At 51.4% G+C, this 69,843-nt stretch overlaps 2 protein-coding genes across 7 annotated transcripts; both read right to left on the bottom strand.

Annotated features, from left to right (window-relative positions):
- Positions 1-17,816: 17,816 nt before the first annotated feature.
- On the bottom strand, positions 17,817-25,856 carry TAMALIN (trafficking regulator and scaffold protein tamalin). Of its 2 annotated transcripts, XM_036867267.1 has the most exons (9): positions 25,539-25,601; positions 23,374-23,423; positions 22,563-22,670; positions 21,720-21,774; positions 21,512-21,614; positions 20,253-20,346; positions 20,081-20,147; positions 19,465-19,531; positions 17,817-19,008 (listed from the first exon to the last, which is right to left on the bottom strand). In XM_036867267.1, the coding sequence occupies exons 5-9, from the start codon at positions 21,573-21,575 to the stop codon at positions 18,515-18,517; spliced, it is 786 nt and encodes a 261-aa protein (XP_036723162.1). In that variant the 5' UTR covers positions 21,576-21,614; positions 21,720-21,774; positions 22,563-22,670; positions 23,374-23,423; positions 25,539-25,601; the 3' UTR covers positions 17,817-18,514. The 2 variants fall into 2 exon arrangements, with proteins under 2 accessions (XP_036723162.1, XP_036723161.1); XM_036867266.1 differs by lacking the exon at positions 22,563-22,670 and having other exon boundaries at positions 25,539-25,856.
- A 10,277-nt stretch (positions 25,857-36,133) lies between these two features.
- On the bottom strand, positions 36,134-68,762 carry ACVR1B (activin A receptor type 1B). Of its 5 annotated transcripts, XM_036865692.1 has the most exons (10): positions 68,636-68,762; positions 51,700-51,939; positions 50,621-50,869; positions 47,688-47,918; positions 46,311-46,433; positions 44,945-45,112; positions 43,793-43,949; positions 42,016-42,140; positions 38,868-38,998; positions 36,134-37,382 (listed from the first exon to the last, which is right to left on the bottom strand). In XM_036865692.1, the coding sequence occupies exons 1-10, from the start codon at positions 68,724-68,726 to the stop codon at positions 37,257-37,259; spliced, it is 1,641 nt and encodes a 546-aa protein (XP_036721587.1). In that variant the 5' UTR covers positions 68,727-68,762; the 3' UTR covers positions 36,134-37,256. The 5 variants fall into 5 exon arrangements, with proteins under 5 accessions (XP_036721587.1, XP_036721584.1, XP_036721585.1 ...); XM_036865689.1 differs by lacking the exon at positions 46,311-46,433; XM_036865690.1 differs by lacking the exons at positions 38,868-38,998; positions 46,311-46,433 and having other exon boundaries at positions 50,621-50,741; positions 51,659-51,939.
- Between the last annotated feature and the right edge of the window lie 1,081 nt (positions 68,763-69,843).

The raw sequence follows: 69,843 nt of genomic DNA, 5'->3' as shown, positions 1-69,843 counted from the left end.
CGCAGCCTCATCAATGGGGCTAAAAATAGCGGCGCCCGGAATAGCGGCGAGGGCCCGGCCCCGCCCCGCGGGCCCCCCTCCCCAACCCTCGCCGCACACCATGTTACATAATCCGCCCCCCTGTGGCCTGGGTGGGGGAGCTGTTTTTCAGGTGAGGCGTCTGCGGCCTTGCTGACATCTTCCCAGGCAGCGACCCTGTCGCTGACTTATAAATAAATTTACCCGGGGGCTTCCCGAGGAAGAGGTGGAAAAAGTGAGGCCCAGAGAGGCTCAGCAGCGACCCAAAGTCACACAGCAATTAGGCTGCTTTGAGAAACCAGGACCGGGGCCCTCTGAGCCCTGGACACCCCCACCAGCATCACTTGGCCTACATGCCACTACAAGGGCAAGGAGCCCAGCCAACAGGGTGTCCAGCGTTCACAGAAGAAGGCAGCTTAGAGAAAGACTTCTGGGAAGGTGAAATCTCTCCTGGAGAGAAGCATTCCCAGAGGCAGCTGCTCCTATACTACTGTGTGACCTAGGGCAAGTCACTTCACCTCTCTGAGCCTCAGTTTTCTTACCTATAAAATGAGGATGATGAACTTCCCTGGTGTCCAGGGGTTAAGACTCTGCGATTCCACTGCAGGGGGCGCGGGTTTCATCCCTGGTCAGGGAACTAAGATCCCACATGCCGAGCAGCGCAGCCAGTCAATCAATCAATCAATCAATCAATCAAAATGAGGATGATAATATTAGCCACCTTTTCCAGTTATCAGGAGTCAGGAGAATTGAACAACTGTGGAGGTGCCTTGTACACAGTAGTTACTCATACTTTCTCCTCCTTGCTTTCCTCTAGGAACCTGACTTCCCCAATCCACAGGAGTGCTTAGTGAAAGAAATACACAGAGGCACGCCACAGTGGCCAGAAGTCCCGAGTGGCCCACCCTCTTCTGACCATATTCTTCTCCCCAGTAAGAACCTGCCTGGGAGTGAGAGTGCTTGGAAGGTTTCTCTCTCCCACCTGACTGGAACACTCTTTGGAAATGGGAGAACTATATTTGTCTTGAGCAAACAAATCCTTCTCCCCCAACAGCAGCCCACTTAGGAGGGGCTGGTTCAGGGAAGCCAAGCCAAGGCCGGAGCAGTGGGGCGGGGGTCTGGCTGGGTCGGGTTGGGGTTACAGTGTCTGCCCCTGTGCTGCCCGGCAGGCAAGGCCCTTGGGGAACGCCCATCAGGCAGGACCAGTCCTGTGCTCTGCGGGCCCCAGCCATCAGCCGCTACTCATTTTTGGAGCCACCTTAAATTATGAGCATGCTAATCAATCCCAGCACCCAGGCCAGGCCCCACGCAGCAAAGAATCTCTTCTGCATTCAAAACTCTCCAAAAGAGGCCCCATACCTCCACTCAGCCCTCATTCCAGGGGCCACATTCCTCTCCCCACCCCCCTGCCCACCCCCAGAAATCCTTTCCCGGACCTGTCCTGAACTCCTGCTGCAACTCAGAAGCCCCTTTCTCTCCTTCTTGAAAACGATCCCAAGAATCTCTGGTTTGTCTCAAAATCACCTTCTCAGAACCTTTATGTTTCTTTCCCAGATTCAAATATTAGGCCAATATGGAGATAAAGAAACCAAGTCTTCAAAAACGGCAAGGTCGGGGGTGCGGGGAGGCTATGAGCCTGGCTTTTTCCTTCCCTCGCCACCCTCCTCTCCTTCCTACCCCAGGAGTTCCTTCCAAATGGGCTTTTTAAAGAAGCCACTACCCCCACCTCCTCCTTTTCTTTTTCCAGAAATCTAACTTTTGAAATACATTTTAAAAATATTTGCCTGTGTAGGAGAAATACATTTATTTGGACAGGAAGGATAAAATTTTTTAAACGTCTCAGTTACCAGTTTTTCCATGAAGGCTTCCAGCCCACAGAGGTCTCTCCCCTTCTATAAATACTTCAGCACAACTTGGCTTTATTATATACTCTCCCGTTTTATAATGAAATAAAAAACATATTAAAATATGTAATGCTAAAACACACACACCTTTGTGGCTCGTGGTGGCAGACTGAGATGGCGGAAGGAACATAGGCTCAAGAGGCCTGGGATTGACACTGGTTCCAACTATTACCAACTATGTGACTTCAGGGAAGTTACTCACCTTCTCTGGCCTTCAGTTTCTTCATTTGAAACAGGAATAACGACATACCCATCTCACAGAGTTGTCATTAAGAGTGCATCTTTGATACTAGATATAAGAATGCAGCAAGGAGTCTGGCACGTAGTAGCACACCTGCCATTTCCACACAGGAGGATTTGGGGGAAGGCAGGGCTGGGACTTTGTCTTGAAGCTGCACATGCAAAGTACTCACCCTGGCTTTGCCAGCTGGTATGTTTATCAGGGGGCTTGAGGAGCTGCACAGATGAGGGCAAGTTCACCTCATTATGTCATGACAGATGTCCAGTAAATTTCAAACCTCTTGTTGTCTCCTTGACCCTGTTAGTCAGCAGCCAAGCCAGGACCACAGCCCCAGTCTTCTGACTCCCAGACCAGTGCTCTAATTTGTATGCACCATACTGTCCCTTCATAACTTAGCCTCTCCTCTTTCTACACAAATTCCAGGAACTACCACAGAGCCCACATGGCAGATGGGAAAACTGAGGGGAGAGCAGGTCAACTCCTTTCACTGCTCAGGAGCTAGGACTAGAGGGGAAAACAGACACCCCAGCCAGTGCTGTCCCACATTCTGGGAAATTCCTAAGGGAGAGGACAAGATTTTGCCACAGAAAGATGGATCCTAGTCTGATGGGAAAGCAGGACACAAGAGGCCTCCCTGGAAGAAGCGAACATGGGCACAGTGTGAAGGGGGAGACATGACCAGGCAAGGCAGAGAGAAGGGAGGGTATCCCATGGAGGAGAAAGACTGACCTCTAAGTTCACAGGGATGGGGTGGGGGCAGGGTTGAGATCCTGGGGGTGCAAAGCCCCAGGACCCAGGACAATCAACCAGACCCTTAGTGGTATTCCCCATATGCCCTTCCATCTCAAAGTAGCAGAAACTCATGACCCAACTCCACCTAGTCAGGGAGACACCACTCCACCTCACCTCCACCCTGGCCCACTGCGGGCAGTGGTAAAAGGATGTCAAGGGGGTTCCCCAGCCCATTTGGGCCCTGAAGGGGCTCCCCTGTCCAGGCCCCAGCCCTCAGTGAGGAGAGGGGCTGTGGAGGGGATTCCCTTTGTGGTTCCCTTCCTTATCCTGAAGATGGAGAAATACCTGGCTTGGGTCCTCCCACCACTCCCCAGGTTTAGGAGCAATTAAAGGGCAAAAAAAAAAAAAAAAAGGGGGCACAAAGACAGGGCCTTTCAGGGGCTGTCGCAGGGATCATGGCCTTCTACGGACAAAACCCGGATGAGAGTACTTGATCTGAATTACATAAGGACGAGGAGGGGCCCCGCTGGGAGCTTTTAAAAGTGCCTCCACATTTGCTCTTCCCTAGTTGCCATGGAAGGCCATCAGGGCCAACATGAAAAAGTGGCCAAAGTCACCAGGCTGGAAGTGACAGAGCTGGAATTAATGTCAAGATTTCTCCTAAATCCAAGCCAGGCTCTTTATTAAAAACAAACAGAAATCCTCTGTAACTTATTTTTTTAATTACAAAATCAAACAGGCTCGTTGTAAACAAATGCAAAACGTTACAGGACTGCGTGATTTACGAAGTGAGAGGCCGGTAATCCACTCCCAGAGGAGTCGAGTTTGATAATCCTCTGCTGTCTGCTTCCAAATTTCTCTCCACGTCGCCAGAGATCAGGTCTGGCCCAGCGGGCCCTCCCAGAGGGTCTGGGACCGGAACGCTAGGCCGAAAGAAACAGGGCCGGGCCCCGCTGCAGCGCTGCGGCCTCGGCAGTGCCCCACGTCGCGTTCCCGGGGGGCGGCCGCGCTGCCCAGCGCCGGGCCGGGGTGGGCCGGGTGGGGCCCGGGGAAGCCGCTACCTCACGAGGCGGACCCGAGGGAGTACAGCGCGGGGTCCAGCCGGGATTCCGTTGCATCACCCGGCTGCGCGGAGCCGCGGCGGTGTAAACACCGCTGCAAACCATTGGCTACCGGGCCGCCCTTCCAACCAATAGCACGAGCGTATGCAAATCAGCCATGGGGCTTTTGCTTCCTTTGGATCTGATGTATGCAAACAGATCTCTTTGCCAGGGTGGGGAGACCCTGGGCTGAGGAAGAAGCGTGTCTCGAATTCCGTAGGGGGGCTGGTTTGCGACTTTCCATCCCAAATCTGGTCCAGCCACTCCTATGGGGAATAGAGTGTAATTAAGGGTAAGCGCCCTTAATTCTTGAGCTATCTTTCCAGTTAGACCCTGCTTCTTGGAGATTCAGTGAACCTAAGAAATGATGCAAAAATTAAGTCAACTTGGAAACGAAAAGAAGGAAGAAATAAGAAATACAGAGATACAGAAAGCTGGATCGTACTTTGGAGAACATCTAGGCCAACCCTCTCGCTGGGGACACAGCAAAGAACAAAACAGACACAGCTCCTGTCTCCGCCCCTACTTACAGCCCAGTGGGGGAGACTGCTGTTAAACCATCTTGCAAATAAGTACTAAGCGATGTAAAGAGAAAACGAGTTGCAGGGTGCCAATGCGATATTTAATGTGGAGCTGTAATTTACAAGTGGGGTGGTGGATAAGGGAAGTAATTTTTCTCCTTCCTCAGGAAGTAAGTTTTCAACTGAGGAATATTGATGAGGTGCAGAGTGGGGGGAAGGGCCAAGTGTTCCAGGGAGAGGCAGTATGTGGGAAAGCCCAGGGGTGGGAAAAAGCATCGTGGAGGGCCGTGTGCCTGACACTGTGCTGAGCACTTTCCTTGCTTTGTTTCTTCTTCCTTCGTTCAACAGCCCTCTCAGGTGGGTACGATTTGGTACTGAGAGAATTGAGGCTCCAAGAGGCTAAATAACATGCCTAATGTCATACAGCTGGGAAATGTAAAGGGTGGATTTGCATCCTGGCTGATGTGGCCTCAAGTCTATGCACTGAACCACTAGTTATTGCCTCCCGGATTAGAGTCTGAAGTTCAGAGAGGTGAAGTGATTTGCCTCGAATCTCATGGCTGCAACAGAGCTAGGACCTCCAGAGAGGTCTGCAGCTTTTTCACTGTGTTGTGAAGGAAGGTGGGGCTCAAGAATGAGGAGCAGGACAGGGAGGGAGGGGAGGGAGGATGGGGAGACAAAGGGTCCTCCCTGCCCAGAGCTTGGCCTAGAACTTGGGGTTTACTGAAGTGAAAATAGGTAGAAGTTGTTTTTAATTTTATTTATTTTTGGCTGCACTGGGTCTCCGTTGCGGTGCGTGGGCTTCTCACTGCGGTGGCTTCTCTTGTTGTGGTGTGCGGGCTTCAGTAGTTGTGGCATATGAGCTCAGTAGTTGTGGCATATGAGCTCAGTAGTTGTGGCTCGCAGGCTCAGTAGTTGTGGCCCACGGGCTTAGTTGCTCCGCGGCATGTGGGATCTTCCCGGACCAGGGCTCAAACCCGTGTCCCCAGCATTGGCAGGCGGATTCTTAACCACTGCGCCACCAGAGAAGCCCAGAAATAGTTAGAAGTTTTTAAGCGTCTTCCTCTGGGGGGGTCTGCTGCTAGCCAGCAGACGGCTGCCCTGGAGACTCTAAGGGGACTGGCCCGCCAGATCAGCCCAGATTAGCCGAATCTTGTGTGCTATTCAGGTTGCCAAGCGACGCTGCTCCTCCTCCTGCTCTCACCAGATGATCCAGCTCTGGTTACCAGTGACAACTCCCAGGGGAGGGCCTGGAGAGACAGGGAGGCAGGCAGGAGAACACGGGAGGCCAAGCCCTTTCGTATACTGGTTTACCTGGCAGTGGGGGGTGGGTATCCTTTAGCTCTCTGGCGAACTTTGGGCCTGTCTCCCCATGCCATGGGCTCAGAAATCCAGGACGCGCAGGCGCACAGGAGGGTAGCAGAGCATGCGCAGCGCCTTGGCACAGGTGGGGCCTTCCAGGGAGAGCTGCTGTAGGAGCTTGGGGAGGGGCTCCTGTCCCCACACCTGAGCACCAAGAAGAGCAGCCGTGTGTGTGTGTGTGTGTGTGTGTGTGTGTGTGTGTGTGTGTGTGTGTGTGTGTGTGTGTCTATATCTGATCATTGAGCAGGGAATCTCATCAAGCAGGAGAAGCAACTCACCAGCCTTCCATTGCTCCTTTGTAAAATTTCCCACCCTTCTCCAGTTGGCGGGTTCCTACCTGTCACAGGGTTCTGGAGTCACGGAGTAAAGAGGTCCTAACTCCCTGGGAGTGCCCATTCCACTGAAGGATTTGGGGGAGAATAATTAGGCGATTTAACTGTTAGGTAATTTAAATCATTTCTATACTTTTTTTTTTTTTTTAAATGATGGAGCTAGGTTTTTTTTTTTTTAATTAATTTATTTTATTTTATTTATTTTTGGCTGTGTTGGGTCTTCGTTTCTGTGCGAGGGCTTTCTCCAGTTGCGGCAAGCGGGGGCCACTCTTCATCGCGGTGCGCGGGCCTCTCACTATCGCGGCCTCTCTAGTTGCGGAGCACAGGCTCCAGATGCGCAGGCTCAGTAGTTGTGGCTCACGGGCCTTGTTGCTCCGCGGCATGTGGGATCTTCCCAGACCGGGGCTCGAACCCGTGTCCCCTGCATTGGCAGGCAGATTCTCAACCACTGCGCCACCAGGGAAGCCCTCATTTCTATACTTTTAGGGAGGGTTTTTTTTTTTTTTCTTTTTGAGGGGTAGGACTCTTAAAGGCTAAGAATTGGAATAGCCATCCTCATAATTCTTACCGTATGATCACCCTACACTGGGAGAACACCCTCCCACACCCTGGGTGGTCTTTGAAAGTCTGCCCAGGGTGCTCTCAGGAGTAGGAGTGTATGTGCCTTGCCTCTGGAGGGCTGTGTCCTTTCCAGTGGGCATCAGAGTGTGTGGGCACCTGCTTGGGTCCAGGGGTCATGAGCGTGGTGACAGAGCGGGCTGTGACATAGAGGCATGGGGGTGGGAGTGGAGTGTAGCCCTGGAATAATGGAGCCTGCAGCCTCCGGCCTCCCCCTTCCCACCCCCAATTTCTCTGGCTCCTCTTGCTCTCCTCTTGGGGCCCTGAGCAGAGGACGCCGAGGAGCAGAGATCCCAGCCTTCCCTGGTTCTGGCTGCAGAGATTCCAAAACACTTTCTCTGGGCGAGGCTCTGGCTCCCAGCACCCAGGGTGGCCGCAGTGGGCGCATTGTAGCTGTGAGCTGCCTCAGCCACTCGGGCTTGAGAGTGGGACGATCCCTCAGACGCTCGCACCATAAATGTCCAGACACAGAGTCACAGAGGACAGGCAGGGCCTCCTTCCAGAGAGGGCTGGGTAACCTGAGCTGCCGGCAGGCCCTCAGGTCACTTCAGGAGAGGTCAGCTGATGTGCCTGAAGACCATTCATCATGCCCCCAGCCCAGCCCGGCCCTGCCACGGCTATTTCCAGCCTCAGGGTGCGGAGCAGCTTATGTAACAGGCTGGCAGCCAGGGGCTGAGCTGGGGGCACTTGTGGCAAGGGATGGGACTGCTCCCATCTCCCACGGTCAGGCCAGCCCCTCAGAGCCCCTGTTCCACATGTGGACGTGCACGGCGGGAGCTCACAGGCCTGGGTGGAATCGCTGGGGACAGCCTGGGGGCCCCCAGCACACTTTCACTTCCTCCCTCCCAACCTGGCCCAGAAGATGACCAGTCTCCTTCCTCCCATGGACCTGAGGCCACCAAGCAGCCTCTCCTTCACCCCTGAGCCCTGCATGGCCTCTGCTCTCTCACCCTCCCCTGAGGCTCAGAGGAAGAGCCAGGTGTGTTTGCTGCTGGCCCCTCTAACAAATGCCTCTACCCATCCCCGAAGCCCCTTTCCTGACTCCGGTGGGGACTGGGAAGTATCCCTTGGAGGTTAAGCAGGCTTCAGATACACGTGTTCACATCATGGCTTTGGGCAGGCTTTGTCAGCTTGCTGAGCCTCAGTTTCCTGTATGGGAAATGAAAAATCATATCTCTTTTTCCATGTGCTTGTGATCACGAGGGCTTAGGAACCCATTCTGTCAAGAGGCAGATTATTCATGTTTGAATCCCACCCAATCTGTGTGGACTTGGGCAGTTTATTTAAGCTCTCCATGCCTCCATTTCCTTCTGTAGAATGCAGACAGTGACACGACCCATCTCCCTGAATTGTAAGGGTCCCATGAGTTTCTACACATAAAGCACTTATTGCCTGGCACAGGGCAGCCCCATCTAAGTGTTGGCTATAATTAGACAATGTTTGGAGATCACTTTCCTCAGCCTTGGCTCCTAATAAGCTCTTGGTGAAAGGTAGTTATTTTTAACTTCTTTCTCCTTCACTATTTTAATCCCCTTCATAAACCCACCTTCACTTAGCCTTGCAAGTGCCCTCTAATCTCTCCTCTTTTGTTGCTAATCTGCTGCCACTACCAATAAAGGCATGTGTAAATTATATTCCCAGGTGTTTACATTCAGAAAACATTTCACACACATTCCTGTTTGGGCTTCACAGCAAACCCAGGAGCCAGCCATGCAACTCCTGTCATTGCCCTCATTTTGCAGAGCTCAGGATAGGGTGTGATCTGTCCAGAAGACTCAGCTGCTAAGAGGTGTGTCCAGGACAGCAGTCAGGGTATTCCGACCTTGGGCACCGGAGCACACCCGATGAGGCGGCCAGCCCATGCCAGCACCCCGCTGCCAGGGCAGATTAGCACAGGGGTCTCTCCTGCTTCCGGTCCCAGCCTGACTGAGCGCCCACAGAGGGGGAGGAGAGAGGCCTGTGGGCTTTATAAATACCAGCCCTGGGAGACCCCAAAATGCTGTGTGGTGGTGCCCTCTACTGGACAGAAGTGGCTTCTACTGGGCTGCTGCCTCTTTGAAGGAAGAAAGGCAAGTGGTAGATTTATTCATATTCGCACAAAAATCTGCCCAGGGCCTATGTGCCAGGCAGTCTCCTAGGAGCCACAGAGGTGGAGAAAAAACTCAAAAAGTCCCTACCTTCCAGGGAGATACATTTGGTGGGGAGATACAGATAAAAACATATGCAAACTTATAAGCTTTTGTACAGCAAAGGAAACCATAAACAAAACAAAAAGACAACCTACAGAATGGGAGAAAATATTTGCAAATGATGCAACCAACAAGGGGTTAAGTTCCAAAAAATACAAACAGTTCACACAACTCAATAACAAAAAAGCAAACAACCCAATCGAAAAATGGGCAGAAGACCTAAATAAACAGTTCTCCAAAGAAGACATACAGATGGCCAACAGGCATATGAAAAGATGCTCAACATCACTAATTATTAGAGAAATGCTAATCAAAATTACAATGACGTACCACCTCACACCAGTCAGAATGGCCATCATTAAAAAGTCTACAAATAACAGATGCTGGAGAGGGTGTGGAGAAAAGGGAACCCTCCTACACTGTTGGTGGGAATGTAAGTTGGTGCAGCCACTATGGAGAATAGTATGGAGGTTTCTCAAAAAACTAAAAATAGAGTTGCCATATGATCCAGCAATCCCACTCCTGGGCATATATCCAGACAAAACTATAATTCCAAAAGATACATGTACCCTATGTTCATAGCAGCACTATTCACAATAGCCAAGACATGGAAACAACCTAAATGTCCATTGACAGATGAATGGATAAAGAAGATGTGGTACATATATACAATGCAATACTATTCAGCCATAAAAAAGAATGAAATAATGCCATCTGCAGTAACATGGATGGACCTAGAGATTATCATACTAAGTTAAGTAAGTTAGAAACAGAAAGACAAATACCATATGATATCACTTATATGTGGAATCTAAATATGACACAAATGAACTTATCTGCAAAACAGACTCACAGACATAGAGAACAGACTTGTGGTTGGCCAGGTGGGGATGGGGGTGTGGGGGAGGGATGGAGTGGGAGTTTGGAATTAGCAGATGCAAACTATTATATATAGAATGGATACACAACAAGATCCTACTATATAGCACAGGAAATGATATTCAATATTCTGTGATAAACCATAATGGAAAAGAATATGAAAAAGAATGTATATATATGTATAACTGAATTACTTTGCTGTACAGCAGAAATTAACAAAACACTGTAAATCAACTACACTTAAATAAAATAAATTTAAAACACATACGTAGGACTTCCCTGTCAGTCCAGTGGTTGACTCCGCTTCCACTGCAGGGGGCACGGGTTCGATCCCTGGTGGAGGAAATAGGATCCCGCATGCCCCGAGGCACGACCAAAAAAAATATGTAACATAATGCCATGTAATGAGAAGTGCTATGAAGAAAAACAGAGCAGGTCTAGAGAATGACTGGAGGCTGCTAATGGTGAAGGAACAAAGAGACTTCCCTGAGGCGGCAACAAGGTAGCAGGGACCCCAGGGAAGTGAGGGGAGGCAGAGACCTTTTCTGGAGAAAAAGCTAAGGAGGCCGAGGATGAGTTGGAGGGCCCCAGAAGGGGAATTTCTGGGTGGGCTGGAGGAATAATGAGACAGACCCACGTGGCCAAGAATGGTGTCAGGGTGGGGCAAGCTCGGAGATGGAGATTTCTCCCTTTCTTACCGTTATAGCACATGGAGAAGGGACAACATCATAAGTGCTCTGAGAATCAGGCGGCTGGAGAAGAGCACTGCGCAAACCACAGGCGGCACGATAACACCGGCTAACAGGTTCTGAGCTGGCTATGCCCAGGGCTTTACCGCAAGCCTGTGAGGTGGGTACTCCTGACATTATCACCATTTTGCTGAGGAGGAAACTGAGGCTGAGAAAAGTAAACGTTATGTGGTTTGCCCAAGGACGGAAATATAAAGTCATAGAGCAAGGACTTGAATCCGGGTTTGTCTGACTTCCAGAAGCCAGGCTTTTACGATGATTTGTGCCCTTGGAAAAATAAAAGACAGGACATAAAACAGCATGCAGAGTATGGCCACGTATGTGATATATATGTTTGTTATATAATTATATTTGTATTATATAATAAATATATTTAATGCAAATGTGACCATATATATTACATGTATATTATTTTTTTAAGAAAAGACTGAAAAGCAATGCATCAAAATGTGGTGATCCCAAGGGATGAATTAAGCCTCTCCTTCCAGAAAGCGGGAGAGAACGCCCTTAGCTTTAACAACGACCATACCTCATCCTCAGATGCTCCCTTTCAGTTTACGAAGTGTCTTCTTTCACTGTCCCGCATTTGGACTTCACGACTGCTATTTCACCGGGAAGGAAGCCAAGGCTCAGGGAGACCGCGACTCTGCCGCAGACAGCCTGTAACAGAGTTGGAACCAGGACCGACATATACATAGTCGAAGTCCTGCAAGGGTCAGGTCAAGGAAAGGACAGAGAAGGCCTAGAAGTCAAGGAAGGTCCGATAATAAGTGGCCCAGGGGGCAATGAAAGGACGCGGCGACGGAGGTGAAGCAATTCCCGGGTCTGCCCAGCAGAGGGCGACACCGCCCCAAGCTCTGCAAACTACCCGGGCCACTCCCCCCCCCCCCGGGGACAGCCCCTCCCCGAGACCCAGGGAGCCGGGCGGAGCGCCGGGGCCGCTTTCCCCGGATTCTGAAGGGTCTGCGGGCCGTGGGGCAAGGGATGAAGGGCGGGCCCGCAGGAGAGGCTTCCGGGCGCGGGGCGGGGGTGGTGGGACGGGACGGTGTGGGCGTCCGCAGTGGGGTCAAGGGTGCTGGGGCACCGCGCGCCGCTGTGGAGCGAGAAGGTCGCGGCGTGGGCGGGGGGAGGGGATGCGGCGTGTCTGTGGGACTTCCTGAGGCGGCAAGACTTGCTTCTCCGGGGAGGCGGTTACTCGCTCAGGCTTTGCCACCTGCTTCCCTCCCAGCGAAACGAAACCCGGAGTCCCCTTCTCCACCCCCAACCCAGCCAATGGCGGCTGCACCCCTTGGCTGGGACCTGCCTCCGCAACTCAGCCCTCAGCCGCTCGGCCTCAGGGTGGGCGAAGGTGGGTGCTGCCCAGCTGACTCTAGTTTGTGCACCGAAGTGGCGCTCCCACCCCCACCCCATTTCAACCAAGCCCAGAACTTGAAGGTCAATCCTGAAGCCCCTCGGCAGCTCCCCCCAGCACCACCACCAGTCTGATCTCCCCCTGCTGACCCTAATTGCTGGTCTAGACATGAACCCTGGCTCAGCCCCAGATTCCTCTCCCCTTCCCCCGCCACCACCATTGGCTACACCCAGTCAGCCAGCAGGTCCTGGATACCTGTGTCGTGTCCCTATGCCCCACTCCAACCAAGGCGGGGACACAGATGTGTCCAGTGGGCTCTCCTTGCTCCCCAAGAGCTCCCAGTTTGGGGGGCAGGGGGCGGAGGCAGGGGAGTGGCCACCACACATCCCAAAACTTACACCGTGAAGCAGAAAGTGTTTCTGTGCCAGTGGGAGGCTCAGGTCCTCAGCTCCCGCAGGATGACACGGATGACAGGACCTCAGGGGGGGCCTGAGTTCAGTCAGTATTTGGAGTGCCAAGGTTCTAGGTGGGAGGGAGCTCAGAGGCCTCCGGAATCATCTTCATTCAACATCCAGTCAATAAACCCTTACTGAGGGTCTGGGGTGTTTTTAAAAATCCTGATGCTCCAGCCCCGACCCAGAACTCCCGAATCAGAATCTTATGGGGGGGTCTTCCCTGGTGGCACAGTGGTTAAGAATCTGCCTGCCAATGCAGGGGACACGGGTTCGATCCCTGGTCAGGGAAGATCCCACATGCCGCGGAGCAACTAAGCCCATGGGCCATAACTACTGAGCCTGCGCTCTAGAGCCCGTGAGCCACAGCTACTTAAGCCCCTGCGCCTAGAGCCCGTGCTCCGCAACAAGAGAAGCCACCGCAATGAGAAGGCCGCGCACCGCAGCGAAGAGTAGCCCCCGCTCTCCGCAACTAGAGAAAGCCCCGTGCAGCAACGGAAGATCCAATGCAGCCAAAAAAAAAGAGAAAAAAGAATCTTATGGGGAGGGGTAGGGTTCTATCTTTGGTTAAATGTACCCCAGGAGATTTGTTGCTGTAGTTGGTAACCACTGGTCTTACATTCACTTAACCAGAGACCATGTTCCTCAGAACTAGTGGGGCTTGATCTGGGCCTTCAATCAGGGTGAAATTTGGAGAAAGCTGAAAGTGGGACCTGGGTGGCCAGTCACTCTGGTGGGGGAAGGGAGTTGCTGAATGGACTGGCCAGCTGTGTGTTGGAGGGGGCCCTGTTAGTGACTCTTTAAGGAAGCAGTGGGGAAAGAGGGACAGTGTCTGCATAATTTTTACTTTTTGCATAGATTTATGTGTTCTCTACTGAAAGGCTAAACTCCAGGAACAGAAAATTCACTGCCATTTAGGAGGTGTCCCTTATAGCAGCAATTCTTTGTGTTGCAGTTTAGCAGCTGTGCTTCCTCCCCTCTCCCCCCTCCCACCCCAGTCCCAGAGCCTCCAGACCATGCGGAGTTCCCTGCAGAGAAGGTAAGCTGGTTGAAATCATTGGAGTTGGATGACTTAAAAGTTCTGAATTCACTGTTCACTCCCTTCAGGCATACCTGCCTTCAGTGTTTTTTTGAATGCCCACTCATTACCAGGCCCAGGAATGGTGTCCGAGAGCTTCAGATGGGTTGTGTGGTTCCGAAGAGGCCCCGCCTTGTAAGGGCGTGGGAGCATGGCTGAAGAGGTGGGCTCGAAGGCGGGGAGCTACCTTCACAGCATGTTGGCTGAGGGGAGAACCCTACTTCTGCCCCACCCTGTTTCCCGAGCTCAGGGCTGAGAGGTGCAGTGTTCTGAGGTCACCACCAGGGGTCAGGCGCACCTGCTCTGTTCGCCAGCGTCTGTCTCGTCTCTTGGCTATCTTATTCTCTGAGGAATCTTCCTTGATCCCTTGCCCTTTCTCTCTCACTTCTCTCGGCCTGTCACTCCCTCCTTTAGGTCATCCCATCCAGCCATCAGTGCAGGACCAGGGAGGCTCCCAACTCGACAGCCTGACGTTTCTCCCGACACTTGGAGAGTCCCACAGCCCTTCTCACTTCCCCGGCTTCATGAGTGACGGACTGGTGAGCAGAAAGTGTCTTCTACTGTCTCACCTTTTCCCCTCCTGCTGCCGTTCAGCTCACGTTCTCTGGTTTTGTTTCCAGGCAAAACAGGAGTGTTTATAGGTTCCCTCCTTCTAACAGGTTTTCTTATGTGTGTCCACAAAGCACTTCTCTAAACCCAAGTTCTTCTGTGACCCCCCAGAACCCAGTGCCAAGAGCCTCTCCCCACCTTACTCCAGGACAGCACCCACATCCAGGAGCCTTGATCCCTGTGGACCTGATCTCCTCCTCCTTTTGCTGTCTGGTACCCCTCAGACCCTGCTCCCTCAGGTCCCACCTTTCATTTACCCTCCGTGCTCCCACCTTGCTCCCCACGAATGAGTCTTACAGCTTTGGAGGTTCAATTCCTCGAAATGGTTCCTTACCACCTTGACCCTGTCCTCACACTCCTTCCTCCAGGAAGACTTCCCTCTCCCCAGTCTAGGCTCTAGAGACAGACAGATCTGAGAGAATGCTGGCTCAAGCAGGTACCAGCTGTGCTACCTTATCCTCTCTAATCCTCAGTTTCTTCATCTGTAGAATGGGTTGTCAGATATGCTGTGAGGCCTAAGTGAAGTGATGGATGTGGACGTGCTTAGCACAGTGCTGGTACCTAGGTGATGCTCTGGGAGCCAGTCTCCTGTCCTTTCCTTCAGGACAGCTGCCACCCCCACTGTCCCCCAACTCCAGCCTGCTGTCAGGAACCTGCCCTTGTCTCTGTGCACTGGCTGCTTCCGCTCCCCCCACCGCCCCTGGGCAGAGCTCTGGCCTGGGCAGAGGGGGACAAACCAGGGGACTCAGGGCCATGCAGCCACCATGCTGAGGGGATGGGGCAGATGCAGGGCTCTGTGGGGACCTCATATCTGAACTCCATCTGCAGGGCTGTGTCCTCAGTCTACCATGCATGAGACCTGGGGTGGCATCCACTCTCCTCCTTCCTGGAATTATTAGGGGCCCCTTATGGCCTGGGGAGCGGGAAGGGCTCCCACAGAGTCCCCTGAGGCTTTGAGAGGACCAGAAGGCTGGTGGGAGGGGAAGGAGGGGAGGAAGGGCAGGGGGAATACCGACCACACAATATTTCGAGTCCCTGCTCCTTTCCCATCCACCCCCACCCCTCCACCAAACACGATCCCTGGGTTAATTTTTAGCATCACAGCTCTCACATTAGTCACTCCCTGTCACCCACCTACACGGCAGGAGGCTGCTGTGCTGGTGCCGTCATTCCGTCAGCTGAGAGGTGGGATCCAGCCCCACCCTGGACACCCCCTCACTCTCCTCGGGGTGCACACGGCCAGCCAGGAGCCCCCCTTCAGCCTGGGTAAGCGGTGCTGACATCACTGCCAACACTAGCTGCTTGGTGGGGGAGGGGAGGAACAGGCTGGTAAGAGAGGGGCTGGGAATCTATTCTGGGAGGGGAAAGCCAGGGAGGCCCTGGCAGCCCCCCAACCCCAGGAAGGTGCTAGGCTATGCCCAGGCAGCTGGTCTCCTGGCAGCTGGGGGCTCTGGGAACAAAGGTGCGAGAGGGCCCCTCCCCTAGACCTGAGCCCCTGGGAGCTGCTGTTTGTCATCACTGCAGAGCAGCTGTTCAAACAGGGAGCTTGGGGAAGCTCCGTTTTCTTAATCAAATGTCCTCCCTCCCCAGGACCAAGGAGGGCAGGGCAGCCAGGTGCAGGTGCCCTGGCTGGAGCCGACACCCAGCCCCGAAGGGATTTGGTGAGAAGGGCCCACAGATGCCAGCTACAGATGGAGCAGGGCAGGGGCCTCCCCACCCCACCCTCCAGGGCTGAGAGGTGGGTAGGTTGTGGTCACCCCTGTGCAGGGCTGGCCCCAAGGAGGCAATCCCGTATATTGAGCACCTGCCATGTGCTAGGCTGTGTTAGTCCCTGGAGGTACAGTGTAACACAGCTGAGTTTCCTGCCTTAGAAAGGCAAAAGGCAGATACAAAAGAAGTCCGTAAAATTACCAATTGGGAGTGTTATAAGGAAAGAAAAATAGAGGGCTCAAGATAAAGAATAATGGGGACAGGGAACTTCTTCTGATCAGATCAGGAACATCTCTTTAAGGAGGTGATGTTTAAGATGAGATCTGAGGATGGAGGAATCAGTCTTGCAAAGAAGACTATTCCAGGCAGAGGGAACAGTATGGGCAAAGGCCAGAGGCAGGAAAGAGCTTGGCATATTTGAGAATAGGACTAGAAAGAATAGTGTGGCTTAAATATGATGAGTGACATAGAAGGAGAAACGATTTGAGCTTGAAGAGAACGGCAGGGCCCAGATCCTGGAGAGCCTCATGCAGGGCATCCCAGTATAGTCGCAGAGGTTGTGCACTGCACAGAGGCTCGCAGTTGCCAAATTGTTGGGCCCATGTGGCTGCCGTCAACCCACAGGAAGGGATGCGTTTTTGTAATTTGTCTGCCCAGAGGGACAACACATCATGGCTAGGCCATGATAAAGAGTTTGGATTTTATTTTTTTATTCCAGGGGAAGCCATAATGGGTTTTAAGCCGAGGAGGGTTGTGACCCAATTTCCTTTTTGGAAAGATCACCCTAACTGCTGTGTGAAGGGATGGTCCAGGGGTGAGAGAGGAAGCAGGGAGCCATTCAGGAGGCAAGTGCAGTGGTGCAGGAGTGAGAGTACGGGAGGTAGCCTGCCTGGTGCCACTTAGACCTCTCAAAACCACCCCTTGTAGGCTGATTACTGCCAGGGAGGAGCACTGGCTCAAGAGGCTCAAAACTCAGGCCCAACTCTGCCACTTACTTTCTGTGTGACCCTGGACAGGTCACTTGCCCCGGGTCACCTCAAAGAAGGTGGTGACCACCTCTTGCAGATGCTTTGAGCACACACTGTATTTATCGAGGCTCTATTATGTGCTAGCATTGGGCAAGAAATAAAGCAGTGAGTAAGACAGGAGAGGTCCCTGAGTCCTGCTGTATGGAGTGTACATCCTAATGGGGAAGGGAGCCAGGCAAAAACCAAAACCCATCCGGGTCAAGACAGTTTCAGATGGGGATGAGTAGTATGATGGAAATAAAACAAGGCTCTATCAAAGCAGAGGGTGCGACAGTATTTTAGACCAGATGGGACGGCGTTGGGGAGGCCAAGCTGAGTACCAAAGGAGCCAGCTATGGACAGAGCAAGTGCAGAGACCCTAAGGGCAGGGCATCTGAAGTGTACCATGGGCAAAGTGGCCAGAGCAGGGAGCGAGAGGGGAGGCAAGAAAATGAGGCAGGCAGGAGTCAGATATCCCTGCATAAGAGTTGGAATCTTATTCTAGGAGTGATGGGAAGCCTTTGAGGAGTTCTAGAGCAATGAGTGACCAGTGATTGGGCCTGTCACAGGTTGGGTGGGTGATGGCTAACGTCTCCTAAGCAGGAGACCCCAGACCCCTGGGAGAAAGGGTGCCAAGCAGTTGTTTACACAAGGATAGTTAACAACTATAGAGGAGCCTTGACCCCACCAGTTGTGGTATTTGGGGAGGGAAGTTCTAGATACATTAAACATGAGGCCCAAGTTCTGAAGGGGTGTGGGGCCTCTAGTTCAGGCCCATACATGTAAGTTAAACTCACACAGTCTGTTTCCCTGGCTGCAGGCTCCGAGCAAATAAGATGTAAAATATAGTGTGTGTGTGTGTGTGTGTGTGTGTGTGCTCGCACGCGCTGGGGGGCGGGGTGGTGGAGTCAGAGCTTGCCCGGGCCCAATCCTCCCCTTCAGGCAGTCACCACACTGACATAGATGCAAAAAACCGTCGATTTTATACAGTCTGTGGTTCAGAAGCAACAATATGCAAAACGGTGGAACAGTCTGTGCTGCCTCCATCCCCCCCAGACATGCCCATTCCTGTCCCCCAAGGGGCAGAGGACCCAGGACCCCTGCCGGGCAAGACCCCACTTAGTTACAGGCTCCTGGGAGGGGCCAAGCCCTTAGGGGTCAAGGCTGGGAGGGAGGGGGACCAGCGCTGGTTAACTGGAACTATGTCTGTGGGGGGATGGGGAAACGACTGGGCATAGGCCATCTCTCCCCAAGGCCAAGGGTGGGGAGCAAGTAAAGCTGAGGAGAGGGCTTCGTGGGACAGGGTCCTCTCACCCGGAGAAGGGGTTTTCTTGGACACCCCACAAGGCACTACTGACCCAGATGTAGGCATGGCACGCCCCATCTTTGGCCCCCGAACCTCTCCCAACCCCGAGCTCGCCTAGTTCTCCCGTGCCCACCTCCCACTGTGGTTTTGGGGAGGAGTAAAGGGGCCTGGGGCTCGGGTTCATTCACCACTCTGCACAAGCCAGGAACCAGGCAGGCCAGCTGGGGCTGGCGAGGACCTTCTCCCGCCGCCTTGGGCTCCCAGAGTCTCCGCGGCCGGGCGCCCGCCCCCGCCCCCTTTTTGCACTGGCTGGAAAGAATAAATAAATAAATACCTTCCCCCGCCCGCCCCCGCCCCTACAGCTGGCTCTCCTCCTCCTCCAGGGAGCGGTTGAGTCCGGGGATGAACTTGAGCAGCCGCCGGCGGAAGCTGCGGTACTTGGTTTTGCGCAGGCCGGGGCCGCACAGGGCCTGCTCGCGGGCTTCAGTCCAGAGAGCGCTCGGCGCGCCCACGCCGCCGCCGCCCCCGGGACCCGCGCACCGCACGCTGGCGCTGCGGCTCAGCACCGCCCGGGGCCCTGGGGCCGAAGCGTCGGCGGGGCCCGGGCCGGGCGCGCGCGCGGGGGGCGGGGGCGGTGGGGGCTCAGGTGGTTCAGCGCCCCCGAAGAAGCACGTGTGGTAGACAGCGTCGTCCGCGTCGCCCCCGGCCCGCCGCGCGCCGCCGCGGGAGCCCCCGGGGGCGGACAGCAGAGGCCCGAAGGGCAGTGAGCCCGGGAGCAGGCCCGCACCGTACAGGCTGGAGCGCACGGACTCCAGCGTGTCATAGATGCTCGGGTCCTTCACCACGAGGCCTGCCGGGGCAGAAGACACGAGGGAGGGCCGTCAGAGGGCACGGGTAGGAGACCTCAGCTCCTTCCTGTTGACCATCTGTGTGGCCCTTGGGCAAGTCACAACCTTGAACCTCACTTCTCTTGTCTGTAAAACAGGAATTATACACTCAGATCCTTATGAGGATCACTTATGACACAAGAGCCACGGAAGGGGGCTGAAACAAACTCTTGGAGCCTTCCTGTTCCCCCCTGTAAAATGGAGATGGTACCATCTTGTACTTTCCTTCAGGGGACAATTGTGAGAATAAACTAAAAATGTGTGCGCATCAGCCTGTGGCAGCATTGTACCCAAAGTAGTAGCTCAACAAACCTTTCTTCACTTTGGAGGGGGAAGTAACCCACTAGTTCTGAGGGGGAAGCAGGAATGGGGGTATCGGTAGGGGTGCAAGTGGCCCTTCACACCCCTAATCTACTCACCGTGCACCAGCCGCTGCTCCTGCACCATTAGGGACCTGTATTCTCCCCACTTCTCATACAGGGTTTGCTGTAAGAGACACCCCCCGCCTCACTGTCAGGAGCTAGCAAGAAACTAGCAGGAGGTGGGTACAGACTGAGGGATCAGGGAGTACACAGAAGAAACCTTAAGGTTAAAAGGAGGTTCAGGACCCCTGGTGGTGCAGTGGTTAAGAATCCACCTGCCAATGCAGGGGACGTGGATTCCAGCCCTGGTCCGGGAAGATCCCACATGCCGCCGAGCAGCTAAGCCCGTGCGCCACAACTACTGAGCCTGCACTCTAGAGCCTGCGAGCCACAACTACTGAAGCCTGCACGCCTAGAGCCCGTGCCCCGCAACAAGAGAAGCCAACGCAATGAGAAGCCCGCGCAGGGCAATGAAAAGTAGCCCCCGCTCACCGCGACTAGAGAAAGCCCGCACGCAGCAACGAAGACCCAACGCAGCCAAATAAATAAATAAATAAAATAAAATAAAAGGAGGTTCAAGCAGATAAACGACCCCTAAAAAGGAGTGGGGCCGGTAGGGGCAGGGGCTTGGGAAGAGGAGGGTGGCGACTGGACATTATCTGGGCTGCTTTACCTTCAGGTACTGCAGACGAGCCTCCAGTTCCGCCTTCCGAATTGATGTCCCATACAGAGTTTCCAGTCTGAGGAGGTTGGGGAATCAAAGGCTGAGTGGGCCCACAGGGTGGGGAAACACTGAGAGAAGCTGAGCTCAGGAATCCCTCAGGGACCGCGGCACTTGGACGTACCTGAGAACGTTGCCAGACGCCTTAATGATGTCAACAATTTCCCGATGCCGGATGCCTTCCACATTCAGGCCGTTGACACTAGCGATGGTGTCCCCTGCCAGGCAGAGAGGGGATCAGAATCTGCTCCACGGGTAGTGTGGAAGAATTCCAGCCACCTTCGCCAGAAAGGGTAGGGGTAATAACCCCACAAAATTCTCCTGAACTCCCTACCCCCCGTCATCGTTCTGGGGAGATCTTGTCCAGGCCCGGCACCCCAGCACAGGGGCCAAGGCCCTCAGACACCCACATCCTCACCTCACTCTCAGGAAGCTCTGTCCTCAAAGGCTGAGCCCTCCTGGCAAGCCTGGGCTGCCCCCAGAGCTGGTTATTTTGGTCCAGCCCACAGGCTGTCATGAGACCCAGCCGAGACAGGAAGGGGGCAGGGTGAGTAGCACCAAGCTGGGAACTAACACTGGCCCTAGGCATAAGAGGCCTCAGCTTCTGATACCCTGGGCCACTGCAGAGCCCCCTGACCTCAGGCAGAGCAAGGCACCATCTCTGAGGGCCCATTTCCCATCTGGAAAAGGGGGTGTGGACCCCTGCTGTGGCTACCATGGGGATTAGGAAGGAGGGTGGATGTGAAACTACTTTGCAAAGTTGCAGTATACCACTTAGCTACCAGGGGCTGCTGGTAAATAGGCAGGGAGGTAAGGGCTTAGGGAAGGAAATGGTGACAGGACTGGGTGGGGGTCAGTTTGTGCAGTCGCAGGCTGTGCCTTCCTGGGACTTGGGACTCTAGATTTGGCCAATCCGAAGGGTCTCCTACTGGTGGCACCATTTCCTTGTTAGAGGAAGTATCACAGGTACCCCAGTTTTGGGCCAGGTTGGGAGCAAGATAGGCCCTGATCCTCAATATCAAGCAGATCTAATGGAGTTGTTCCACCCCAACTCCTGCCCATGCTGGATTGCCAGATCGCCAGGGGGAGGAAAAACAGCAGCAGCAACACCTGCCATTTACCAGGCCCTGGCTCTGTGCCCAGGGAATTCCCTCACCACACTGACGTGAGGACATGTTACTGCCCCCAATTTGCAGATGGGACTGCTCAGCGTCACACAGTAAATGGCAAATTTGCCTAAGTCCAATCCATTCTTCTTTCTGGCCTTCCCAAAATAGGAGGAGGAAGGGAAATTGTTTTCAGAAGAGATTTCTTACCCCCTCTGCTTGGGAGTAAGGTCATACCCCTTTTCCCAGAGCCCTGTGTCCTGGGTTCATGCCCCACCTGGTGTGAGCCCAGCCAGCTGGGCAGGGCTGGACTCATGAACCCGGCAGACAAAGGTCACCATCTCCACGCGCTGCTCCTCCCGGTGGTGAAGGCCATAAGTCTGTAATAAACAAGGGGACCCTCAGCCCAGGGGTGGGGCGAGATCCATCCATCCCTCTGACCAGCCTCCCAAGCCCTCCCTCCCTCTGCACTCAGCTTCTCCCACCTGGATCTCAAAGCCGAAGGTCTGGTTCTCCTCCTTCTCCAAAGTCAGCACTTTCCTGCAGGAGACACAGGGGCCATCCCATCAAGACTGTCAGGACTAAAAGGAGCTTGGCAGCCCCATAGCATGGCCCTCCGCTAATGCTGGGAGTCTGCTCTGGAACATCCACGCAGGGCTCTGCCTCCAGCGACAAGTCACACTCATCACAGGTTGTGAGAATGTCCTTTTCCCATTCGCAGCTGGAATCAGCTTCACTGAGCCACACAGCATCAATCCAGCCCCTGGTGGGGGAGGCACTGGAACGGCTGACCCCCAGAGCCAGTGGACTAGCTGAGTTTTTCAGCCACACGCCCAGCTTTCTAGTGAGCCCCAGAATACTGACTAGCTGAGGCCCCAAATTCGGCCACAGCCTGGAGCACCGTCCGCTCCAGAGCCCTGGGGAGAGGGCTGGCCCCACCCCCAGAGGCCAGTCACGAGGCTGAGCCCAGACCACAGCTGCTCCTCCCAGCTGCGGTGAGGCCAGCCCACCAGATGTGAGGGCTGGGGGGAGGGGAGCCTCGAGGCCGCCCCTTCCCGCACTGCAGGCCTGCCCACTGGACACAATGGTCTGGAGTAGCTCCAGATTCTCGTCTGCTGGGGGAGCCCAGAGTTTCCTCTGCCCACCCCCACACCCCCTTCCTTCCCGCCCAGCCAGAGGCAGAGTTAAAGCAGCCTGCAAAGGCCCCTTTCAAGCCTCACGGCCTCAGAAAGGCCCTGGAGACCCAGGCCTCTCAGTGCCCAAGCTGACCCACATACCCCCCAAATGCTGAGTGGCAACTCCCAGCCCCAGCCTGAGCTCCTCCCTACTTTGAACGCAGGCCTTTCCCCCTCTACGTGTATTGGGGCGGGGAGCAGGGTGACTTCTGTGTCTACTCCAGTGCTCTCTGGTTTTCTGGAAGGGTTGGCAAACTTTTTCTGCAAAGGGTCAGACAGTAAATATTTTAGCCTTTCTTTTCGAGACCTAAATTATTTGACAGCCTCCGTCCTATATTGTTCTTTGTTTTTATTTGTACGACCCTTTCGAAATATAAAAACAGCTCTTAGCTCCAGGCCAGTCTGGCCGGCGGGCCACAGTCTGCTGATCCATTTTGGAAGAAGCCAGGCCCAAATCAGGATGGGACATGGGCAGAGTGGGGCCTGAGTCAGCACCTACTTCTGCCCTCACCTCAGACCCTTCCTAAGAGGCCACCACAGGATGGGACCAGCAGAGGACTGAGATTTTGGATGCATGGGGCAGACAGACTGGAGCAGCGGGACATAGCTTGGCCATGGTTTGGGCCCTCGGAGTTTGCTGGGCTGGGAGGGCTCAGGGTAGCCCCGAAGACTTCTCCTGCTTCCCTCCTCCCAGATCCAGCTCTCTCCGGGGAGGGGTAACTGGCAGGGACTGGGGGTGGGTTGAGGAGCACCTGATGACTCAGAAGTCCCTATCTCCTTCCTCTGCCACCCCCTTCACACAGCCCACACCTCCACCTGCCCCTCATTCCTAGCCAGGGTGCTGTGCTGAAAGGGTGGGAGAATGACTCCCCCCTGGCTGGGCTGAGATGCTGTGTCGTGCTGCCCCCAACCCAGCGCCTCACCCTTTTGGACCAGGGCAGGGGCTGGGGTAATGGTGACTCACCGCTGCTGTTCAGGACTCTGGCTGAGATTCTTCCAGCGCAGTCCTGAGCCCTGGGTGGGAAGGAGAGTCAGGAAGGAGCAGGTGAGAGGGAGCTGTCCTGGAGCAGATGGTGAGAGCCCTCCTTTGGGGGTTTCTCACCTGGGCTCCGGCCCTAGACCCAGCACCCCACTCCCTGTTGCCTGTGTGTCCGGCCCCAGCTCCACACCTACTCTGGTGCCGGGGTAGCTATCTGCAGAGTGCCACCATCAGCACCATTCCACACCTTTCTCCCTAAGCTCTATCCCCACAGCTGGGTGGACTGTGGGGACACAACAGTTGCCTGGGTCCCAGATGCATGAACCTCTAAGCCCTGTGCTGGTTCCCAACCCGGAGGGTAAGGGGTTTCATTACTCTAGATAGAACAGTCTCCACCCCCAGGGTGCACGTCTGCGGCGGCTCAGGCCCCCTAGACCCCACAAGCTGAAGCAGGGGCTCTTCCCAGATGTTATTCAGGGAAGGGCAGGGGGCCCCTGGGCTTGCCTATCAAAACACTCCAGAGGCCCCTGGGCCGGTCAGGTCTCTCCTAATTTCTCATTCACACCGAGTGGCTCGGGGGAGCCGGGGTCAGAGACCCAGGTCTGGAGGGCTGGACTATCAGCCTGAGCATGGAAAGGCAGGTGACAGAGGGGCCCAGCCTCCTCCCTCAAAGTAGACTGTTTCAGGGACCAACTATGGATTCCAGCTGCAGGTGGCCAACTGTGCCCAGCTCCACCTGGGTCTCTCAACATTGCCATATATTTTGTTGCTTTCTGGGACAAAAACAAAAAAACAAACAAAAAAACAAAACCTTGGATCTCAAACTTGTTCTTAAGTCTCACTATACTTAAGGAGAGACATTGGGAGTTCTTTTTTTTTTTTTTTTTGGCATGGCGGATGACAGAGCTGAGGGTCCCTACCTCTTTTGGGTCCTTGAGAAACTAAAGCAGTCTCTCTCCCTTCCTAAATTATTGATCCTTGGAAGAAGCCCAGTCCCAGACCAGCCCTCGTCCTGTGTGCCCCAAACAGCCCAGGGCCTTCCTGGTCGGTGCCCTTGTTAACCCTCCCCCCAGGCTGCCCCAAGGCCAGGAAGAGAAGGAAGCCCTCCTTCTCCAGAACCAAAGATTGGCCTCAGGGGTGGGGACAGTTCCCAAATGGGCCAGGGAGGAAGGACTGGGCCGCATAGAGAGACCCCTTTGTCTTTCCACCCGATTTTCATAAAATGCAAATTCTCAACAAGCTGTTCATTGTGTTGGGGGGAGCCAGGGGCCAGGGGGAGAGGAGGGGGGGTGAGCTGGGAAAGGCCACCAGCCCCCTCTCCTTAACCTGGGTCTTGAGTTCCCCTTTCTGAGCGCTCGGGTCCCCCTCAGGCCAGAGGAAGAGCCCTGCGCTGGGGGAGACTCAAAGGGCGGGCGCGGCCCGCATCCTTCCTGCCCCGCGGGCGCCCTGCGACCCCTCCCACCGCGTCCGGTCGCGGCTGACTTCCAGGGAGCGGTGGCCTCGAGCCCCGCACCTCAGACGCAGGGCAAGGCGGCAGGCCCCGAGTCCAGGAATCCGGGCGTCCCCTCGGAAGGGTCGGCGGCGCCGCACGCACTTCCCCCGCTAGAAGGCACGCGGCGCGTCCGCCGCCCTCCTCCCAATCCGGAACCCGCGGACTCTCAACTTGACTGGGCGAGCGGCGGGACCCCAGCCCAAGGTCTCCCCGCTCCCACGGGAGAAGCCCGGGCGAGGCGTCCTGGGGACCTCGAGACGCCTGGACGCGGGGAGGCGGGGCTCGGGGGTGGCCGAAGACCAGCTGGGGCGAGGGGAAGGGGACCTGGGGAGGCGGCAGGAAGGAGAGCAGCGAGACGGGGCGGGGGCGCATGGGGAGTGGAGAGCCGCCAGGTCGGGGGCGGCGTGGAGCCGGGGTCGCGGGTAGGGGGGATTGCTCCTTCTGAGCAGAGGGTCGAGGGGACCCAGCAGGATCTGAACGTGTCCGTGGGGGATCAGCGGGCTGGGGAGGAATGGGGGGACTCGGGGACCCCAGGAGAATGGTGGGGGTTCGCAAGCGCGAATGGGGGCTGCTGCGGGTTGCGCGGGTCCTGAGGAAGGGACCCCGGAGGGTACCGAGAGCCGAGGGGGGGGCCGCGGGAGTTGGGGGGGATACGCACCTTTCGGCGGGGCAGGGTACCTCCGGACACGGCGAGCGCGCGATACAGCTCGGCCGGGTGATAGTCCTCCAGCGCCGCGTACAGCTCGTCCCCGGGGGTCCCAGGGCTGGCTGCTGCGGCAGGGGGGCCCGAGGCCGGGGTCGGGGTCGGAGGGGCGGGAGCAGCTTCCGAGTCGGGGGCCGGGGCAGCGGGGTCTGGGGCGGCCGCCGCCTCCTCTTTCTGCTGCAGCTTCCTGAGTCGGCGGAGGGTCATGGCTCCGGCGCTCCTCGGAGGCGGCGCTCGCTCCGCGCGGCAGGCCAGGTGGCGGCTCGGGGATGCCAGCCGGGAGGGTGGTGTGTCGCCTCCCTTTATAGGCTCGGGGAGCGGGGCGAGCGGGGAGCGGCCTCGCGGGGCCTCGCCCCCCGCAGGCCGGCTCCGCCCCCCCGGGGGCCACCCCCCCCCCGCTGTCCCGGAGCCCCGCCCACAGCTCCCGAGGCATGCCAGGCTGGGGAAACTCTTGGGGACCGGAGCGCTCAATAGGGGAAAAAGCTAGCCGCGGAGGGGAGGGGGGTCCAGGGCATCCCGGGGCGGAGCATGGGTCTCCGTGATACCTGAGGGACGGGGAGCCTGTGAAGGGGCTTGTGCACGAGATTTGAAAATTTAGGGATGGATATCTCTGGAGATCCAAGGAGTATGGCCGTGGAGCGACCGTAAGGAGTCCTTAGGAGGAGGTTTGGAGGCTGCCCAGAGTAAGATTCTAGGAGACCCAGGAGGCTGCAGGAGACTTTAGGCAAGGAGAGGGAGGCAGGGGGAGGGGTGAGGTCCCTGATGGGAGGGAAGAGATGGCCCTGAACTAACTGTGCAGAAGCCTCTAGGGAGTGAAAGCGTCCAGGGTTTCCCCCTTACACAGCTGTCCCAGAAGAGTTCAAAGAGGCTGCCTCTCCTTCCCATGACATGGGGAAAGGAAAGAGGGGGAAACCCAAAAAGTAGTAGACTTAATTCTGTCCTGTCCCCTCAGAAGATCAGGAGTTGTTCCTCCTGGATAAACCTTTCCTCACCTCCTGATGTTGAAGCTCAGGTATCCTTTTCCCAGCCGATAGATCCTTCCTATGGGGTTGACTCATGGCAGGGGATGTGACCACGCTGAGTGGGTGCTCAGGGTTGGGGGATGGTGCTCAGCCATTATCTGACCTTTTTTGGGGACCATCTTCCCCCCACCCCCAGCTGTGTTGCCGGTGGGGTGGCTGCCAGGCCATGGGAGAGGTGGGAATGGCCCAGCTGAAGTCTCTGTCGTCAGTGGTACCCGAATAAGAAGTGAGAGGAGGAAGTGGAAGGCCAGGTCTGGCATCTGAAGAGTGGCCAGCCACCACAGGGCGTCAGCATCACAAGCTGGGGGCTCCACATCCCTACGTCTGCCACTGAACAGAAGCCAGGAATGTCCACATTGTCCCCTCCTCCAGTGTTCCCAAATCTGTTGCCTTTATAGCTGACATTTATTGTGCTGTGCACACTGTTCTGTGTATTCTTTTACATCTTTTACATCCATGAATGAATTCATTTGGTCTTCATAACAACTCTATGAAATAGATACCATTATCATCCCTTACAGAGGAGAAAACTGAGGCCCAGAGAGGTTAAGTAACTTGCTTTAGGTCACTCAGTGGCAGAGCTGATTTGAACCTAGGCAGCCTGGTTGCAGAGCTTGCAATCTAACCACTGTGTGATGCTGTCTTCCGCTGTTCTTCATTCACCCTATGTTGAAGCCCTGCTCCGGGCCAGGTTACAAAGGCTCTTGGTCAGGTAGGGAGTGATACATGCACCGGTGCTGTGTTAGATGCATGGCCTGCGGAGTACAGAGGGGCTAGTGGCCCATCAGCCTGCGGAGGCCAGGAAAGGCTTTCTGTCTCCTGTCTCTCTCAGTCCATGGGTCTGTCTCCGTCTTCTAGCTTCCTAGTCTCCTTGACTCTGTCTGTCTCTTCCCCACCCCCAGGCCCCTGGGGCCCCAGCCCCTACAGGAGGTGTCGGGGGGAGGGGGTGCTTCTCCACCCCGCAGTGATTACACAAGTCCAGATGGCAGGATGCTTGTTGGGTGGGGGGCAGGGTGTGGATTGGGGACTGCCACGAGCCAAGTGCTAGCTCCCTTAGTGCCTTCCTCTCCCTCCTCCCACCTTCCCCCTTGGCATCACCAAGTGGCCATCAGCTGAGGGGCTGAGGGGGCGTTGGTGGGGAAACACGGGACTCTATTGTGAAGCATTAGCACAGATGGACCCCTGGACCGTCTGCTGCCTGCTCCTGACAGACGGCATCTGCAGCGGGGGTGGGGACAGGGAGGCGGGCAAAGGCAGCAGAGGCAATGGTTTCTATCCTCCTCACTCCGTGCTTATTCCTGAAGGGACCCTCCAAAGGGCATCTTGTAAGCTCTTCTGTACCGCCACCCCACCCATCCCAGAGGGTTGCCTAAGGGACACCTCCTCGCCTGAAACCTGGAGGAGCGGACACCACGGGTGTCACAGCACCTGTGTCTGCCAGCCCTGTAGAGACATTCCTCCTTCAGACTGACGTGGAGACAGAGACTGCCCGTCAGTATCCAGGCCAGTCTGCCTCTCCACCTCCAAGTCAGAGAACAGCACCAGAGAAGTGAAGCTCACACCAGTTTCCGCCTCCCGCCAGGCAGGGTGCCCTGGAGGACCCCAGAATAAAGGTGGGCCCAGGAGATGCAATTTCTGTCACGTTCATTGCATGATTTCCTCAAACCCTAGAACTTCAGAGCCAGGAAGGGCCCCGTGGTCCGGAAAGGACACCAAGTGGTCCAAGCCCTTATTCAACGGAGGAGGTGAACTGAAGCCAACCAGGGAGGGAAAGACGGTGGCAGAACAGGCACTAGAACCCACTAGAGCCCAGGTCTCCTGACTCTGGAGACTATTTAACTCAGCTGCTGGTAGCTCCCGTTGAGAGCTCAGAGACCCGTGCCTGCTTCCCCCTCCCAATCTTCCCAGTTTCTCCAGGGAGGTGATGGGGAGCCCAGGATGCCACACTGTGGGGTGGTGGTGCCCTCTGGTGGCCATGAGTCTCGGAAAATCTTCCAATCAGACTCCGAAGGGCTGTCTGGCTGGTGCTAGACCCCCTCCTGGAATCCCATTCAGGTTTAAGGAGCCCCCAGAGCTCCTCTCTGGCCTGAGAGGGTCTGTGTTCAGCTGAGACACCAAGCCCCACTTCGGTCACTGAGTTCTGGAGCTTCACACCTGTTAGGAAGTTGTGTGTTTGTCACCCGGCAGCAGGTGACACTGCTCAGGGAGAGGGCAGACAGCTGGTGGGCTTCCTCCGTGCAGGAACCTGCACACGTCAAGACAGTACACCAGGCCTAAAACTTTGCTTTTTCCGATCCTCCACGACTTCCTCCTGAGCCTGAGTCTCTGGTCTAGCATCTGCTCTCCTCATCCCATCTTCTGCAGCTCTCTTAAGGCTGGTGGTGGGGGGAGGGAGGAAAGCATTCTGCACGCCACCTGCAGCCTCATATTAGGACAGCTCCCCCTCTGTTCTCCTCCCCCCGGAAGCCTCCTTGCAAAAGCCCCATCGCTCTGGCTCCCGCAGACATCTGTACTCAATCTGTACCTTATTCCTGAGCAAGTCCCAGGCTTTCAGAGTGAACTCTCCAGGCTTTGCTTCCTTTGGCTCCAGCTGTCCTGGCCCCTGGCTCTCAGGGTAGGCAGGGCTTGGCCTGTGGTAGGGGCACAGAGAGCGGGGGCTTGGCTAATGGACAAGGCCTAGGTGAGATCCTTTCTCTTTGGGACAAGCCCTTGCCCAGGTACCTAACAGTCAACGGTCCCCTGAGTCCCGTCCTCGCCCACCTGCTCAAGCTCTAGGCTCCCATCAGGAGGTCAGGGCACTCAGGGCAAGAGCTCCAGAAGCCCAGGCTCCTCTGGCGTCTGAGTTAATGTCAGGGCTCTCGCACAGTCATTTCATCCCAGGACTGGTGGGCTGACCAGTCCGCTGGGGCTCCTCTCTGGGTATTGCCACTGCTTCTGAGTGGAAGGTGGGAGGGTGAGGGCCTGGGAGGGAGCTGGCTGTGTGGGCAGGAATGAGGGGCTGGGCCCTGGCTGTAGGATGCTGAGGGAGGCCTGGGCAGCTGGTAGGCAGCTGACTGGGCAGGGAGTGGTTGTTTTCCTTAATGGCTCCTATTGCCCAACTGTTTCCACGGGCTAGTGTCTGTGTGTGGCACTGGGGTCCAGGGGAGCCCAGCAGCAGAGGCGGGGGCGGAGGGGGGGTGGATCCATCACAGTCCAAAGAGCTAATTCTAGGGGGTCTGGGAGCAGGAGCAAGGCGGATATGGCAGTTTATTTGTCTTGGATACTGTGGCTTCTGAGTCTAGTCGCAGCCAGAGGCCAGGGACCATCTTGCCTCCTAGGTGGGATGGCAAGGTATCTCGGGCTTGAACAGGTTAGACTGGTAGAAGGGAGAAAGGGTCCTCTCTCTAGTTTTCCTTACAGTATCCACATACCACTTCTAGGACAGAGGGCATGTATTATTTTACCCCACCTCATTTCAGACAGGTACAGATAGCTAGGACAGAAAATGACAGCTTTTAGGGCCCCAGACTCCCCAGATCTCCTCTCTCTTGGCAAACACAGCTGCTCTGGTGGTCCAGCCCTGGTTCCTTCTCCCCAGGGACAGCATGGTACACGAGGCTGAGATTCTCCCATGGATTCCACACTGAAGTCGGCTGCTCCTCCCTGTCCCCATGTGATCACACCCCCAACCTCTGCATCCTTTCCACCGTCTCTCCCTGTCCCCCAGCTTTTCCTGCTCTCCCGCCTCGGCAATTACCTTCTCAAGTCAGCACTGTGTTCTTCCCCCAGTACAAGTAAGATCACATCACTCCCCTGCTCAAAACCCATCAACGGCCTGTCATTCCTACCTCAGGAATGAAAAAAGAGGTGTTCATTCATGGGACAACTCCACATAAGCCTGCTGTTGAGAAGAATTTGGAGACCAGGTCGAGACTCAGGAGGAAAAATTACTGAGATTAGCAGTCTGAGGCAGTTGTCACAGGGGAAGTGATGGCACTGGTGGCTCTCGGGATACAGTCTTGACGGCTTAGCACAGGATGGCTCTAAGAGATTTCCTGTGTGCACCCTTGGCTCTCTTGCTCTAGCCATACTGAACCTGTGGTTCTCGAACAACGCACTTTTTAGAAAATAATTAATTAATTAATTAATTTCTGGCTGCGTTGGGTCTTCGTTGCTGTGCGTGGGCTTTCTCTAGTTGTGGTGAGCGGGGGCTGCTCTTCGTTGCGGTGCGTGGGCTTCTCATTGCGGTGGCTTCTCTTTGTTGCGGAGCACGGGCTCTAGGCGCGTGGGCTTCAGTAGTTGTGGCACACGGGCTCTAGAATGCAGGCTCAGTAGTCGTGGCGCACGGCTTTGTTTGACCTGCGGCCTGTGGGATCTTCCAGGACCAGGGCTTGAACCTACGTCCCCTGCATTGGCAGGCAGATTCTTAACCACCGCGCCTCCAGGGAAGTCCCAACACACCCTTTTGGACCAAATCTCCCTCCTCCCCCAGTCAGCAGGCCAGTGCCTATCCTTAAATAGATGTCACCTCTCTTGACCCCATCTTCCTGTCTGTTCTGTGTTTCCAGAGGATTGTGTGTCTACTCCACCATAGCACTTACCTCACTCCATTGTAATTACCTATTAACTAGTCCATTCCACCAGGTAGGGAGCCCCTGGAGGGCTGGCTTTCCCTAGGCACCTCACCTGAGCTTCCATGACGCATTACATACAGCTCTGTAATGGGCGGGACTTGCTAAAACCTGCTCTACTCTCTATTCTCTATACAAATCCTCTCCACCTCGAAGGGCAGTGTCCACAGATTGTTCGTCCTTGTATTCTGCCTACTGCTTTACACACTAAGGTTGCTGAACACATGCTTGTTATTTAATAAGAATGTATTTTGAGCCCAGACCATCCTATTGTTCCTTAAACCTTCCTATCCCATTATCCTCCATCCTTGGCCTCCAAGGAGCATTCCCAGGTGGATCCAGAGCTATCTGCCATATTCCTTAAATCCCACCCTGTCTGGCCATGGGATGCCTAACACCTTTCAGGGTGTGGTGCCAGGGGTTTGGTCAAAGACCAGTCTGGATGTTACTGTGAAGGTACGATTTAGATGTGATCAACATTTAAATCAGTAGACTTGGAGTAAAGCAGGTTAGGTTACCCTCCACAGTGTGGACGGGCCTCATCCAATCAGTTGAAGGGCTTAAAAGACTGAGGTCCCCTGAGGAAGAAGAAATTTTGCCTCCAGACTGCCTTCAGACTCCAGACTGCAACATCAATTCTTCCCTGGGTCTCTAGCCTGTCAGCCTGCCCAGTAGCTTTCAGACTTAACAGCCCCACAATTGTGTGAGTCAATTCCTTTAAATAATCTATCTATCTATCATCTATCTAATCTATCCAGCCCTCCTATTAGTTTTCATTTCTCTGGTGAATCCTAATAAACCATTCCTGTCTTGATCCACAGCTTTCCCTCCCTTTCCCTCACCCTCATTATGCATCCCTCACATGTTCCTGCATGTCTCTTGAACTTTACTACTCTACCTCTCATTTTGTTTTGGTTGTATTTAGCAAGCATGTTCTCCAGACTATAGATCAGAAGACATGGCCTGGGGTAGGGGGTGGGGACAGAAATTTAAAAGGTGTGAAACAAAACCCCTAGTGATACACCATTAAATGAACGCAGGTCTCCTGGGTCGTGGGCCTTACAAAGGTGAAACGTTAGTAACCTTCAAGGGCACATGAAGAGGTCCCAGAATTGCTGCCTTTCTGATTTTCAAAACGGTAAGGTTGAACCTGCAATTCATAGCCTAATGAACTTTAGGTCCATGCTTGGCAAGATGACTGATCATTGATTGGCTTTTGAACTAGGTTGAGATCCACTTCACCTTTCCTTCCGACAGACAGATCAAAGAGATACAGCAGCCACAAGAATACCTTGCCACTTCAACGAGGTACTTGGGCTTCTGCTGTTATCTTTGTCCAAAAAGAATTATGGCCAGGGTGCAAGGACAACTTAATTAGCAGCCACTCTGGGTTACTAGGATATATGCCAAACTTAGAGCCAACTTCTACAGGTAAGTTACTTGATTTTCTCCGGCCCAACAGTCTCCGATGGGAGGACAATGGAAAACTCTGGGCAACAATCAGAATTCTAAAATATTGACAGGCTGCAGCAATGGACAGGTTCTGTGGTAAAATTTAACAGGGTAAACATATAAGGCATATAAGGTCCTGCACTTGAGTTCAAAATACCAACTTCTCATATACAGGAAAGAGGAAGGGGGCTGGATTTCACTCAACCCAAACATAAGATGCAGTCCTGGGATGTGACCTGAAGGTGTCAAGCATAGTCTGGGATTCTCGTTCTAGTCTGTGCTGCCAGTGAGTGCCTGGGTGGGGTGTCACGTGCTCTCCACGGCCCCAGGCTTGAGCCAGGTTCTCGGAGAGCAGCCACCGTGGGGGAAGGGCATGGCGCCATGGAGGCAGGATGTGCAGAGGCCGAGGGGCTGCAGTCTCTGGCCAGACACCCTGGACCCAAGGTCTTCTCCACCCTTGTGAGCTATGTGGGCAATTTGTTTGTTTTCTCTAACCCTCAGTTTCCTAATCCAATCTCATACATTGTTTTGAGGATGAAAGCAGTTCATGTACGTAAAGCCAATTTTGGCACACTGTGTAGCACAGAATAACTTTTTTTTTTTTTTGCCGCTGCACAGCATGCGGAATCTTAGTTCCCCAACCAGGGATCAAACCCACGCCCCCTGCAGTGAAAGCGCGGAGTCTTAACAACTGGACCGCCAGGAAAGTCCCACACAGTAACTTTTTAATAAGTATCTGCTAATATTAACTGAAGAAATCCTAAGCTTTGCCAGATTCATAGTAACGTAACAGCTGCCTTCAAGTATTTTAAGGGACCTTATATGGAAGAGAGAATAAGTGCTCTGAACCACCTTGGAGATAAGTCACAGGGAGGTTTCCCAGTTCTATGTAAGGAAGAGCTGCTCACTGAGCAGATGGCCGGCAGGTGGAGGTTGTGGTCCTGAGTGTAACAGCACGAGGCCCACGCCACTCGGCAGGGATGCCGTGGGGGGGGGGGTCAAGTGCCTGATGGGTGCTGGACCTCTGGAGTCCCATCTAAACCTGAGAGTCTATGATTCTAGGACTTGCTCTCTTGGTTCCTCAGCCTAGAGATGTTGGGTTAGGGCTCTTCCTCACAGCCACCCACACACTGAAAACCCCGTGGTCACCACTGAAGACTCCCATCTCCAAGTCACTTAGCCAACCCCAAATTCACATTATACTCCAAGTCAGGAGGGGGAAAGCTAAAACTGAGGAGGGCCCAGGTTGCCTTCGAGACTGGGTGGTTTGTGACTTACCAGGATCAAGACTCTCTTTTATATAAAGAGAAGAATGCTAAAAGACAAAGACAAATACAGACAAAGCCCAAGAAAAGGTGCTGAGTTTGTCCTCCGCTCCCCCTCACACGCCAGGCCCTCCCTCTATGAAACAGAGAGGAACAAACAGCCTCAGGAAGACCCCGGATGTTCCGACGGGGTCCTCTTCTGACATGACCTGCTGCAGCTGGTGTTAACGTCGTATCCCAGCAAGTGGCGGGAGGGATGCTCCCTGAAGCACCTGCCCAACTCCCCTGATAAAGGCTGGGCAGCCAGTCCACAGATGTGAAACAGATGGCACCAGAAAAGCTCTGTGAATAAAACTTTAATAATGTACAGCAGAAATTGGACAGGCTCATTCTTATATTAAAACAAAAGATTTCCTATATTACAACTTATTTACATTTGCATACTGAAGAGGTAAAGTGTCTAAGTGGCTATTTTACAGTCCATTCTAATAAAATGTACAAAAACAAACAGAAGTACCGAGAATGCCGTTCGGGGGCCTTGACGGCGACCTAAGAACGGGCTTGGACTTGGTCTGTGAATCCAGAATCCAGAGGCGCAGGTAGCCCTGTGGATCAGGGTTAGCCCCAGGGGGCCAAAACCACGGCTTTAGTTTCTTCCCAACTCTCTCACTCCTAACTCTTGGGTTAAGAGTGGTGGTGGTGGGCTTGGGAGCTTGCCCCCAAAACTGCTCAGTCTTCCCCGGAGGTGGAGAAGGAGTGTGTGGTGAGGACAGCAGGGCCACTGGGGAAGTGGGCTAGTGGCTTGGGAGTCCCTGGGTCAAGGAGTGTTGGCAGATCCCAGAGGCTGGCTGCGGCGGGGGGGAGAGGAGTCTGAGTTCCATCATCTCCTCTAAACCGCCAAGTTCTGCCGCAGGGCGGACAGATGGGGTGTCGGCAGGGGTGGGGTAAGGTCCCCCTAATGACACAATTGGTATTCGAGGGAAATTAGTCAGTAGCCAGTAAATTGGCTCAGAGGGTTAGGGGAAGATCTCCTTTAATGCAAGGAAAGAAGCGATACAGCAGGAAAATAAATAGGAAGGCCAGGGCACTGGGGAGACCAGTGGAAGCGGCGGGAGGGCTCTCCGCTCCTCCACAAGCTTTGGCAGAGAATCGCTGGGCTGGAGGCAGGGATGCCCTGAGGCTGCACACAGTCTGTGCCTCCCCTGGGGGCAGGAAGGGGGCTCTGGATGAACGCAGCGACTGGGGGGTCTCACTGCCCACCACCGGCCTCTTTGGTGGGGGACAGGTGGGCATCCTCACTCCTTAGTGGTCTTACATAAGAGCAATCACTCCGGGCTCAAAAGGCTCAGAAGCAAACACAAAAACTTCCGGTCTCAAAACAGTCACCCGCTAACTTGAATGGGTCCCACGGTCGGTGCTCCAAGAGTAGGACCCAAGCCTGTCTTGTTCACAGCTGTATTTCCCAGCGCCCGGCGTACTGCCTGGCATCCAGCAGGCACTCAGCGATGTCTGCAGCATGAATGCCTGCAGGAGAAGCTGCAACCTGCTGCACGACGCACAGAAGGCTAGGGCCCCAGTGCAAAACCCACTTGTGGAACTGGGAGGGGAGGCAGGACGCAAGCGAGACCAACCCCCAGGGCAGAGGAACTCTTGCTGCTGAGTGGGGGGGAGCAGGCTCAGGTACAAGGACAGACATTTCCAGTGTGATTGAGCAGTGTGCGTTTGATTGAAGCATTTTTTTTGTGGTTGTTTTTATAGGGATTTCCTTAAAAACAAATAGATTGAGAGGTAATCATCACATAGAGATGGTTTTTCCTTTTATAAAAACTTAACAATATTTAAAAAAAGTTAAAATCCAGACCCTCCCAATTAAATTAAAAAAAAAAAAAGAAAGAAAGAAAGAAAAGAAAACCAAACCACTCCAGTTAAGTTATGGCTTCAAAGTTAATATATACCTAAGATATGCTGACGGAATCACCACCCACAACCGTGCTTCCAGACGTCGTTAAATACTACACTCAGGTTAAACAACAGGTTCAGCTCGCGCTGTTCCCTTTAGTAAAGCCCCTGAAGTGGATGCAAGTCTCACATCTTCCCTCCACCATGATCAGATAATCCAGTAAAAGACCCATGCAGATGCCTCCCTCCCGCCCCAGACTCCCTCCCCACTCCTTGCCCCCACCCCTGCCCTTCCCCACCCTAAATCCACTACCACCAAAAATATACACTGCTGTTTCCAGAATCTGGGATATGAAAGACAGATGTGACATTCCGATCTGAGTCCCAAGATCTGGGCTTCAAATTCCTCGGCCCTTCCTTGACGCTGCCGAGGACGATGCCCTTAGGCTGGCTCATTTCCCACGGTGGCCGCTGACCACAACACCCCAGACTTCCACCAAGATTCTCCCCCTGCCCATCCCACCCCGCCTCCCTCACATTTGGACCCAAAAGCCTTGCCTGCCACAGACAACCGGGCCAGCTTTGGTTCCACAGTCTGAAATGGAGAAGGAGGGCCAGGCGACACAGGGGAGGGAGACCCACCGTGGAGTGGGGCTTCTGGAAGGGAGGGGAGGGAGACCTCCGGGAGGGGCCCCAGGGAAACCAGACGCTGCTCACTACTGAACAGAGGCCCCAGCACGCAGAGCCGGCATGACGACCACACCCCTGACCTGCACATGCACAGAAAGCTCAAGCAGGTAAGTGCGCACCTACAGACACACACACACACGCACACACACACACACGTGTAAGGGCGTGGCACAGACCAGGCACAACAGGGGACGCACCTCGGCACATGCATACACGGCTGGACAGACGGGCACTGGCAGTCCCTCCAGGTGTCCCGACGGGGCGGAGGGGAGCACGAGGCCCGGCGCTGCCGAGAGGGGCCATCCTTCTGGTTCCCCGGGCTGCCTCGCTGCGCTGGGGTTGGTCCCAGAGGAAAGCCCTCGGTGCCGCTCAGCAGGGGCCACGCTCGCTCCTCCCGGGCCCTCCCAGGCCGCCCGTCACCACGCCAGGCTTCTCGCCAGGTGCACCGGGCTTTGCAGAACTTCCCACTACAGCCGGTCCAGGCTGTGGCACTGAGTTCTCCACACCATTTGCTCTCAGAGGCTCCGTGCCACTAGGAGGTAAATATAAAAGGTGTCTGTGTCTCAAACCCAATGTGGGAGTGAGCGAGTCTCCCGGGCTCTGTCCCTCTTGCGGGCCAGGCTCCTGGCCACAGAGGGCTGGGCAGAAACGAGAGGTAGGCCTCCATCGGACGCTCAACACGGCAGGCAGCTCGGCTGTAGGTCCCGCTGCCCGGCAGCGTGTGGGGAGGGGCAGCTAGATCTTCACGTCCTCCTGCACGCTGAGCTGGGAGAGGGTCTTCTTGATGCGCAGCGCGGTCAGGCGGGCTGCGCCGTTGGCGTACCAGCACTCCCGCATCATCTTCCCCATCACCCGCAGCGCCTGCACAGAGACCCGGTGTCACTCGAGCCTGCCCCTGCCCCACTGAAGCCTTCCTGGTCCCCAGGCGGCCGTCTCCCCCACCCGTCCTCCTCCTCCGGACCCCAGGGAAATGCCCGCGAGCTCCGCCCACCCCCCCGCCCCCGCCCCCGCTCTCCCTTCCTTAAGGGACAGCCTGGGGAGGGGACCTTCTCGGCAAGCATGGTTGGTCAGCCGCTCCCCGGCGTCTGGGTGATCCTGAGAGAAATACCTGCAACAGCCTGTGATCTGAAAATCATTTCTGGAAGGTTTGAGTATCCATGTTTATGACTGTTTACTGACTTTTTTTAAAAGTAGCGCACGAGCCAGGCACAGCAGGGACATCCCCCAGCATGAGCGCGCACGCGGCTGTGACCCCACGTTCACGTGCAGAGACAGGGTGGCGGAGGAGGAGGCGGCAGCAGCCCCTGAGAGGCAGTCTCGTCAGAGGCAGAAGCTCACGGCCAGGGCCCGGACGACACAGGCCAGGGGCAGCCAAGGGGCGGACCTGGAAGGTCACCTGTGGAGGGCTACGGAGTCCCCAGACTGCTGCCTCAGGCCAGTGTTTTCCAGATTCCTTTTAGCAGTGGGACCCGTTTTCCCCAGCGGAGTCCCAACACATAAACAGCCCCGACTGAAGAGGGAGTGGGGTGCGGGCAGCTGGAGACCGGCTCTTTCTGCTTCCCTCACCCTCTGAAGTGAATAAACCCTGAGGGTTCCAAGGAACAGTTTGGAAAAGGCTGCTCTGTCAGGCAAAGAGGAGGCGTCACCAAAATGTGAGCTCAGTCATTCTGTTCTTCAATGCAGGCCTGCCCTCCAGTGGCTACACTCCTTAAAGCAGAGCCACGAGTGGAAAGGAGGCCCAAGAGCACTAGCTAAGCAAACCCTGTGCCGCCAAAGACTCTAAGACCCCACAACTCCATGTTTATCAGGAATCTAGATCATAAATTTGTCCTCATTTCTATTATTTCCATCGAATGTCATCCCCTCCCCGCTTCATCCGCCATCACTCCCCAATCCAAATTCTCTACACCCTCCTCGCTTCTGAGTTTTTAGAAAGGCCACTTCCCTCACAGACATGTCTTCTCACTGAGTCCCACCCCCTCATTCTTCTACACCCTTCGTGGACGCCTCTTCTTAACTCTTCCACGAAGCTCAGCTCACCCCTGTGGCTCCAGAGCCATTTTTCTAGTTGGACAGGTCTAACAGCTCCCACTCAGTCTTTGTTTTCTCTCTTATCTGTGTCCTGGGACCAAGCCTTTTTCTTCTTCTAGGCTGTCAATTCCAAAGGGGACCCTACAGTGCCCAGGACAAGGGCTCAGTATATAATACAACAGCACATTAATAGTCTGTAATAACCGACACGCTCAGCGGGTAGCCCTGGGGTTGGCCCCATTTTCGGGAAACCCTTTTCTAAGGGAGAGAGATCGGGCAGATAGAAAGGCCACGGGAGAGAGGGGAGCTTCCCACCTCATAACTCTGCCACCAGTTGGGGATGTTGGGGCGGAGCTTCTGGTCGCATACTACCTTCCGCATCTCCTCAATGGAAGGGTCAGAGGGCACTAGGTCATAATATGGCAGCTGATATTCCTCATGGACTCCTGGGAGAAAAGAAAACGTCCACCGGAGTTATCAAAAGAAGGAAGAGATTACTCAAAAGCCAATGACAACACCCATGTTGTGATCTGTAAATACCACTTCCCACTAAAAGGAACTAGGGCTCCTTGGAGAGCCTGGCCAATGCTAGGTATGGGACAAGAGACACACAGGATTAGCCAGGAATATCTTTTTCGTAACAAAAAGCAAGGAAACTATCAAGGACTACTGAGGCCATGTCAAAAGGTACCGACCTGAAAAGCTCCCAACTGGCCAAAGATGAGAACATTTAAGCAACAGTAAGACCTATGACTTCAATGGAAACAAATATTTTAAATCACCAATTCGTGATGACACTAAAAACAAACAAATAAACCAAAACCTCAGTCGCCTTTGTAGGATGATAGGGAATAAACTCATTATTTTGAAAAATGGCAAATAAATGGAAAGAATCAAGTATTTTTCCTGCCTTTCCTCTTCAAATTAAACATCTTGGTAACCAAATAGATAATAGGGGAAGTTTCTCTTTAAAGAAAAAATCTAGCTAATACATGAAGTTTGACAGGATTGGAATACTGGCATTTTTCAACCTCTAATCAATTTGGATTTGGACAATGATCAACAATAGCTGTTAACATCACAAGAAGAGAGATAACCACCATTATGTGTGTCTTTTAACAGAAGGATTTTGGGGGAAACAAATGATTCTAGTCTTTAGATGGAACTCTCATAGGAAGTTCACAGAAACAGTAGAACGTGTGAACTCCGTAAGAGGCTACCTGGAAAATCTAGACAGGAAAACCCTACAGGACAAAGGACCTGGATTCTCCAGCTTTGAAGATTGCAGGAGAGGGGACTTACCTGGTGTTCCAGTGGTAAAGAATCTACCTTACAATGCAGGGGATAAGGGTTCGATTCCTGGTCGGGGAACTAAGATCGCACATGTCGTGGGGCAACTAAGCCCATGCGCCACAACTACTGAGCTCTCGTGCCTCAACTAGAGAGACCACGTGCCGCAAACTACAGAGCCCACGTGCCCTGGCGCCTGCGTGCCACAACTAGAGAGAGAAAAAACCCGCACGCCACAACTAGAGAGAGAAAACCTGCACGCCGCAACCAGACAGAAGCGTGCGCGCCGCAACAAAAAGATCCCGTGTGCCTCAACGAAGATCCCGCATGCTGCAACTAAGACCTGACGCAGCCAAAATTAAATAAAAATAAATAAATAAATAAAAACTAAATCTTTAGAAGAAAAAAATTGAGGGGTAACCTGTAGATTATGAGACTTGAGAGTTGTATCAATCAACTGCAGTGGATGGACATTATTTAAACCCTGATTTAACAAGCTGTTTTTTTAAAAAAATTTGCAGACAATTGGGGGAATCTCAACACTGGCTAATGTTACATGATATTAAGAATTACTGTCCATTTTTTAAAGTGTGGTAATAATAGTACTATATTTTTGAAGTCCTTATCTTCTAGAGCTACAAACCGAAATATTTTCCGTAATAAAAAGTTAATTTAAAAAAATCCAATGTAACTTTCTTATGCCTTTTTCCAGAAAAAATTCTGCTGTTCTGAACTGATGGGACAGATTTTTATTTTTATTTATTTATTTATTTATTGAGATTAGCATTTATTTTATTATTTCTAAAAAATATTTATTTATTTATTTGGTTGCGCTGGGTCTTAGTTGCAGCCGGTGGGCTCCTTAGTTGCAGCTCGCTGGCTCCTTAGTTGTGGCACGTGGGCTCCTTAGTTGTGGCACGTGGGTTCCTTAGTTGTGGCATGCGAACTCTTAGTTGTGGCATGCACGTGGGATCTAGTTCCCTGACCAGGGATCGAACCTGGGCCCCCCTGCATTGGGAGCACGGAGTCTTACCAACTGCACCACCAGGGAAGTCCCGGGACAGATTTTTAAATAGAGTCTGACTTGGTTAATTATCTAAGGAGCAATTAGCTTGAACTCTGGCCTCAGTCTGCCAGAGTCTGAATCCTAGTTTATTAGTGGTGTGACCTTGAACAAATCACCTAATCTGTGACTCATCTTCTTCATCTGCAAAACGGTGACAATAATAGTACCCACACAGACCTGTGTGACCAGATTTATCTTGATCTGTTTTATCTGTATATCATGATCAAAATTTAAGATGTACAATACCTGGGTGCCTCCTCCATAATTTGGATCTTACCAAATGTATCATAGATGGAAAAAGGCAGTAAAATACAGAAAAGGGCTCTGCTGGAACACTCATCAGTTCTTTTTAATTAATTTAATTTAATTCACTTCCACTGACCTGGAATCTCTTACATCAAACATAAATGGCTGAGGGCAGGCTTCTAGTGGTTCTTGAACTTGATCATGGGGCAGAATACTTGGAAGTCACCATAAAATTCTGATATACTAAGCTGATGATAAAAAATGTTTTCTGCTAAATCTGATACTACCTTTCATTGAGTTCTGACGTGGTTGAACACTTGCAAATGCCAAAGACTTAAGACAAAATTGCATAAGAAAAAACTCATTGTGAGAAAATTCTATGCATTAGTAAGCTTTCGCCCACAAATTGAGAAATCACCACTATTATTTTATCAACGAAACCCCACGTTCCCCAGGAACGTGGCTTGAGAGCCAGTGTGTTAGAATACCCTGCCTCCTGTGTAAAAGAGACCCCTGCATTAGTCCTGTGCTATTCCTGCCCAGGGCTTTCCCAAGCTCGACAGACCAATAAAGACAATGTGATACCAAAAAAACCCCAAAAAAGCCCAAATGAGTCCCCGGAACGGTCACCACAACATAAAACACTATTCAACAAGCTGGTCCAAAGAGTAAACACACTCTTAGCCCTGCTGCTCCCCGGTCCCCTCCCTCCTCTTGGATGAGAACCCTAAGTGTGACGGGTTCTGGCGCTAGGCATCGACAGGCTGTTAGGAGAAAGAAGGCAGGAAAACACTAGCCCCTCAGGTGGTCTGGCACTCTGGACTGCGAGGTAGGAGCCAGAGAAGGCAGGAAGAAAGGTACCTCCAGAGTTGCATCTTCGAGCAATCTCCCAGTACACGAGCCCAAGGGCATAGATATCAGCACACTTAAAGGAGTCGAAGTGCTTCATGTTGATGGTTTCATCAAGTACTTCGGGGGCCATGTATCTGCAACAGCAAAGGAAATGTGATCACGCATAGAAAACGATGACTTCTTTCTGGACTCAAAGTACTGATTCAAGGGCCCCCTGAATGTGGGACAGCATCACCCCAAGACAGCCCCTTGGGGAGGAGGAAGTGATGGATTCTTTTTTTTTTTTTTTTTTTAAAGTTTCATTTTTTTAAATTTATTTTATTTATGGCTGTGTTGGGTCTTCGTTTCTGTGCGAGGGCTTTCTCCAGTTGCGGCGAGCGGGGGCCACTCTTCATCGCGGTGCGCGGGCCTCTCACTATCGCGGCCTCTCTTGTTGTGGAGCACAGGCTCCAGACGCGCAGGCTCAGTAATTGTGGCTCATGGGCTTAGTTGCTCCGCGGCATGTGGGATCTTCCCAGACCAGGGCTCGAACCCGTGTCCCCCGCATTGGCAGGCGGACTCTCAACCACTGTGCCACCGGGGAAGCCCGATGGATTCTTATTATTGCAAACTCCCATGCTTTGGATTCGAATCTAAACACCTTAGCAAGGTTTGGTAATACTAGCCTACTCTTATTTCTACCTCTGTTTTTTAACTGCCAAGATTTATTTTAAGCATGTTTTGATTTCTTGGCAGAGGTATGTGTACTGTAGGCCACAGAGCAGGAACAGTACATAATATCTGGTTGCTACTGGGGGCTTGGACTTTATTCAATGCAGCCAATAATGGGTTGAGCTTAAATTTCAGTCTGAACTTCTTCTGTTATCTTACCCGTGCAGATAAATGAGAATTAATTCTAGGTAGTCATCAGAGTCCCACTCAGTTAGTTCATGAGTACTGCTTGAGCCACTCCCCACTCCCCACAGAAGGCAAATCAGCTCACCTCAGGCCTCACACTTTGGGGCCTGGGTGGCTGCAATCATTCAGGTCAAAAGGAAGGGGAAAAAAAGCAGCAGCACAATTAGTGAAATTCACTGAGACTCAGCAGAGAAACAGCCCTCCTCTTCCATCCTATGAAAAGTTGCACTTCCAGCTCGTGAAGTCGATCTGGAGTCACAGTCAATCTGTTCCTTATTTCCTTTTTTTTTTGGCCATGCCATGTGGCCTGTGGGATCTTAGTTCCCCGACCAGGGATTGAACCCAGGCCCTCGGCAGTGAGTGCTCGGAGTCTTAACCATTAGACCAGGGTATGCCATGTTCCTTATTTCTTACTTCACTTCTCTACGACGTGGGAAGGAGGCCCATAATCCTTACGGGGGTCCCTCATCTCCACCCTGGACGACCTCTGCTCTAGCTTGGCAAACCTGCTCTCTACACCCTAAGCAAAACACGCTCCCTGCCTCCTCTGGGGTCCTGCACAGGCCACCCCTTCAGACTGCAACATTTTCCCTCTCCCCCAGCCAAGCCTGGTGCCTGTCTCCCTTCTAAATCTTGCTCCAGGCTCTCCTTCTCCATGGCCTCCCCTGCCCAATGCACCAGCACTTATGGGTACAGGGTCCTCTGGAGCTGTGCCGCTGGCACCTGTATCTGCGCGATGCAACCTGTGTGGCTTTCCAGTGTGGGGAGCAGGTGTTCAATTCAACTGCCAGCTGTCAGAGTAAGGACCACACCGCCTTCTGCCGGGCAGATGGGCAAGGGCTACTCAGTACAAGTGTCGGGCAAGCGCGAAGGCCCAGGGCCTTCCTACCGTTTGGTTCCCACCCTCTGGTTGGGGGCAATGTCAATGGTGTCTGTGACTGCATCGTGACGGACAGCCAGGCCCAGGTCTGCGATGGCACACATGCCATTTTTCTTCACCAAGATGTTCTTTGACTTTAAGTCTCGATGAGCAATTCCAGGCTTCCCTAGCAGAGAAAAAAAAAAACCAGGGATCTTTGAAGAAAGACAGTACAAGTGTTAAAAGCATAGTCTCTGCAGCCAGACATATGGGTTCGAGTCCTCGTTTTGCTCCCCACTAACCCAGTAACCCTGGAAATGCAACTTAACCTGTCTATGCATTGGTCTTCTCATCCATAAAATGAGACTAAACACCAGTACTTACGTCATGGGAATGTTGTAAGGATTAAATGTATTGTATTAACTTAGGTAAGTCAAGAGCTTAGAAGGGCATGCGTATGAGCTAATATTACTATATTTACACTACTCCTGCCCGCCTTCGCTGAACTAATAAGCTCCCGTATAGAATTGCTGAGGACTTCAGAGAGAAGCTGCTGCGCTAGCTAGGTTCTCAGAACCAAACGGGGGAGGTAAGGACTGCTACTTTCCCTGGAGAGCCTAGCAACAGGGTCAAACTTCCGTGGCTGGTTTTCTGTCACGGCCAGCAAGAGCTGCTGCCTGGTCGACCAGCCACCAGGGAGCAATGTGCCACCTGCCAAGCCCCAGGAGCTCCCAAAGAGCTGATGTCAGTCAACAAGCAGGGGTGCCCGAGGTCGTCTTCCTCCAGGAGGGCCCTCCTAGATTAGTAGGGCCCAGTGTCTGACTCATCAAGCTGACCCAACGATGAGCGTGTGAACTCACTGAACTGATGCTCGGCACAGTAGGTCATGCGATTTTCTCAGTCCCTTCCTTTACCAGCGAACCGTGGGCGTCTGAGATGACCACTCAGTTAACGCCAGCTCCCCAACCAACAACCATGCCAGTCCATCGGGGACAAACAACCAACATTTCCGTCAGGAGTTCCCCCGAGGAGCTCTGAAGGCAGAGGCACCTCTTGTTCTCGCTGGAGTGAGGCCCAAGCTCCTCTCGCTTAGACCAGACCCCGGTCCCTGAGGCCCAGATCCAGCATCCTCAGTGAGAAGGAGTTCTGGGAGCTCGGTGGGGATGGGACAGGTCCACTCACCTTGGGTGCCCACAATCTCCATGTGCAGGTGCGCCAGACCGCTCGCAGCAGACAAGGCCAGCTTAATCATCCCCTCGATGGTCACCGTGTACCGGTTTAGATAGTCAAACAGGGAGCCGTGCTCATGATAGTCCGAGACAAGCCACAGCTGTGTCCAGGTGCCGTTATCTGCAGAGAACCACAGAGGAGTTCCAGAAAAGTCACAACTACCAGCAAAAAGGTCAAGGTAGGAAAGGAAGAGTATGTGTGCGACACAAACCCCAGTTAGACCCCTGTACTCCCCGCTCCCCGCCCCTACGCCTCCTGAGGCCCCTCTGTGCCCGTCTCATCCACCACCGTCCACGGCTTTAGGCTCCAGGAAGGACAGAACAGGCTTTCTTTCTTAGACCTGCTCCCTTACTTCCCGTAGGTAGGATTCTGAGCCACGCTCCCTGATTACACCCAAATTTGAAATGCGAGGCACCCCGAAGAGGAAGCACATGCTTAGGCAAAGTGACAGGATCATCTGTTTCTTTTGCAACACTGCTTCTGATCCTGACAAGACCCGCTCGTCAAAACCATGACTGGCTGCACCCACCCCTGCCAAGGAGGCTTCGCAGGCCCTCCTCTGTGCTCCAAGACCCTTCGAGCACAGCCCAACCTGAGCACCAGGCTCATTTTTAGCGGGTCCTTGAAGTCCATTACTCTTACCAGGCTATGAGCTCTCTGTGAGAGGAGGAAAGAGCTCCTTTCTGCATTATTGTGTTCCAGGCCAAAAATGCTTTTCAACGCATGAAGAGCACACTTACAAGTATTCCAGAGAGGAATCTTATCATCTTATCCTCAGAAGGGCAATGGGAGGTGGCGAGCACACACTTTCGTACTAGCGGAGAGGGGGATGCAGTGTAAAGCGGGAAGGAGGAGTGGGAAGAAGGGAGGGAGAAAAAGAAAAACCAAAAGCTGGTAATCTAATTAGCTTGTGCTGCTGTCAGTAAGAAGACTGGAAATTGGATTGAGATCTCCCAAATTCCAAGCTGGCCCTAGCTCCAGGACACTATACTATCCACGTCATGTTCAAAAGACAAGAACAAAGGAGTCCGATCTTCCTCCTCCCCTGGCCCTCGTGTGGGTTTCAACAGCCAGATCCTACTCACACAAGCTGCCAGAATCAATACAGGGAGTGGCTCCTGGAAAAGCACCAGCCTCTGTTTCCCTGATTACGAACGAGGGGTCCACCGAACACACCCCTTTACACTCAACTAGCCCTGACATCTTGAGGACCCTGCCCATAAGTTAGAAGGGAAGGCATCTTTTGACCCTTTAAAATATATGTCAGATTTAAATGAATAATCAAAAGGTAATGCTGTTTTAAAAAGGCACAGCTTACTCAGAGGGAGTAAGGAATTCTCTCTTCCCCTTCCTCCCTTGCGTGAGAGGTCAAGTCTCTTCAGCCTGGGGGCAGCTGAGGCCACTACAAACCGCCATGGCAATGTGAGGAATGAGCAGCCTGCTGTTGTTTTAGGAAGGAAAAACAAACACTTAGCATCCTCCATAGCCTTTGCCAGCACCAACTTCTAAAAACTGCTGGACCATGGAGCAAACTGTGTCCTGACCGTCGGAGACACTCTTCTAAAATGTAAGTGCCTTCACCCACGGTCTTTCTGACTTCAAGTGCGCTACCTGCCCAGGTGTCGGCTGTCCCCTCCTCCTGGGCGCTGTAAGGTCAGGGACTGTGTCTTGTTCTTATGTGTGATGATTCCAGGACCAGACAGTAGCCAGTGAATGTCACTGAATAAATGAATGAAATCTCGATTACTGCCCACTCTCTATAATAAAATGCAATCTTCTCAAAAAGGCCCTTCCTAATCGGGCCTCTGCCACCTCTCCACCCGTGTCTTTGGCTGGAACATCCCAAGCTACCTGCAGGTTCCCAAAGACACTTCCCCTTGGCACATGCGTCTGGAGTGCTCTTTTCACTCGTTTTTCTTTCTGACCAACTCCCTGCCACCTTCGCCTCAATCAAGCTCGGCGATGGTATCCGTGGTCCCCATCTCACCCCCAATTTGTGCTCACCAGAACAGCTGTTGTTTGATTACTTCCTATAATCAATCATTAGTTTGTCTCTTTGCTAGTCAGTGAGGTCCTTAAGAATGAGCACATGCCTGGGCACACGAGAGAGACTCAAAAACTTCAGCAAAATCAGCAGAGAGAGGGAGGAGGAAATCAGGAACCTCAGGTACAAGCGGACCAAAAGCTGAGCTTGAAGGCCACGGGGGAGCACCTGGGGGGAGGCAGGCCGTGTCTCTGCTGCGCCCGCTCCACTGCAATAGTGTGTATGATGCTGGTCTGTCACACAGTGTGGATCACATGCTTTTCCAGGGCCATCCTTTCCTGGCAGGGGTTGAAGCCACCCTTCTTCGTTCCAACCGGAATGAAGGTAAATTTACTGGAGCCCCTGCAGGCACTACCCTAGGGGTGGGTTTGGGAGTATCACAGAAGGGAAAGTGAGCAGGTAGGATGAGGGGTTATTTATCTGCTTAATAACTGCTTATTTACTTGCTTAATAACCTGGATTTCTGCACAAGCTTTTCATAGAAGAGAAGTTTGAAAACCATCGCCTTACTCAGATCCTCTTGCTATGGGTAATAACTATAAACGCAAATAAAACTGTGCTGTCGCACAACCGTTCAGTTTCCGCAGTCACTCCTCCATCTGGGACTACCGTTGGCTTTGGGACACCCTGTATCCAAACCCAGCCCTTTACCTTTATTGTCAGCAGCAATAAACCCAAGGATGTTTTCATGGCGCAGCATGACTGTCTGGTATATCTCTGCTTCCCGGAACCAAGACCGCTCTTCACGAGAAGAGAATATTTTCACAGCCACATCACCACCCCTCCAGCGGCCACGCCACACTTCTCCGAACCGGCCCTTGCCAATAATCTCCTGTAAAACGATGGTTCGGGCCACTGTGCGTTGGACAAAAAGGGGTAACCCTACGGACCAAAGAATGGAAAGAAAGCAGACATTTGTGTATTTGCTGAACTTTGCAATGCCCACTCTCACTGCCACACTGGAAAAGCCCTTATCACAGTGCCTCCGTTCTACACTGGTCCACTGACCACGGAGAGCTCAGCTGCCCCTGCATCACGTCCGGGTAATCCTCCGGAGGTCTAAGCTGTGAAGCACTGAGAGTGAGTGAGCGAGGACAGGGAAATGTAGACGATTAGCTCTTCCTCATCTAAGCAATTTCTCCTCCCAGTTAGTATGGACGACAGATCTGAATATAAATGTCTGACCGGATTTACTAACTCTTCAGCCAGCCTCCCGGGGGCCAATCCACCTACAGCTGCTTTATGTGGAAGAGGAAAGCGGGGGTTTGAGGGCTGGGAGCCGCCTCTGGCTGCTCCGCTCATTGGCCACTGGAGGGCAGTGCTGCGTGGCCCATGAAAGCCGACGTGTGGTCAGGGCCCACCAGGCTCCCACCTCTCTCCAGAGAGATCAAAGTTCTGCTCACTGGGAGCTCCAGATGCAGGACGGGGGACTACCCAGGCTCATTCTAAGATTACCTTTACTCTCTCTATAGGACTCGTTTATCGCCTCATTTGACCCATGCAGTAAGTGTCTCCCTGTCTCTCCAATCACCCCCACCATCGTGACCCTTAACTCTCCCCCTCTCCCTGACCAAACAAACAAACGTGTCATCAACCCCTAAGTTGTTTACTGTATGTTTAATACTATGCAGGAGGCACTTGCATAAATGATCTCATTTCCTCACAGCCACCTATACGGTAGGTGTTGTTTTTATGCCCATTTTACAAATGAGAAAACTAAGCATCAAAAGGGAAGGTTAAGTAACTCATTCGAATTCCTACAAGCTGTAAATGGCAAAGCATCTAGACTGACTCCAAGGTGTGTGCTTTCAACTCCCGCAGTACAGAGCCACCAAATGCTTCTCAGTTTAGCCCCCTCCTCTCCAGGTCCCCCCTCGCCGGCCCTCGTCCCGGCCCTCCTTTGGAAGACTTCCAGTGGGCCTCTGTGCCTCCCAGCTCACCCGCCTTGCCCTGCCCTCCCTAACAGGGGGCATAAAGCACAGCAGCCCAAGGCTTTCCCACCCTGGCCTGGGGACAGCATGCTGGCCTCTTGATCATTCCCTAAACACCCAGTGAGCGTTCATGCTTTTCTGTCCTTCTTTTGCTCAAGGGTTTTCCCTTGGCCTGGAATGTTCCCTGCCCTCTTACCACTCTCAAAACGTCCGACTCATGACCCCTTTAGACATGACCTCCTCTGTGAGACCCTTCTCCACAATCTCTTCTCTCCAGTCCTGGCTCGGCCTCTTTCTCATTTTGTTCACCCTGTATCACCCAGAGGGTATTCAACACATACTTGTTAGTGTGAACTGCAAGTCACACAAGCAGCAAGGACTTATTACTTTAAGTCCACAGAATTAAAACCCCAGCACCTTGGAAGCTTTGCATATTCTGAATTAAGAATGGACTAACCCATCCAGAGAGGAACAGTTATTAATCATTTTACTCCAGATGACTGGGTAACTGCCCTGGACCTGCCCTAACATCAGCTAATCCTGATCTTAAAAAAGACTCCAAAAAACCCGAGCAACCCTCCTCCAGCAGCAAGTCAAGTCACAGAGTCAGTCAGTTCTAACCACTGCCCTACCCTCTTTCAGCAAAGAACAAGCCATATATTTTCCCTCTTCCTAAAAATATGCAGCTTTTAAATATATCCATCATCTTGGCACTCTCTACTGCAGAGCTTAATAAAGGCAAAACCACAGAAACTCAGGAGATGTCAGAGCTCAAAGTATTCCTGTGCTCAAGAAGGGCTGTCTGGCCATGACTGATGGTATAATTTCCCTACAGAAGAGTCTTGTCACATGGCGAGAAAACATACATAAACACGCACAAAACTCTCACAAATACAATCCTGTCTGTCTTAGTTAGAATGGCAACAGTGACCTTTGTGGATGATTTTTTTCTATAGGAACAGAATACCACCGTCACTAAAATAACTGTTTATCTTCATAAAAAGACTCTTTTGCAGTCATAGCCACATCTACTAGCTAGCTGAGCTCTACCCTGAGACTGAGACAACCCAACTCCCTTTATCCTAAATTCTAGTCTCAAGTCAAGGTCCACCTAAGAAAGGCTTGGTCACTAACAGGCAGCTCTGGAAGTGGTGCTGACGCCATGCTGGAGGCCCCAGCTGCCTTTAGTTCAACCGCCACCAAAAACCCTTGGGCAACTGGCACAAGTCAATGATTCACCCAACCCTGGCTCTCGGCTTTACTCGGTGTCCGTAAACTCCCCTTGCGGTTGCTCGCAGATCAATGATTAGCTGCCACCGCCTCACAGGAACCCGGCACACTCCTGTTTCTCAAAAGGGGCCCTGAAACTGAGTACTCCGCTGCTCAGGTGGAACCAGGTGAACTTTAATAGCTGTACGGTTACGAGACTTGGAGAGGCAGGGATTCTGGAATGGAGAGTTTTGCACCTGACCTTTGGAATTCCAGAGAGTGAAAGATTTTCTGTGAACCCCATTATCTTATCTCATTACGTGTCAGACTCCAAAAGAAGGGGAATTATGAAAGCAAATGGCCAGCCTTCTTCCTGAACACTCCATCCTGCTGGGAGGCAGTGATGAAGGCCAACAGCAGGCACGAGGCCTGAAGAAGCGGTACCTGAGCCAGACCCCGACGTGGAGAGGTCGTAGACGAGATCCTGGAGCGTCTTGTCCTTGGAGAGACACATCTCACACGAGGGGTCCTCCATGTCCAGCCTCTGGCGGTTGTGATAGACGCGCTGATGATAGTTAATGACAAGGAAAACAATGATGATGATGAGAAACAGGAGGAACACTGGGCCGGCAATAATGCCCACCAGCTCCACAGGGCCCCACATGGACGGGTGCTCAGGCTCCTTGAGGTGACCTGGGTCAGGTGAGAGAGGAGAGGGAAAGAACAGAGTAAAAATGAGGGAACGCCACGGCCTCATTTTTCCCCGGCTCCTCCCTCCAGGTGGAAACGCCCTTTTCCTCTCCCTGTGATCAAGGTGCCCTTGATCTCTCTGGTCTTACTGGGCTTTGCATCTGCCTGGATGCTCTCAAATGCAAACCTCTCTAGTTAAGGTACCCTTTGCAACAGCCAAACCCACACCCCGCTCTGTAATTTCACAGCATTTCATGGTGCTCTTCCCACCTCCACGCCCCAGGCACGTGCCATGTTCTGCTCCTCCACTTGTGACGGCCTCTTGAAGCCCGGCCCGGTCTCTCTCTTCCTCCTCTGATCTCCCCAGTCATACCTCCTAAACGGCGGACCTGCGAAGGGTGGTGTCTAATACTCCTCAGCCCTGATGGCCGTCCTTTCCAGCTCTAGGTCCTCTTCCCATTTTGCCGTCACCATCACACCAGAAGCTCCCTTCAGATGGCTTAGGGGCTGCCTCCTTCGGGATCAGCCCCAGGCCCTCCCGTGGGGATCCCTGCCTGGCTCTTCCGCATCTCACCAGCTGCCAATGGCTGCTCAGCCACGACCCAAATCGCAGCTTCCACCTCTGCGGCTCACTCGACAATCTGTTTCCCCCATCCTCGAATCTACAGACCGGACTTGGGAGGAATGCCATCCCATGTCACCTCCGGGAGCATCAAAGAGGCACCTTTACCTATCCTCCAACAAAGGGATGGGGGCAGAGTAGAGAAGGATGAAATGACAGGGGTGCCCTACCTCCACGATGAGCCAATAGTCCAACAAGGGTGTCCACTCACCGCTGGGCACCCTCAGGTCGATCTTGTTGCAGAAGTCAGTGTAGCAGCAGTGCGTGTTGCGCAGATCCTCGGAGCTCAGGCAGTAGAAGGGCTTCCCAGCGGGGACCAGCTCCACTTTGGGGATGCAGGTGCGCACATGGTGCTCCATCCCGTCCAGGTTGAAAATGGAAACCATGCAGGCCCCATCTGTCTCACACGTGTTGTTGGCCTGTGAGCAGCTGGTGCACGCACAGAGCAGAGCTGCGGGAGATTCGGGAGTGGACACTGACATCAATGGTGAGATCGTATCCTAGGTCCTTTTCCAGACTTAGAATACAATCCCCTAGCATACTTGATGTTCCAAAATAAGGCGCTTTTATAGAGATGGGGCCAGAAAGATGACATCGTCAGTGGGGGCCCAACCTTTTCACCTGTTTATTCTGCTCACAACAAGGCTTTCTGGGTCCCACCATTGTCCTCTAAGTGCTCTAGTTTATGCCTACAAGAAACAGAGAAACTGCCTTTTTAACTTTGCTTTAGACTTAAACTTATTAAAAAAAACTGTTTTGTGGCTAGGAAAGAGGTCTTCCTTTAAATTTAGAAGCCTGAGGGTGGGAGGAAGGCACCTTCCCTTCGGAGACGGGAGGAAGGCACCTTCCCTTCGGAGACTAGAGGACCCCTCTCCCCACATACTCCATCTGACACCACCCAGCTTCCCTGGAACCATCATCAACCCCATCTCCTTTCTCTGCACCAGGAACGCCCACAGTTTCCTGAATGCAGTGTGCGTGCTCTCGCACATGCTTTTGCTGCAATGCTTTTTTTCCTAGCTAATTCTTACAAGTTCTTTAAAATTCAGCTTAAACGTCACTTCCTTTGAAAAGCTTCCCGACTAGTCCAACAACCTCCTCCTTCCTTTAGTCCTCAGCAGGTGCCCCTCTCAAGAGAGGGCAAAAAGAACACCCTCCAAAGAAGATAATATTAGTGCCTACCTCATACAGTCATTGTGAGGATTAAATGAGCTAATGCATAGAAAGTGCTCAATAAATCTAACCCATTCTGAAAGGCCCCTGGATATCACTTTATTTTTTTATTTATTACTTTTTTAAAAATTTATTTATCTTATTTATTTATTTTTGGCTGCATTGGGTCTTCATTGCTGTGTGCGGGCTTTCTCTAGTTGCAGCAAGCGGGGGCTACTCTTCGTTGCGGTGTGCAGGCTTACCATTGCGGTGGCTTCTCTTGTTGAGGAGCACGGGCTCTAGAGCGCAGGCTCAGTAGTTGTGGCACACAGGCTCAGTAGTTGTGGCTCACGGGCTCTAGAGCACAGGCTCAGTAGTTGTGGTGCACGGGCCTAGTTGCTCTGCAGCATGTGGGATCTTCCCACACCAGGGCTTGAACCCGTGTCCCCTGCATTGGCAGGCAGATTCTTAACCACTGCACCACCAGGGAAGCCCTAGATAGCACTTTAAAAAGTACTATATATATATGCATACATACATAATTTTTCTTTTTTTTTTCTTTCAAGTAGGTAGTGCACACAATCATCTCTGGAACTAATGAGTTTGGCTGGGTGTGTATTATCCCTAAGTGTGCACTGTTGACAGGAAATTACTGTAAATGAATTTGGTGCTTCTGAAAGCCAGTTCGGCAGCCCTGGAATCTGAAATCCTTTATTTATCCGTCTAACAAGAATAGCACAGACAGCAGCCGCTGGTTCTCCCCAGCACTGTCTCCCATGAGCCTAACCCAGCCCTGACCCCTTGGGATGGGCAGGAGGGTGGCTTGAGCCACTAGGATACTGAGGTTGGGACTCACAGTGCTGAACAAAGCATTCGCCCAGCGGGGATGCAGGTGGCAGGGCCCACCCGAGGCCCCGACTGGACACTAAGCAAATACTATCTGGATCCCAAGAGGGAACATATTCAAACTATGGCCCCTGGAGAAGAGACATTTATGACCAGTCCCGTGAAAAACTAGCCTGTCGTAACTCACCCCTTTCGGCTGTAAACAGTCTATCTTTGTCTCTTCCTCTAAAACAATGGAAGGCATCTCCTGGCTTTTCAAGTCCAAAGACAGATTCTAAATATCTCAGGGTCCAACCCCCTCCTTCCCCAGGCTTTCTGCAAGTGACACGATCCTTGCCATCCCCACCAAGGAAACAAAGGAGGGGGAGCACAGACAGGTAAAAGGACAGTGTGGATCTTCACTGCATGGCCTGTGGGATTTTTCTCACAGTGTCTGATCAGAACCCTTTCTTCTGGGAGAAATTCCAAAACACGCAGCTACCTGCTGAAGGGCTCGGGTAGTGTTATATTTTAAAGGCAGGAAGTTTAAAGCAGGTACTCTTTAGACTAGGATCCCAAACATAAAAGGAATTTTAAAAGTAAATTCCTCCTGAATTTCCTTCTTGCTAACTGAAATTTACTTCTGCGACTCTCAGAACACTCAGCCCAAACCTCTTTGACTCACCCTGGAGTCCTGACTACTCATCCACGAGTGCAAACGCCCATCCCTCTTTGTGTCAATGGGGACATTCAGGCACAAAAGGGGTCCCCGTGGCGCGCACACCTCTCAATACACGCGCCCCGACGTCCGGCGATGAGAACAGCCTCAGGTCTATTTTGGGAAGCAAGAAGGGAAAGCGAACAACTCCCAGAGGGCTATTCTGAGCACAGTGGGACACGCGGGCCAGACCCGCAGCCGCCTTTGGAAAAGCAGCTCACTTCAGAGTCCGTCAATTAGCAGGCAGGGAAGCAGAGCCTCTGCTCCCAGACACGCACTCTCCTCTCCTTGGTTCATGGCCTCTTTCACAGTGATTCATTCTGGAGAACGAGCACACCCACACGTGGCTCATTATTTTTGGGAAGTACTTAAACAATCTTGGTGTAAGACAGGAAAGAACAAAAGTGGTGAAATCTATGCTAGACGGGACGAAGAACGGAACTGGGAGCGGGGCCATGCGGCTTCGTGATAAGGGATTGGGCAAGTCCCTGACTCTATCTGGGCCTCGGCCGCCCAACCAGAAAATACCATTTATGTTACAGAGATGGTATGAAGATCAGCCCACATCTGCTAAGTGCCGTGGGTACTCTGAGAAGACTGCTCACATCTGTGTACACCTCTGCTTTTACAGAGTGAGAAGTCTGAAAAAGCTATTTTTGCGATAACCATCACTACTGCCCACACCCCTGCAGAGGTTTCAGTTACTCTCACTAGAGCCACAGCAGAGCATCACGGCAGGAACAGGCCACACAGACCCAGGGCTCAAATACCAGCTCTAGTGTTAGTCACATGGCCTTGAGCAAGTTAGTAACCTTCCTGCACCCCAGCTGCCTAATCTGTAAAGTGGGACTGTTAATTACTTCACAGGACTATGTAAGAATTACGTGAAATAAGAGATTTTAAAAGTGCTTAGCAAATGGATGCTCAATGAATTTTAATCCCTCCCTTCAATGTAAAACTCAAGTAAACACATCCACGTACAATGTGTCTCTCTAACCACTAATTAGGAAGTGCCAAGTTACAGCAAGACCACAGCAAGGAACTTCTGTTTGAGTCTCAGCTCTGCCAGTAACTGGTCGCGTGGTTTTGGGCAATTCATTTAACCTTCCTGAACCTCATTTTCCTCACCATTAACCAGAAAGAAGGGGCTGAACCAGATGACCTCTAAAATCCTCCAGTTGAAATCTGAATCTAGTTTGTTTTTAAATTCACATTGTTTGGATCACTGATTCAACACTGGGAAGTTCTGCTTTAATTCCATACACCTTTTCCTGAACTTTAAAGACAGACTAGTCTTTAAATTGTCTTCTGTTGATATTCATTTTTCTTTGAAACAAAGTAAGTGACAATAAAATTATAAAAACATCTGAATTTACTAAAACTTTACTAGTACACTAAATCACAAACTTAACTTTGATTTCTTTGAAAAGTTAAATCTGGACTAATGATAACAGCCCTTTATAATCTGTTTCACAGTGACTCATCAGGTGAAATCCGCCTACTACACATGTGTACATAAACAACACATACCTAAAACTCTCAGTGTTCCATCACCAAAGAGTTACGTAGTAGAAACAACACAATTAGGAAAGCCAATGGCAGAAGAGTAACAAAATCAATCTACAGAAAAGCAAGTTAAAAAGTGGTCAAGAGTGAAATTCTCACTAGCACAGCATTTTGTTACTAACAAGCTAGTCAAACCTGAACTAAAGACATTTTGGCAGGATTTGAACGTGGTTCCAAAGTATGATTAGAAGGCGGTCTGTGGTAGGATGTCAAAGCAAATTTGGTTTGTGAGACAGGCTGTGTTTGGAGGAAGGCTGACAAGTCCCAACCTGGGCAGACTCTGTCTCACTGCATGTTATGGAGGCACTAACACACTGGGCCTGAGCAAAGGCAACCCCACCGGAGGCCCCTCTCTCCTGCCCACGGCATACTCTAGGAGGATACAGTGAGGCTGTTGCTCACTGGAAATTCCCAAGAACCGCCATCCAGGACTAAACTCACAGCCACTCAATCCACATCACCGGGGAACAGGACGTGGGAGGAGCAGGGTGGGGGCACCGACCTCAAACGGTAAGAGGCATGCTGCAAAACACCCACCTTTGTCCTGGGAGATGAAGGTCCACGAACGTTTTAAAGCTACAGTATCTATGATTTTTAGCTTATGTATATGCTCCTTGGGGATGGTAAGTTTCATCAATTTAGCGTGGAACGGTGTCCCATTTAGGGACACTAAACCTGCCTCTTCCAAGCTTCACTGGGCAACCTTCTAGTTCTACAGGAGCTAAAATGTGGTGCCCAAATAGCCCATGCCACCCTTCCTCTTCATGATTTTACAACTTGATCACAAGCTGCCTCTGAGCCCTCATCTTACCAGATGACAGCATCCATCACGCAGGCCAAACTGATAAGAACAGCCTATTACAACCCATGATTATTTTAATTATTCTTCCGTGGACCCTATCCAAACTCCCTACAGCTTACTTGGGATAGAACAAAGACTACAATTCTACACAACTCTGTGATCCTGAATAGCCAAGATGATCTTGGGAGGAAAAAAAAAAGAGAAAGAGAACAAAGTTGGAGGGCTCACACATCCTGATTTAAAACTTACTACAAAGCTACAGTTATCAAAACAGTATGGTACTCCCCGAAGTACAGACTATAAATCAATGGAATAGAATTGAGAGTCCAGAAACAAATCTATACATCAATCATTAACTGATTTTCCACAAAAGTGTCTACAACATTTTGGGGGTGGGAAGACTAGTCTTCAACAAACGGTGCTGGACAACCAGAAATCCACATGCAAAAGAACAAAGTTGGACCCTTACTTCACACCATATACAAAAATTAACTCAAAGTAAGTCAAAGACCTAAATATAAGAGCTAAAACTTATATTCGAAAACTTCTAAAACTTTTAAAATGAAAATAGGGGTAAATCTTCATGACCTTGGATTTGGCAACAGTCTCCTAGATACCACACCCAAAACACAAGCAACAAAAGAAAAACAGATGAATTGGCCTTCACCAAATTAAAAAATGTTTGTGCCTCAAAGGACAATATCAAAAGAGTGAAAAGAGAACCTACAGAATGGGAGAAAATATTTGCAAATCACGTATCTAGTAATGGTCTTGCACCCAGAATATGTAAAGAACTCTTAAAACTAAACAACAACAGGGCTTCCCTGGTGGCGCAGTGGTTAAGAATCCGCCTGCCAATGCAGGGGACATGGGCTTGAGCCCTGGTCCAGGAAGATCCCACATGCGGCAGAGCAACTAAGCCTGTGTGCCACAACTACTGAGCCCGCACTCTAGAGCTGGCGAGCCACAACTACTGAGCCCTCGTGCCACAACTACTGAAGCCCGCACACCTAGAGCCTGTGCTCCGCAACAAGAGAAGCCACCACAATGAGAAGCCCGTGCACTGCAAGGAAGAGTAACCCCCACTTGCCACAACTAGAGAAAGCCTGCGTGCAGCAACAAAGACCCAATGCAGCCAAAAATAAATAAATAAATAAATAAATTTATATTAAAAAAAAACTCAACAACGACAAAAAATAATTTTAAAATGGGCAAAGGACCTGAACAGACATTTCTCCAAAGATATACAAATGACCAAAAAGTACATGAAAAGATGTTCAACATCATCTCAAATGCAAATGAATTTCAAATTCAAATGTAAATCAAAACCACTTCACACCCACTAGGAAGGCCATAAGAAAGTGTTGGTGCAGACTCAGAGGAAACTGGGACCCTATACACTGACAGTAGGATCATAAACCGGTGCAGCCACTACAGAAAACAGTTTGATGGTTCCTCGGTAAGTTAAACATTGAATTACCATATAACCAGCAATTCCACTCCTAGGTGTATATCCAGAAGATTGAAAACAAGTGTTTAAACAAAACTTGTACTCGAATGTTCATAACAGCACTATTCACAACCGTCAAAAGGTGGAAACCCAAATGTCCACCAAACATAGAAAGGATAAACAAAATGTGGTATATTCATATGATGGAGTATTATTCAGCTATAAAAAGGAATAAACTACTGATATTCACTACACTGTGGATGAACTCTGAAACATTATGTTAACTGAAAGAAGCCACATACTGTATGAGTCCATTTATATTAAATATCCAGAAAGCATTATTAGTGGTTGTTAGGGGCTTGGGGGAGAAGATGGGGAATGCTGGCTTAATGGGTTACTGGGTTTCCTTCAGGGTAAAGAAAAAGTTCTGGAACTAGAGAGTGGTGGTGGTTTGTGTAACATTATGAAGGTACTTAACACCACTGAATTATACACTTTAAAATGGTTAAAAACGGTTATATGTGTTTTACCACAATTTTTAAAATACCATAAATCTCTGTAAAATAGTATGTATAATATAATCTCAATCACAAAACAGTAACAACAAAAACCTAACACGAGCATACCAAAAAAAATGGAGGTACAGTGTCCTTCCCAAGTCCCTAGGCTCTCAGATGTCCCAGGAACCTGTAAACTCCTAAAGGAGGGAACCAGTGTCCTTCTCTTCTTCATTTTCTCACTGGTATCCAGCACAGTGATCAGCAAATAGCACCACGCTTAATAAATCTCATTCAGTAGATCTCAGCCTAGCAACGTGAGAGGGAAGGGGCTCTGCCAGAGTCGACATGCTTTTATCCGTTTTATATACCTGTCTACATTTTCATTTTTGAAAGAGTTTTACTGCTTTAAGAAGACAGAAAGAAAAAAGAAAGGGCTTCCCTGGTGGCGCAGTGGTTAAGAATCCGCCTGCCAATGCAGGGGACACGGGTTCAAGCCCTGGTCCGGGAAGTTCCCACATGCCGCGGAGCAACGAAGCCCATGCTCCACAACTACTGAGCCTGCACTCTAGAGCCCGCGAGCCACAGCTACTGAAGCCCGCACGCCTAGAGCCCGTGCTCCGCAACAAGAGAAGCCACCGCGATGAGAAGCCCATGCACCACAACGAACAGTAGCCCCCGTTCGTTGCAACTAGAGAAAGCCCGCGTGCAGCAACGAAGACCCAACGCGGCTAAATATAAAATAAATTTTTTTAAAAAAAGAAAGAAAAAAGTTGTTCAGTAACTACTGATTTAGACAACTGCCAAAATGTTTATGAAAATCTTGAATTGGGTTTAAAAATGGAGGTGTCTGGCACTAAACTATCACAAAGTAGAGGTAATGTTTGTTTCTCCGGGGTGGGGGTGGAAGACAGCCGGTGAGGCTGCGGAACTGACACAGTACCAGGCAGAAAAGTCCTGCTGCATTAAAACACAGCAATCAGATGCTATTGCTAACAAAGACTCAAGTTGCATTTCCAGCTTTCACAATCATCAAAATTAGATTGTAAAACTACACTAAAATAAAACAAAACAAAAACTCTTAAGTACCCAAGAGCCATAATAAAGTCAAATTTTACATGTGTAGTTGGTGGTATCTAAAACATCCAAAAAGTATACTGGTAAAAAGCACTTATGAAAAAAATGTAACTGACTTAATAAAGGAAGCTATTTGTATGACGAGGGGAAAAAACGCACAGATTTAACAATAAGACATTTGATAAGCTTGGTATTTAATTTCAATCTGGGAAAAGGTCTCGGAGTGGGTTTTGCATAAGAGAAAGGTGTCTGAAAAGCCAGCTCCACACTATATCTATTCTACAAACTGCCTTTCTGACATTCTACTTGGAGACAAACCCAACCCCAGAGAGCTGTTTAAACAAGTTCACCCTTAAGCCTCAGGTCTAGAGAATAAAAGCTTTGTTCTCACTCAAAAAAGACGTTTGATGTTTATGCTAAGGAGACCTGTCATTGTGACTTAATTTATGGCTGACTGTAAATGCCTGAACATCTAGCAAGGGCCCACCTGCTGCCCAGGAGAATGTCAAGGTAAAGCTGGAAGGAGTGGCGTCACTATGACAGAGCATGTCCAGTGTTCCTGGGACCTAAGTGTACAGACTCAGCCGTCACATTCAGACTGCCTACTAGTAACTTGGTATTTCTCCTTTACTGACAAGTTTATATTGACATGTACAACCATTCTGTTTTCTTTCTTTGTTGTACTTAAGCAGACACACTCGTGGCTCATTAGAGCAGGGGAGGGTATTTATCAGTGGTAGTCCTATTTGCTTCCTGACCTACTTACTATACTATGGATGTGTGGAGAGGCCACAGTGTACATCACAGTTTTGAGGGAGAAGAGGGATGGGAATGGTTGTTTCAGGCAACTGGGACAATGAAGGAGAAAACAAAATCAGCCAGGACGGAGAATAAAACTAATGAGGTTGAGATCAAGTTCATCTGGCTGGAATAAAATGGGTAGGTGGTAGAATAAACAGAGTAGAATAAACAGAGATGCAAGAGGTGAGGTAGGAAGTGTAATTAGGATGTTCCAAGTAACTCACAAATGTTTGCAGCATTTTGAGAGACTGGGATAAAAACTGTATATACAGGAGATAATAAAATTACAGCAGGACAGAACTAGAATTATTTACCTAGGATTTTGCTGAGAGGATGGAAAAGAAATGAGTGAATTCAATTAAATTATTAAGTACTTAAAATACGCAAGGCTCTGTGATAGGACAAAGACATATAAAGAAAAATAAGGTAGTTCCTAGCATCAATTTTTAGGGGGTAGAGAAGGGAGAGTGGGAGAAGCAGAAAACTATAAACCAGTGTGAACCTCTATACCACTGATATGGACCAAAGAGAAAAGCAGAGAGGATGGAGTCACTGGCTGGGGGATAGGAGGAAGACAAAGTGGGTCCCACACTGGAGGATGGCTGGATTTGGATTTGGCTAAGAAGAGAAGGCCAAGACCAAGAAAAGCACAAGGCATGTTAGGTCCAAAGTAAATAGATGTGACAACAATGCCATGGTTCCAGTCACAGACAAGGGCAGTAAGGGAGACTAGGCCAGACTGCATGGATTGTGATGCCAGGCTAAGGGGTCTGGAGTTGATCCTGGAGGCCACATAAAAGTGACACAGAAGGTGCACTTCCCAAAGTTAAATCCAGTGGTAGGAAGGATGACAAGGGAGAGACAGGAGGCAGGGACTGGTTAGAAAGCTACTTTAATAGTCATTACAGTACATAGTAGAGTACAGGATTTAGAGCATGTGCTTTGGAGTCAGACAGACTTTAGGCCCACTGCTTAACCTCTCTATGTCCCAGTTTTCTCATCTGTAAAATGGGGATGAGAGTGCCTCAGAGAATAGTTGTGCAGAGTAAGCAATGTAGCACAATCGCTCAGTGTAACACTTGAGTAGATAGTATACATTCAGTAAATCAGATGCTTTTATCACTACTGTCATCCTAGTGAATGAGAAGGGTCAGAGCTCTTTGTGGTTTTATGGTTCTTCTAACAAGCAGAAATCAATTTGTGTGTAAACGTCTCAATGGCAAGGACAGATTCGTTCCTCAGTATCCCTCTCAACATTAAGCTTGGCCCTGCGTATTAGGAATGAACACTGACTGAATTTGATTCAAGCTTATCTACTACAAGCGTAGAATGTAATGTATACAAACATACACCAAGACAATACGCAAAGATTTGGGGTAAGGCAGGTTCAACACAAATACTTATTTAAAAAAATATCCTTCAATTCACAGATTCCTCAACTCAAAACATCAAAACCATCTAAAAGACTTATCTCCAAAGCATCCACAATCTCCTCTCTCCTCCAAACACTCACAAATATCTAGGAAAAGGTAACAGGCAGTAGGTGAAAGCCACATGTGGTCAAAGGACGTCTTTCTACATGCAAGGTCCATCCATGGGATGACAGGGTACCAGGTCTCAAGGAGCCTCAAGCCCATCTTGGGAGAGACCTCTTATTTCCCTCTCCTGTTTTCCTTCTCCTCACATCACCATCTGACTCACCACACACACATTTTTAAAAACAACACCTATTTACTATTTCACAGTTTCTGTAGGTCAGAAGTCCAGGCACAGCATGACTGATGTCAGCTGGAGCTGCTTTCTCATCTAGGGCTGGGACCTCTCTCAAACTCACTCATTGCTGCCAAACTCTAATGCCCTGTGGAAGAAGGATTAAGGCCCCCATTTCCCTCCTCGCTGATGGCCAGGGACCACTCAGCTCCTGAAGTCAGCCTGCAGTTCCTGCTCATGTGGCTCCCATGGGCAGTTCATACATGGATGTTTACTTTCTTCCAAGCCAGTTGGAGCATCTCTGCCTTCCTCTTCTGCAATCAGCTGAGAAAATGCTCTGCTTTCAAAGGGCTAGCTTGATTAGGTCAGGCCCACCATGATAGCCTGCCTATCTGGAGGTGCACTGATTTAACCTCTTCACAATACAGTTGACCCTTGAATAACTCAGGGGTTAGGGGCACTGACCACCATGGAGTCAAAAACCCAAGTATAACATAACAATCATCCCTCTGGATCTGTGGTTCTGCATCCACGGATTCAACCAACCTTGGACCGTACGGTACTCTAGTCTGTATTTACTGAAAGAAATCCAAGCATAAGTGGACCCGTGCAGTTCATAACCATGTCGCTCAAAGGTCAACTGTACTACCTGCATTCATGTGTGACTGAGTAACTGGGAAAAGGTGTGTATATACCTAAGGCTAGGAAACTTGGGGAGAGGAGAGCAGAGGGGGGGCTGTGGTAGACAGAATCGCCTTGTATTTTATTTCTTTATTGTCTATTTCACCAGCCAGAAGGTACACTTCACCAAGGAAAGCATTTGTCTCCTTGTGTTTACTGTTGTATCCCCGCACCTACAACAGTGCCAGGTATATGGTAGGTGCTCAAGGGTTAAAGGAACCTTTAGATCACCATAGCAGTACTCGATATACGTATATATACCTGTTTAGTTTATTCACAGGCTGGAAACGGGACTTCTAACTGTATACATTAAACTTTTGGTTCAGTGACACCATTCAGGAATCCTGGGAATTCCACATGATATAATTTTCTCTCTGCCACAATCATTGTATGGCTTTTAACAAAATACAATTGATTCTCGTTATTCATGGATTCGTATTTGTGAATCTGCCCACTTGCTAAAATTTATTTATAACCCCAAAATCAATACTCTCAGTGCTTTCATGGTCATTTGCGGACATGCGCAGAGTGGTGAAAACTTTGAGTCACCCAATGCACACGTTCCCACTGAGGTTGAACAAGGCAATGCTCTCTCTAGCTTCTTGTTTCAGCTCATACTGTTAATACGTGTCCTTCTCATGGTATGTTCAGTGCCAGGCTTTTTGTCTTTTCGTGTTTTTTCTTGGTGATTTCACTGTTTTAAAACAGCCCCCAAGAGCAGTAGCTTAGTGTTCTGAAGCTCGAGAAGACAGTGACGTGCCTTACGAGAAAGAAAATACATATACTGAATAAGCTTCATTCAGGCATGCATTATAGTGCTGTTGGCCCTGAGTTCAATGTTAATGAATCAACAATATAAATTAAATGAGGTGTCTTTAAACAGAAACACGAACAGCACAAGGTTATGTACCGATCAGCTGATGAAAACGTGTGACCAGCAGCTGCAGGGACCTAAACCTGTAGCTGCTCCCCCGGGAGCAGTGGTCCAGTATTTGCTAATCCTGTGTTCAAGTGGGCCTCACAGAACACAGTTACGGCAAATAACACGACCTGACTGGATTAGCCCCATTTTACAGATGAAACAATGAAGCGGACAGGGATGTGAAGTGGCAGCCCCCAGCGCACTCCAGCACACCATCCCGTTTTACTTCCTTCACAGCCCTCATGACTGATAACTGTGTTTACTCATTTATTTTCAGTCTGAGCCACTGCAAGAGTAAGTTCCATGAGGGTTAGGGATTTTTGTCCATCTTGTTCCCTGTTACCTCCTCATGCCAAGAACCATTCCAGGCACATACCCAACCGAATGAATAAAGAAATCTCCTATATGTAATTGTGTAAATATTAGGGGGATTGATACTTTAAAGGGAAAGGCAGTTACTTTCATTATGTTAAATTCAAAATATTCAGCAAGACAAATTCAGGCTTCAGACTAAGTGGAGAGAGAAGAAAACCAAAAAGAACACCAGAGCTGCCTGAAGTGGCGCTGGCTCAGACACCCGTGGGCAGGTAAGACTGCTGGGGACGGCAGCCGCACAGCTGCACCAAGCTCCCGAGACTCTACAGAGGAAGAAGAAAGCTACACTCTGGAGCGGTATTTATCTGCGACGGAAAAGCCAGCAAGCAGAGAGAACAGGCAAGAGCAGAGATGCTGCCTCCAGGCCCAGCCGCAGGTTGAACCACGTGTGAGAGAGAGAAGCTGAGGAGAGCAAAACCCGAGAGCGGGATTCGAACCTGGCCGTGATGCCGCCCCTGCAGAGTGACAGAAATGTAGCCCAGACGGCCGGGGACTGGCGGCTCCGGAGCCGATTCCCTTCAAAGGTTTGAACACTCCTAGTCCAGGCGGAACTGATGGGCTCCGGAGGCCCGCAGCACTTCCAGCATCAGGGGGAACTGAGGAGCAAGAGGACTCCAGGATTTTCTTCTTATGAATACAGAGAGGAAAATGAGATAAGACCCTCTTACATCAACCCTACTGTAACAGACAAATAGCACAAGAACTCGAGACAAAGAGGCGGGATTCCAGAATTAATGTTCACGGCTGCTCTGAGCAAAAACTGAACAGTAAACAATAAGGATTTCAAAATTAAAACAAAAGAGCCACTTCAGTATTCTACTTTAACCTTCAGAAATAAAGAAGATCTCAAGCACCGTGGACTGAGAATTCCATTCCACCTCAACACCCCGTACTCCTGAGTTATTATGAGAACAGACTGCGACGCAATTCAACTCGTGTTCCAAAATGCAACAAGCAGCCTCAACAGGCCATGCTGGAAGAAGCAGCACGCCTCATCATCATCTCCTGATTCATATTTTGGTAGCAAGGTTACAATTAGCTCACCGGTGGAGAATAAACCTATTTATAACACAGTAGTCCACCTGAAAGACACAATCATCTAAAAAGGTTTTTAGACAAAAATGAAGTGCAGCTTTTTCCTGTACTGACTGCAGATTCCCAAGGTCCTTTCAGATGAAGTCCTCAGTCTAACCTTCCTGTGTTCACAGGCACCATTCTGGCCACCTCTCAGCCTCCATGTTCTTATGTAACATTTACATAGTGCCATAAACATACCCAGAGTTGCGTAAGAATTAAAACGTTGCCAAACCAATAAAGCCTAAAGCAGGTCACTCCCTCCAGACTGCCTTTGATTAGCAAAGGTATGCTGCCCGGCCTAAGATGTTAAGGGCCTGTCAAGAGACAGAAATTAACTTGAGGAAATCTGAAACGGGTCCACAAAAATGCACAAAGAAGAAGAAATTAACCACACTGTGACATGTGATGCTTCTATCAATCCCAAGAATTATTCTGCCCCATAAGATAAAAAGTAACCCAACATTGCCTGGTCCCTGAAGTCAGAAACTGTGTCTAAAAATACCTCCCAGCCAACTGGCTATCAGTAAGTCAGTCTCACAAATGTCCCAATAAGAGCGACACAGACTAGTTCCTTACTTTACAGAGGCAAAACTGAGGCAGTCACAGAAAGGTTAAGTAAGTGCCTTATTCAAGGACAACCTGCAAGGGAGCAAAGTTCAGGGACTGGAAACCAGCCTCCTCCCTCCATCTGGCTCTAACCTTTAACCAGAGTAGCCATTTTATTGTTTTAATCACATCTGTTCCCGGAGCTCTTAACAAAACTAATCTGAGATTCTCGTTTTCTCTATGAGAGTTCACTTTCACTGTAGTTCGAATTCATGTCCACTCAACACAATTACAAGACTTGGCCTGAAATTAAATTTTTAGTTTACTCACAGAAATTAAAAATTTTCCTATCAGAACCTCAAATGTCTCCCTTGTTGCTTTTGTCTTAAGAAATAAATATCATGCTCTCCTGCTACTAATTCAATTTTACATTTTCAAGTACTAATGTGAAAATTCCAAAGGCAGGCCTTAAAACATGGCCCACCTATCAAACGATGCTGTTTATAACCTGGAGCTCCTGCTTCTTATCACTGGCCTTTTACTAAGTCGACATGAGTTCACTATTTAACGCAGACACCGACCCCTTGCTGCCCTCATGTCCTGTCCAAGCACCAGGCATCAGGGCTGGCTGGTTCTGCCATTCCTCCAGCCCGCCTAGAGGAGCACAACAGAGGAAGTGCAGGGGAGGACAGCAATCAACTTCTTGTTATCCCACAGCCTCTATTTTCCCAGAACTGATGTCTTACTTGAAGCCTTTTGCAACAGTGGTCTCTGTAGCATGCACTATTGGCAACTAGATGTGTCCCAGAAAAAACTGTAGTGTCTGGCCAAGTTTAAAGGCCTTCGAGAATGTTTGCTGGACACACAACCTAATCTCCAATTTACCAAAAAAAGAAAGCAACTTCCTATTATGCCCACCCATCCTCACGCCAACAACATCCATTTCAGGAAGGTTACAGAAAATGAACTCTGCCCCATTCAGAACCAGCTGGATTATCAATTAAACGTTCAAGGCTCACAACGAGAAATATCCCACCAGACACTACACCAAACCTACAGGGACACGGCTGTTAAAAATCTTGGATGTATTAGGAACAGGATAAAAATTCCTATGGAAGGAATTTAAAGATTTATTCATCACATGTAAAATAACAAACCTGAAGGCTGAGTCTCCTTACTTACTACCCTACTAGAGAAATAACATCATGTTACACACTCCAAGAACATGGCCCATAATAAGGCCCAGCAAACATTATTCATGAAAACCATTAATTTACCACCAATGTCAGGCTGTGTTCATACACCTTCACCATGTCTATCAGACCCCACGGCGCATTACCTATGCCACAGAGCAGCGAGACCCAGGAACACGCATGAGGCGCCTTAGCAGAAGCATTAGCCTGTGAACAAAGACCCCACCGCACAGGCTGCACCACTGGGAACAAATATCAAGGCTGGAGGTAATGAACTTGTTTTTTAGACTCCAAAGTGGGATGAGGTCTTTTGTTGATTGTCTGGTTTACGAAGGAAGCCAGAACCCACCTGAGAACCATTCTTTCTAGTGGAGAGAAGAGAGCCCCAGAACACACATTTGATCTCCCACTGCTGGAAGGTTAGGGGCTGCTGAGAAGTCAAAGCAGCAGGCTTTGTACATCGGGAGCCAATACAGACCTGATCAGCTCTCCCAGATCTATCTGTGGGTCAATAATCACTTCAATATAACTGCCAAATATAACCTTCATCTGCTACCCCAATGCCAACACGCATTTGAGACGAATCGCTTAAGTTAAATATTTTAGGGTTTCATCTGCTCTCCTCAAGCCCCCAAAGCCTCACAAACAAGACACCCAGCTGAGTGTCCCACAGAAAGGGGCTACTTCTGCAGCGGGAAGGGTGTGGGTGCTACCAGGGAGCAGAAGCCTGTGGGGTTTGGAAGGTAAGGGGTGTGTGAGGTGGGGGAGTGTGCAGGGAGAGGGCTGGGGAGAGGGATTGTGCAGGAAGGTAAATAAATCCTGCCCAAGGGCCGGGAGCCGCTCCAGTGCTGGGGTCTTTAAATGATCTTGGGGGTGGGAGGCAGGTTCTAGGATGTCACCTGAAAGGCATCCACAAAGTGACGAAGCGAATGGGCCCCCTGGGGTAGGGTGGGAGAGGCGAGGTGAAAAGCAAATACACCTAGATGCAGATTAACTGTTCTGGAACTAGGTTTCCTAGGGTTCGAGAGATTCCAAAGCCAAGCTCCCAAAACGTTTAGGGCCCTGTTGGTCCCACTGCCTCCACAGAGCTTCCGCGGGGCATGTGTATTGGAGGGGGGGGGGGGCTGGCCCCACTGAACTCAAGGGACTGCGCGAAGGGGAAATGTGACTCGCTTTCCCAGAACATTAGAGAGGAAGGAGAGGGAGGGGAAGAGGCACCCCAAGCGCAGGAGCTCAAGGAAAGGTTTGAGACCCCCTCCCCTTTCATCTGCGGTGCGCAAGGACTCTCAACATCAGGATACCTCGGAGAGGCAAAGACCCCATCGCCCGAGCCTCACAATCTTGGCGGGAGAAAAGGCGCCCCCCAGGAGCATCTGGAGGGAGGGAATGAAGACCACCGCCCCTGGACATGCTGAGGGGCAGAAACGTGGACCTCCAAATCCTGGGGAAGGAAGCCCGCACTCCTCTCTATGGAACATGGGGGTGCTGGGAGCGCGACCCCCGAGAGCTCCCCGAATCCAGTTTCGCCGGGAGGAGGGATCGGGTCCCCAGGGGCCCGGCGTGAGCTCGGTCCTGGCTGGGCGGCCGCGCCTCGGGGGTCGGGGAAAGCCGACTGGGGGTCACCGCGACTCCCCCGCGCCCCCCGCCCGGCCATATTGAGTGCGTGGGGAGGGGGCGCGCTGTAGCCAGGGGCCGCGGCGCGAGGCCTCGCCCTCGCCCGGCCCTCTCCATCCCGGCCCCCGCCCCGGGACTCACCCTGGATCCCCCGGGGCCCGGACCCGCCGCTGCCGGCAAGCAGGAGAACAACAAGGGGGAAGAAGGAGGAGGCTCCGGACGACTCCGCCATAGTAACCGCCGCCGCCGCCACCGCCGCCGCCGCCGCCGCCGCAGCCCAGCAGCGCCCAGCGCGCGCGCGCGCGCCCCCGGCGCCTCCCCTCCTCCCGCTGCCCGACTCCCGCCTCCCTCTTCTCCGCCCGGCGCCGGCACGTGCGCTCCCGGCGGAGCCGGCGCCGCGGCCGCCGCGCGCGCCCCCGAAGGGCGGGGCCGGGTGCGCGCGGGCGCCCGCCTTAAAGGGGAGTGTCCCAGTTAAAGGGGTGGGAGGGGTTCGCGCCTCGGCCAACCTCACCCGTGGGTGCAGAGCGCGGCGCGGAGGAGGCCGAGCCGGACACGCGGCTTCTGCTCTGTCCTGCGCTGCCCGCAGCGCAGCGTGATCTTAACGGCACCGACCCCCATCCCCCGCATCGAATGTTCTACGAGTGCCGTGCGTGTTCCCGTTCCCTTCATCCCTACTGCTTAGCCTCAGGCTCCCGTCACGTCCCATCGCGATCGTCGCAACCGTCTCCTAACTAGTCTCCCAGCCCCAAGTGGCCCCCCTGCGATCCGCGGGACGCACAGCCACCTGTGTGATGGAATCATGGGATGCCCCTTTTCAGAACACACCGGGGCTTTTTAATGACAGTACTCAATCTTGGTGAGGGTGCCGTGTGAAGCACTCCCACTCTGCTGTAGGTAGAACCCTTTTGGTAAACAATTTGGCATTATGTATAAAATGTCTTAGAATATTCATACCCCTATCCCCTGTCTTCAAGAAATAACAGAGATGAGGACAAATATTTGTGAGAAATGTTAACTGTTGCATGTTCATCATTGTAAAAAGCTGGAAACAAGTACTCAATAATAGAAGACAAATTATGGCCCATCCATATGATGGAGCATTATTTAGTAATTAAAAATTATGTTTGTAAAAATAATGAAGTGAGAAAATGTCCATGAGATGTTAAATGAAAAAGCAAAGTACAAAACTATTTACAGTACTGTTCTAATTTTGTTGACACTATATATCTGCATGGAAAAAAGACTGAAAAGAAATTGCCAATATTATCAGTAGTTATCACCAGAAAAATTTTTTACTTTTTCTGTAAACATTTCAGTATTTTCTAAATATTTTACAAATAAGCTAGTGT

This window comes from Balaenoptera musculus, chromosome 10 (assembly GCF_009873245.2).
Source record: "Balaenoptera musculus isolate JJ_BM4_2016_0621 chromosome 10, mBalMus1.pri.v3, whole genome shotgun sequence".
NCBI lineage: Eukaryota > Metazoa > Chordata > Mammalia > Artiodactyla > Balaenopteridae > Balaenoptera > Balaenoptera musculus.
This window is presented reverse-complemented; position numbering and strand designations above follow the sequence as displayed.

Coding starts and splice junctions, on each gene's coding strand:
- TAMALIN (XM_036867266.1), bottom strand. CDS start 25,790: ATGACCCTCCGCCGACTCAGGAAGCTGCAGCAGAAAGAGGAGGCGGCG. Junction 21,775..23,373: donor CAGAGTCCTGAACAGCAGCG/GTGAGTCACCAT, acceptor TGTCTCCTGCAG/GAAAGTGCTGACTTTGGAGA. Junction 20,347..21,511: donor GCTGGCTGGGCTCACACCAG/GTGGGGCATGAA, acceptor TCTGCCTGGCAG/GGGACACCATCGCTAGTGTC.
- ACVR1B (XM_036865692.1), bottom strand. CDS start 68,726: ATGGCGGAGTCGTCCGGAGCCTCCTCCTTCTTCCCCCTTGTTGTTCTC. Junction 51,940..68,635: donor CGGGCCCCGGGGGATCCAGG/GTGAGTCCCGGG, acceptor AATCTCCCGCAG/CTCTGCTCTGTGCGTGCACC. Junction 42,141..43,792: donor CAGAGGGTGGGAACCAAACG/GTAGGAAGGCCC, acceptor TTGCTGTTGCAG/ATACATGGCCCCCGAAGTAC.